At 45.4% G+C, this 72,089-nt stretch overlaps 1 protein-coding gene across 1 annotated transcript; it reads left to right on the top strand.

Moving 5' to 3' along the window:
* Window positions 1-25,477: 25,477 nt before the first annotated feature.
* On the top strand, window positions 25,478-71,488 carry VSTM2B (V-set and transmembrane domain containing 2B). Its single transcript, XM_055000268.1, has 5 exons — window positions 25,478-25,550; window positions 26,843-27,027; window positions 33,694-33,723; window positions 42,203-42,683; window positions 71,400-71,488. Exons 1-5 carry the CDS (start codon window positions 25,478-25,480, stop codon window positions 71,486-71,488), a joined length of 858 nt encoding a protein of 285 aa, XP_054856243.1.
* The last annotated feature ends 601 nt before the right edge of the window (window positions 71,489-72,089 follow it).

Here is a 72,089-nt window from a genome sequence, read left to right as displayed (position 1 = left end):
GCAAAACTTATATGTGGCCGCACTAGTAGCATAATGGGAGGGAGGGGCCATGGCTCAGTGCTAGAACATCTGCTTGGCATAAAGAAGGTCCTAGGTTCAATTCCTGAAGTATCCCGTTAAAAGGATAAGATAGTCAGTGATGTGAAAGCCCTCTTCCTGAGACCCCGGAGAGACAATGCCGGCCAGAATAGACAATACTGACCATATGGACCAAGGATCTGTTTCAGTATAAGGCAACTTCATGTGTTCATGTATTTTGGCTCTGCACCCCAATCACAAGGAGAAAAGGACACACATGAGACGCAAAACTCCCATTGAAGATCTGGTGTAAAATCCGTGTGCTGATGGTCAACAGAGTCAAGGATTTTATAACATGTGAAGTGACCCTCATTTCTGATAGGTGAAACCAGAGGAGGGATAGAACAAGTAACCACTCCCTTCTATGAGCTGTCTGGATCCCAACTGCAGCTGGATGCACCTACTTTAAAACATAATAATAAAACTTGGAATATCCAGTCATGGACCTCACAACATCTCTAATTCAGCCACAGATAGAGAAATAGCTTGGGGAATAATTTTGAGGGGATATTTATACCCCCACTTTTCTCTCCAATGGGACCCAAAGTAGCTTACAACATCATCCTTCCTCCTTCCATTTTATCCTTGCAAAAATCCAATTAGGTAGGTTGGGCTGACCAACCCAAGTCACCCAGGAAGCTTCCATGCCAGAGAAGGGATTCAAACCAGGGTCTTCCAGATCTTAGTCCAACACTCTAACCACTACACATCTGGTGGCAGCTTGGAAAATGTTCTGAGACTGAAGAGGCCAGGAGCTTTGTTTGGCTAGGAGAAACTCCACTGACCCCATCCATCAACTGACACTCGCTAAGCTAAAAACAGGCATGTATACATAGAGAGTGTGCCTCTAGAGATGACATTTCTAGCCTTTGTTGGCTACATCAAAATAAAAAGCAGACCAGGATGTCAAAATATTCCTGAAGCAAGGAGTCCTTGAGGTGCTGGTGGTACTGTAGGCTCTGGCTAACATGGACCACTGGGCCACTGTGATGAGAACAATGGGTTTGGGGCTACTTTGCACCCGTTGTCATACCCCGAAGCTCAGTCTAGTAGGTCCTATGTCACTGGCAGTACAGGGGCCACTGGACTCGGCTTTCTCCTGGCCACCAGCGGCCCTTCAGGATTGATTAAGTTAAAGGATCAGCCTACCCCTCCGTCAGCAGGCAGATAATGCTTCAGTGAGTAAAGAGTCCAGTGGCACCTTTAAGACTAACCAACTTTATTGTAGTATAAGCTTTCAAGAACCACAATTCTCTTCATCAGATGTCTTAAAGGTGCTACTGGACTCTTTACTATTTTGCGACTACAGACTAACACGGCTAACTCCTCTGGATCCTCTGGATCTATAACTCTTCAATGGTGAGTGTTTTTAAGGTGGTTCCAGAATGAGTCTTCTACAGGTCAGACTGGAAAGAAAGGCCTTCAGCACACCACCTTACCATTACCTTTCCTTCTGCATTCCACAAAAGTCCATATTTAGAGATCCTCTTCAAGCGTTCCGTGCAAGAGGTATATTCACAGCCTCGTTATCACCATCTGCTTAAGAATTCCAGAGTCACCCCTTCCCCACCAAAAAAATCCCACATTTTAACATCAATCAAAGCTGAGTTCCACAATAGTCTCTGTGGTGTGAAAGATAAACAGATGGTATAGTGAGAGAGAGAGAGGGAGAGGGAGAGAGGGAGAGAAGAAAATGAAGAAAATACAAGAGCAACATTGTGCCAGTGATGTGGGAGCCAACCGATCCAAATCAGAGGGAGAGAGAGAGAATATTCTCGGTCTGATACCCAATGCTGAGACAAGTGAATCCTGCCGCAATTTATTCCGCTCTCAGAATGTATGGAGCTGGGATGGGATTGAATGCGGAATCCACTTGTCCATTTGGCCTAACAATTTAAAAACATGGACAATCATTGCCAAAAGAGATTTAGGAAAACCACAATACAACTCTTTTCCGGAGTACTCAATCAAAGATATGGTAATGTCATAATAATTTATATATAAAGTGCTGAAGTGCTCAATTTCAACAATATCTACAATAAATGAGACATTATACATAACAATGAATATCAAAACTTTACAATATCCAACTGGTGGGACAAATACTAATACAACCGTTATTATCACTGTCAATCCAGAGAAAAAACAATAATTCAATAATTCAATAATAATTCAAACCAATTTCCACAATGTATAAATACAAACCACTACAATATAAAGGTAATAATTCAGTACAAAAATAGTTCATTCATCTAAAGTGCACAATAAAGAGATTTAGGAGCAAGGAAAGCAGTGTGTGTGGGGGGGTGTCATACAGGGAGGAAAGAACGAAAGTACAAGATGGAAGAGATGCTGTACTTAAGGTCTCATAGGGCGTCAAATAACGGAGAACAAAACTAAGAGACAAATTAATTTTTTTAGCCCTGCATCTTCGCATCCTTTTCAGATGAGCTAAAAATTGCCAAGTAACCGTTTGGTGTCTAAAGGATGAATCACAGTTAACGACCAGCTGTGTAAACAATAGATTCATTACTGTTCATGCTGCTTTAAAGCTCGGGATTTTCTTTCCACTTGGTAAAGTTGCAAAATATGCAACTTGAGAGAAAACAGCTTTAAATTTCCACTTGTAATGTGTCAAGTACGCGGGAGGGGGGATATCAGTCATATCAGTCATCGGCAACTGGCAGAAGGGCCAAAAATCTGCACGGGAAAGCATCAAAGCTAGCCACTGACTTAGGGCCGAGCTACAAGTGATGAATGGCACTTGAACAGCAAGTGAACAGACTCGCATGTATTCCTCCCTGTTCACTTGCACTTAGGGTTGCCAGCTCCAGGTTGGAAAATTCCTGGAGATTTTGAAGGTGGAGCCTGGGGATGGCAGAGTTTGGAGAGGGGAGAGAACTTAGCAGTGTAGTCCACCTTCCAAACCAGCCATTTTCTCCAGGGGAACTGATTTCTATGGCCTGGAGATCAGTTGCAATTCTGGGAGATCTCCAGCCATCACCTGGAGGTTATATAACAGAAGGCAAAAAGCCCTCCCCCCCCCGCCGAAGTATAGAGTCAACAGAAATGAACGAAGTTAACAGAATAATCAAAACTAATTTATATAAAGTGCCAATAGTGCCTCAGAAATCAAAATCAATGAAAACAAATTTAGACATATATACAAATACGAATTTCAGCAATGCGCAATGGTGGAAACATAAATACACAATCCAATATTTGAAGTCCCATTTATCACTTCATGAATATCCAACTGTTAGGAAAAAGTTAATGAAAGGGTAGAAGCCTGCAGTGTTGCAGTAGATGCAGGACAGTGTTGTTCAGTGTTGTTCAGTCCAAACAGCCATACCTACTGCTGGCGATACATTCGATCAGTGGAGCGCAAGTGGAGTGCAAGTGAACAAGGAGGCATACATGTGAGGGCCAAGCTACAAGTGACGAATGACACTTGAACGGCAAGTGTATTTCTCCCTGTTCACTTGCCCTCCACTCAATCCACTTGCCGTTCAAGTGTCATTCGTCACTTGTAGCTTGGCCCCTAGTCTGTTCACTTGCTGTTCAAGTGTCATTCGTCACTTGTAGCTTGGCCCAGAGAGACACTGGGCCAAGCTACACATGACGAATGACACTTGAACGGCAAGTGTATTTCTCCCTGTTCACTTGCCCTCCACTCAATCCACTTGCCATTCAAGTGTCATTCATCATGTGTAGCTTGGCCCTCAGAGCCAAGCTACAAGTGACACCTGACACAGGTTGGACACTTGTCAGCTTCCCTCAAGTTTTGATGGGAAATGTAGGCATCCTGGTCTTGCAGCTGTAATGGAGAGCCAAGCTGTAAAACCAGGACGCCTACATTTCCCATCAAAACTTGAGGGAAGCTGACAAGTGTCCAACCTGTGCAAGGCATCACCTGTAGCTTGGCTCTTAAACTTCACCCTATGTTAAGCAAAGCTACCTCACAAATGTAGAGAAATTTTATCTTTCTGACTAACAGTAAAAATCTGATTATGTGTAATCTGCTTGGGCAGCCTTTAGTTAATTCATCATTTATTCCTTAATGGATGCTGCGGCCTCTCCCTTTATTTAGTTCCTCCAGTGTAAAAGAGATGAAGAGCAGAGAGACATTGAAAAGATAGCTCAAGGACAGATGGTATCCTAGATTTGCAAGAAGGCCTTTGTATAATTAACACTGGACTCATTACATCTAAAAACATTCACTCAGCATAATGTGCTTCTGTATATTATTGGTAATATACTAAAAACCTCTCCATTATAATACTTAGCTCACAAGGGGGGGGGAAATGGATTAGACTTCACCGTAGGACTGAAGTAGAAGTCATTCGTTCCAGTTCCAATTTTATAAATAAGGATGCGTTTGCCAAGGCTATCATTTCTAATTATTCATTTTCATAAACCTATCACGTTTGCAACTGATGAAATGTTAATAGCAAAGGAAACTTGCTGTCTCTTTTAGGGCATGCTAGAGACAAACTCAGCCCTGATCATTTCTCAAAAGCATAGGATGATATAAACCAGCTATATGCTTATAACTTTTGGTAAGCGAATCTGGCATCAGAAGAAGGGCTGTTTTACATGTAAGAAGCTCAGCAGAGCGAGTGAAATCAGGTGAACATCTTGGCCCTTGCTTAACCTTGACTATTAAAGAAGGAGTCTGGAAAAATCAGCCAGCGATTGTTTCAGAAAGGTCAAGAATGGGGTGTAAAAAAATGATTGAACTTTTTGTTTCTGGGCATCAAGGCCAATCCAAGAAAATACAATGAGAAGCAAGAGAAACTATGGAGGCCAAAAAGCAAGAAAAATTAAATAAGGAATGTAAAAAAAAAATTCAACTACATCTTTTAAGAAAAGACATTAGAAGCCATTTCATAGATCTGAAGAGCTTGATTTGGTTTTCAGGGCGAGTTCATAGAATGTGGATTGAAATCCTAACAGAGCTTCTTGTGTAGAAAAAGATGAATTATTAAACTAAGGGCCAAGCTACACATGATGAAAGACACTTGCCTGGCAAGTGGATTGAGTGGAGGGCAAGTGAACAGGGAGAAATACACTTGCCGTTCAAGTGTCATTCGTCACTTGTAGCTTGGCCCTTAGTATGCTGTAGAACAGAGATTGTGCCAATCTGAGACACTACCAAGTTTTGTGAAGTTTTTAGAAATGTGCACAGAAATGTCCTTTGGGGTTCATATTTGGCTCATTTTGCTTGTTTAAAATGTTCTTTGCATTCTTCATATCGTATATTTGGGCTTATTGATCGATTTGATAGTCATTTCAATGAGAAACACAATCCTCCCCACTCCAACTAGGATAAAATTCTCTAGGATGGTACCCCATGCCCAGATCTTTCCATCCAGATAAGAGAAAGCATCCCTTCTAGAAGAAAGACAAAGCAAGTGAGTTGCTAAGAGCCAGACCACACGTTACTAATTTCACGCAAATGACATGCGAACCAACTTACACGGGTCTCCCCTGTACACTCGCCAGTCTTGCAGCACCATAATCAAACTCGTGTTTGCCTTTGCATGGGTTCTCTTGGCGTTCCTCCAAGACAGGCAAACGGTATCCCATCATGCATCTGTATTTGACCCAGGGCGAGAAGCGGAAGAAAATGGAGACGGAAACTCTACATTGCCGACTTGATGATCGAGACCATGTACACTCGCCATCACAGCCACACACAAAACAGATGATCTGAACATGTGGCCGGACCAGGACACATACTCATCTAGGCACGGGAACTTGGGGTGAGGTACGAATACAGACACTCGCTCGGTCTCGTGTATTTCGTAACATGTGGTCTGGCTCTCAGACTTCCACCTCCACAAAACTTAGCAACACAAAGCTTTAAAAAAATCAATCTCTGCCCTGTCATTTATCATCATAGAACCTCAACAACTTGGTCCAAAATGATTTTGCCAATGGACAATGCTACCAAACCACTTGACCTGTTGCTGAACAAGCAAGTTCAGCCCAGCCTTATCAGTCATGGTAACACAGATTGTGGGTGGATGGATGAATAAGGTTCACTGTCCAAAGAAAATGGCAGCCAGGAAGGAGTCAAGGCCTGGAGTACAGGAAGCAGTTCAGCAAAGGAGTGGTTCGGGAAGTTATTAGGCAAGAGCAGCTCTCAATGAGAAGTTGTACTGTCAAGAATCAATAGCAGAATCTTAGCACGGGCCTTAATTGCTCTGTCCTTCCTGATCCTGTCCCTACGTAGAGCCCTGATCCTGGCAATACTCAAAACATACCCCCTGCCCCATGACTAGGACTCTATGATAATAGGCCCCAAGCTGCTAAGAGTACAGTCAAGCAGTCTAGACCAAAATCTGTATAGACTGGCTGCCTGCATTATTTTTGGAGGGTTCTCTTGGCAGATAGGTCTAGTCTGGGGACTCACGGATCCTCAAATTCTTTACTTTCTCAAGTGGGTTGCAAGTCCTGATTAAGACATGCTGAATCCCTGACCTATGTCCACTTTAAGAAGCTACATAGCATTGCCAATTTTTAACAAATGGCTTCTTCTTTCTTTCTTTTTTTAGTCTTTTGTATTTAGAGGACCCTCATAATCTTAAACTGTAGCTTGCTTAGTTTAGCCATCTCTGGGTTGGGAAATTCCTGGCAATCTTTGAGCAGAGTTGGGGAAAGGCCAAGTTTGGGGAGTGGAGGGGGCTCAGCAGGGATGTGATACCATAGATTCTCTTTTCTGAAGCTGTCCTCTTCTCCAGTGGAACTGATCTCTGAAGTCCGGATGTAGTTTGGGGTGAACTCCAGGCCCTCCCCGCTTGTGTGTAACTGCAGCTCTGGTGAGCTGGCAGGCTTGAGGCTTCCTTCTGCAGGTCTTGCTTCAATCCTGGGACATGGTAATGTTTGCTAAAGAGGTTGTATTCTTCCTCTGAACAAGTCTGATTCAAATCTATGGCAGTGGCACACAATCCTGTTTACATTTCCATCATTTTAATACCAGGCTCTGAAAAGCTTCCAAGAAACCTTAGAGTTTTCCCAACTAAAACTTGGAATCATCTAATCCAAGTAACATTAGCCTTCACAAACCATTCCCCGGCTTTGCTGGATTCTCAAGTAAAGGAGACTGCAGTAGAAAAATTCAATGCAGGCATGCTATATCAGGCTTCTTTGCAAACTAATAGAAGTAAAACGTCTCTGGTCAGGTTTGGCTCTCCACTGCCAGAGCGCAGACACTCATTTTGCACAGCCAGAAACCATTGATAACTCACCTCTTTCAATTTCTGCATGTCGCGTTTACCTGCTGAATAATAACGCAACCACTGGGATAATTCTGGATCTCTTGGCTATCGCTGCCTTCATCAGCTACCTTGTGCTTCCTTTCTTGTATTGACCCTTAAAGACCAAACCGCAGTCGCTGCAGGATCCACTACTGAGTAACATCAGGATAAGATCTACATGGTAATGGCTCAAAAGATGTAATGCTTAGCTCTGTTAAGTTAAACAGTGTTAAGCTCTCTGCACATGCACACATGAATAAACCAAATGGCAGGTGTTCGCCTGGGGACTTGGAAAAGGTGATTGTCCTAAATAGTTTGATGCTTATTTATAAATGATTTACTGCCCAGCCTTTTTGTTACCATTTTAAGTCTGTTAGTATTTTTCTCCCTTATGGGACCCCAAGTGCTTTATGACAAATAGAAATGCAATCAAACACAAGAAAGCAAATGTAAATAGGCAAAGGAATAAGAGATGGCAGGAACGAACTGTATCTTGGGGCTGGTTGGGAATGCAATTGCTGGGTGTCCCTCTACAGCAGGAGTCGCTGACCTTCTCCATCACTCAGTAGGATCAAGCCACACACTATGGCATGTAGAGAGCTGAGCATGTCTTAGCAAGGGAGACGGCATGGCCTTTTAAGTTCAGGTGGGCTGCTGCCCCGATAAGCCACTGGCGGCCAGGAGCAAGCTAAGGGCCAAGCTACAAGTGACGAATGACACAGGTGGGACACTTGTCAGCTTCCCTCAAGTTTTGATGGGAAATGTAGGCGTCCTGGTCTTGCAGCTTGGCTCTCCGACTGCTGTCCAATGGACTTTTCAAATGTCACTTGTCCAACATTCCGCCAAGCTGCCTACACTTTCCATCAAAACTTGAGGGAAGCTGACAAGTGTCCAACCTGTGTCATTTGTCACTTATAGCTTGGCCCTTTGTCAATGGCCCCTGCAAATTCCACCAGCTCCATGGGGACCGCTGGGCCCACCTGCTTCCAGCCTGTTTCACCCCAGTCCACCCCAGGCTGCGCAGGAGACAACTGTGTACGAAAGTTACTTGGAGCTTCCCAAATGAAGTGCAAGATCCGTCGATGATAAGCCCTCGTTTCATGTTCCTGTCAATCAGCAATTATCAGCCACAGCAGAGAAGAGGGGCTGGCGCCTGCTTTCTGATTGCCCCGTTTCCAGCCCCCTTGCTCACCTGGGCTACATCCAGAGTGGTAAGCCTCGTCTTGAAGTTGCTTCTTCCCTTTCCTGCTCTCTCCCGCCCAAGAGACAAGCATTGGCATTAATTAAGACGTCGCAATGCTAATGCCTCAGCCACAGGCTGTGCACTTCAAGTCCCAAAAATAGACCGCCGAAGCAATAATCCCTGTGCATTTTACATTTCGTCCCCAGCGTCTCGTCTCCGCATCGCAGGCGCCGCATTTATTAGCACAAGGTATCCAAAGGCCACTGTAAACATCTGAGCCACGAGAAAGGGTGAGGGAGTCATGACCCTGAGACATCACCCGCTCAGAAATGTGAGTCGTACAACAGAAGAAGAGAGGGATTAGGCTAGATTCCTTTGTTTCTCAGGTAGCGGGCTTTTGCCCAGCAAGACTTCTGGTTGTCCATTGGAGATTTGATTAGCTGCACATATTTTTAAAACACATTGCTTTGGGCAGCAGCGCATGATCTTCACTGTGAGACCAAAAGTAAGCTGGGGCAGCCATTTTGTAGCAGTCTCTATGGCCTACGTCAGCCATTTTGTGGTTGCGTCCACCATGCTTTGTCAGGGGACCCTTGCACTACTGCTGCGGTGTGACTGTTATCAGGAGCGACCAGGAGCATGAACATCACCCCCGTTCTGCGGTCACTCCATTGCTACCTATCAGTTACCCTGCTCAGCTCAAGGTATTGGTTATCACTTACAAAGCTCTTCACAGCCTTGGCCTGGCATAGCTACAGGCCTGCCTCCCTCCCTAAGTTCCTCCATGGCAGCTTCACTCATCTGGCATACCTATGGGACCGACTCCCTCCCTATGTTCCTCCACAGCAACTTCACTCATCTGAACAGGGTTTCTTGCAGGTGCCACTCTGCACATGGGTGAAATCAACAGCAGCCTGTACACGGGCTTTCTCTGTGGTGGCCTCTACCCTGTGGAACAGCCTGCACGAAGAGGCCAGGAGACCCCCCCCCCCCACTCTCCTAGATTTCCGCAAACAGTGTAAAACCAAATTATTCAAAAAGGCCTTTGTATTGTAGGCAGAGGCAGATCTACATTTTGGGGGGCCTGAAGCTTGAATGCTTATGGGGGCCCCTTTGCAACCAGCAACAATAGGGCAACATCCAACAAGGGCCAAAGGGCCTTGCTGCCCTTGCAAGGACCTCAAGGCCCAAATGGCAGAGAACATGTTGGTAGGGTGAAGCCCTTGAAAACGGACCATACAATGAGTTCCTTCCCACCAGCAACGGGGCCTGGGTAACCACTGTTATCTTCTTCTGTGGGGTTGTTCCATGGCAGATCACCACAATTTTTTTAAAAGTTTAACCACTACATCTCAGATCTTGATTAAAATTGCTGTACTGGGCTATCTCACATGTCAAAGTCACTTGTGTGAATAAAAATTTCATAGGCTATGATAGTTTCCGAGTTATGGGGGATGAAAATTAGGGAAACGTAAACATGCATGATGCATCATAGACTCCTTAAACATTAAAGCCGAGCCGTGTTCCCGATGACTCACTTTTTACCCTGGCACAGGTGCACTGAGGACCCTGCAGTGCTCCTGTGCCAGGGTAAAAAGTGAGTCAGCAGCAGCAGGCCCCTGAGGGGCCACAGAGACAATGGGACGGCTAAGTGTGGGTGAGCCCTCCTGCACAGCCTCCCTGCTATCTCCGTGGACCCTCAGAGGCCTGCCTGTGGAGCTGGCGGGAAGACACAGTGCAGGGGAGGGCTCCCCAGGCGACCTTCCCACCACCTCTGCAGTGGCTGTGGGGCCGCATTGTGCTTCCCCACCACCTCTGTGGCCCCTCAGAGGCCTGCCTGCAGAGCTAGTGGGGAACCACGGTGCGGAGGAGCCCCTCCACCCCATGCAGCCTTCCCTCCGCCTCCATGGCGGCAGCAGGGCCTTGGGCCCTCTGCTGGAGCCCGTTGTATTTATTTTTATAACGGGTTCTGTTGCTAGTCTCTAATAACTGCACAGGTTACCAACATTTACCTGCAATAATCCAAAGCAGGCCCTGAAACAACAAGGTCCATGCAGGCCTTTCAAAACCAACAGTAAAAAACTTCCCAAGAAGTAACTTCACCTTTGTTTTAAAAGATCTATAATGATTGCACTAATAATCCAAAGCAGATCCTGAAACGGCAAGATCTGTGCAGGCCTTGCCCCACCTTTATGCTGCTGTAGTTTCTTCCTGGGCCAGGCTGACCTGCTAGGCTGCTGGGAACAACCAGCCTGCTTTAGGGGAAGCCACAACACTGCGCATGCTCCATTCTAAGGTCAATATTAAGTACTTCAACCCATTGGCTTATGATTCTACCACTAAAATAGCTTCATTTTAATAACAAACACTTTCAAAAACTCCATTATTTTTTGTTGAAAAATTCACCTATTTAAAAAAAAGTTGCTTCAGGGGCCCTCTGGGATTAGGGGCCCTGAAGCTTAAGCTTCATTAGTTTCACAGTAGATCTGCCTCTGACTGTAGGGGGGGGGGTGGTCTCAGATGTTTCGCTAATGAGTTAGGGACCATAGGCTTCACCACTATGTTGCCTTATGTACTCTCTGTTGCTTTAAATATATGCTCCTATATCAGCCCTAGACAGGACCGGATCGGGGGGGCAGGGGGTAGTCTGCCCCCAGCACCGCCAAAGAGGGGGCGCCAGGTGCAGCTGCCAGCCACTGGGAGCATGCCGGCAGCAGCGCGAGTGGCTGAGCTGCCGCCCGTGCCATTTGCCTGCCCAGCTGGACAGGGAGCGTGCGGCAAGCTGGCCGCCCCCTCAGCCGGGCAGGCGAATAGTACAGAGGGCTGGGAGGCCGCCCGTGCCATTCGCCTGCCCGGCTGAGGGGGGGTGGCTGGCTTGCCGCGTGCTCCCTGTCCTGCTGGGCAAGCGAGTGGCACGGAGGGCTGGGAGGCCGCCTGCGCCATTCGCCTGCGCCACAGGACAGGGAGCACGCCAAGCCGGCTGCTCCCTCAGCCGGGCAGGTGAATGGCACGGGCAGCCTCCCAGCCACTGGTGCTGCTGCCGCTCCACTGGCACACGCACGTGAGGACGTCCAAGCTTGAGTTGTCCCGGGCACCGGGCAATCTACATCCGGCCCTGGCCCTAGAACTGCTTGTGTTTTGTTTCAGCATTTCTTCAACTCTGTATTGGAATCTTGCTAATGCTATGTCTTGGTAAACTTGTCTTTATTTACCCTATGGCATTGTTTATGAAATTGTCCTTGATACTGACTGTATTAATCTCACCCTTTGTAATCTGCCTTGAGACTCAGTGAGAAAGGTGGATTGTAAATGACATAAATAAATAAAATAAAAAATAAACTAAATGTAAATACGCTTTTCATTAGGACCAGCCAAATGTTTGCAATAGTAAGGAAATCTTTGAGTTTTCATTAAGCTGGATTTTCAGTACCAAAAAAGGAGGTGGAGGGAGAGAGATGTTAAATGTCCAACCACTGAATTCTGGACCCTTCTTGAAATGGAGATTTGGAGAGGTGGGCAGAATGAATTTGATTTGATTATGCTGAGTGGAAGACTGATTTCAAGGGGCCCTGGTGGTGACAAGAATAAAGAAAGTAAACACAGCCGCTTTCCATTCAACAATCTTGAATGCCAGCAGTTTATCAGACCCCTCTCCAACACTGACCCAAACACACGGCTCCCTTATAAGGCAGAGAGTACCAGAAAAATGGGATCTTCTTCATACTGACAAAACTAGAGATTAATTTTAAGCGAAGCACTAAGAGTTGCTGGAAGCCAAACTGGACAGCAGTTCTTCAAGGTTAAGGTGTTGGAATAAAATCTGGGAGACCCCACTCTTCCATGGAATCTGGATGAGGGATCTGGGGAAAAGATATCAATCTATCCATTCATTCCTCATTCACTGCCTCAATGGCAGCGGAAGGCCTCTGAGGAGATGCAGTTTCTCGTTTGCGAAGGTTCTCCATTCACTTCAGCAGAGAGAACGGCAAGTTCTGCACAAAATAGGTCTTCATTGTTTTGGTATCGCCAACTCAGGGGTTGGTTGAAGGACGGAGAAGCTGAGATGTTCAACCTTATCTATTCACTGTAGACAAAAATTGGTAGCTCGCCTAATGGATAGACTGATATCTTTGCTGGGAGGGAGTTATTTCGTAACCATATATAGTTCGCTGTAAAATATTATGACTGGCTTCTGAAACACATACATCTGCTCTTTTATTCCATATGTCCTTTATATAGAACTGCATTTAGGACCATGGCCCCAAATTTTGCTTTAAGTAACTCAAATGAAATAAGGTATAAAAATGAGAAAAATGTGTAAAATATAGATGAATGTCCTAGATGAGAAAACGTGTAAAATATAGATGAATCCCTGTAAAAATACATTAAAAGCCTAAGGAGATCTCTGAAAGATGGAATCAAGGGTCTGTCTAGTTTGCAGTCCTGTTTTTAACTACAGCTATGCATATGTTCTGGGTGCCCATAAGAAATGACCCCCCCATTTGTCTCCATCATCTGGCATTTAGTGATACACTGCCTTCAAACCAGGTGGACCAGGTGGAAAAACCAGTCCTGGAAAAGGGCCCTATCTCAGCGTATTTGGCCTGGCAACCATTGAGAGATTCAGGGGTAAGGACATGGGGGGGTGCACAATGCCATGCACCCCACTACATCACTTCTGAGGAAAACCCTGAAGTGATGTAGCGTAGCTCTAGGAATCGCTGGAAACTCTATGGTTTCACCATAGATGTTGGCCAGCAGAAGGCTTCCTGACATAGCTCTGGCAGCCCTAGCCCCGCCCCACCATCCCCTAGAGTCTGTCCCTTGGCACATACACCAGGCCAGTCCCATGTGCACGAGGCTGCTCTGGTTTGGCCCTGCCTACCTGAAGTGAGGCCAGAAGCTGCCGTCCCTGCACCTCATCGGCAAGATCCACTGGATTGTTGTTTATTGTGCCTACCCCTTGCTTGGCATCAGAGATTCCCCCCCACCCAAGAATGCCTGGATTCATCTTGCTATGCTCATTTCCACTGACATTCTTTATTACTCCTGCCCCAACATTAAGATGATGCAGATAGACAAGTGCAAACCACTTTGTAGAGAAAGGCTGTATAAAAGTTTTGATATATACATTTTAAAATATATATTGGCTGCTTCCGCACATGTTGGATAATGCACTTTCAATGCACTTTATCAATCGTTTGAGGTGGATTTTTTGTTCCGCACACAAAAAAATCCGTTCCAAATGATCTATAAAGAGGATTGGAAGTGCATTATCCAACGTGTGCGGAATCACTCATTGTAATCCTCCCATCATGTCAAAAAATTAACAATCTGTTTCTGTTCCTGGCCCCACCTGAGATGACACCATTCGTGGCTTACAAATGAGGAGCTGTGAGGATGCAGGGGGTGGAGGGTGGATTCTGTATATTGAAACTATGTGAACCTTTTGAATTTACTGCATTTTTTACCTTTTGCAGACTTCTTTTAGGAATACAAACATGCTGTCACTTTAGCCTCGGCTTGCTTGGAACTGAAATCCCAAGGGGTGGGGGAGTGGAGGAGGGAATGCAATAAAACCTCCCAATTTCATGTTAAACCACTGACATTTTAGAAAGAACTAAGCTGGCACTTGCCAGTCTATTTTCTGGAGCTATGTTCAAGCAGAAACTCCACAGTGAAGGTCATGGGGCCAGAAGAGAAAATGGGAGCATTTTAGCAACACCTGACATCCTATGTGGATTGGGAGTGGATTGCCTCCTACATTTTTCTCAGAAAGATTATTTTGTATTCTAACAGACTGCCTTAGACTGCGGGTGTTAAATGTTTTGTTCAGAACTTGGGAATTACGGTATTTCATAGGGCAGTAATCGCTATGAAATCATTAAGACAGTCGCAGCGTCATCCTAGCATTTTCACACACGCTGAATAATGCACTTTCAATCCGCTCGCGATGTGTTTCATTGGGAACCATCTGCACTGCCCCTTGACTTGTCAGAAGCAGCACAGGATAAAAATGTGACAGAGGGATTATATTCTGTTATATGCAGTACTGGAACTTTTGGCAAAAGAAAGATGGTTGCCTGGATTCCATAAACCAGGGTGTGTCTTAATTTGCTAGCACCGTTTGATCACTGAGTCTTGCTTGATCACATCTCTGACTATAAACCTGAATCTTGGTATGTTCTCACCTGTCAGCCAGGCTCTGATATTTATGAAGATGATCTTAAGTAGCTTGTGTTCCTGTCACTGCATGCTTGAAGGCGTGTTTTTGCATAGCTGCGAGTCAATCCGTTTCCCTTCGGTGATACCGTAAGTATTAAACAGCAAATAACTGCAGGCCAATTCCTATAACAACCTGGGTAATGGCAATGTCTTTGGCTTAAAAAAACGCCTCTGGCCGAGGGTTTATTGCTTTGCCGCCACAGTGAACAGAAAAGGATTTTCAGCATGCAAAGATCAGATCCCCAATTCTAATTAAATAGTTGGAAGTGGAGAAAGATGACCTCAACGGGACGCTGAGCAGAGTGACTCGGTATTGACATGCTATAGAAAACATCGTCTTCGGATTTGCATCAGAATGGCCCAGAGCCCATATGTATGCACAGCACATTTCTCTGCTCTGCATTACTGTACACTTTGATGATGGACTGTTGGACACAGGAACTGACTAGAGATGCTCGAACACCCACTGGTTCGACTCACATCTTGTTCTCCAGTCACAAACAGGGAGCCAGTTTTTCAATGGACTGTTCAGCTGTTTGTGAACCCATTCCTGGCTGTTCGGCCGCTGGCATGGAGGGCAATCTCAACTCCCCTCTGTCTGGAGATCAGGGGGCGGGGCCACCGGCCATGTGACCATTTTCACCGAGGGCAATTTAAACTTTAAAAAACTGACCCCCCTTTGTTCCAGCTGACCCAAAGTGACATCATTGTGCGGTCTTGAGTTCCACCACCTCTTTTCCCAGAAAAAAAGCCCTGGCGGGAAGCAACACTGAAAACCAAGCCATCCACAAGAGCATGACTTTATTTAAGGATCAACCATTGACCAACCAACAAGGAAATTCCAAAGTCTCAACGAAGCTTGCTTACAATACTTTTTCAGGGTTGCCTGTTCACACATTCAGCTGCCAGAAACTGAAAGCGAATGTACAAATACAAGTTGATCATTAACATGGCAATCCGAAGCAAAGTTATACTGCTGAAGTCAAAGGGCTTGGAAGGGCATAACTCTGTTCAGAATTGCCTTGTAGGTGACTGTGACAAGAGGTGGCTCACATGTGTGAATCGGAAATCGCAGATACGGCACACCACACAAGGAATGTTCTTTTCACCTCTGCTTCAACTCAACGTTTTTCCAATGCTGACAATTCCGGGGACGCCACAAATTTCACATCAAAGGCATTCAACAGTTGAATTCACGCTGCTCTCCTAGGGTGATCAAATGTGAGCCATTTGCCAGGGCTGCTTGGTTTAGTGCTGAATGACTCAAATGTATGTCAAACAGGGTGGCACTGAGTATTTTCAAAACTAGATGTGTGAAAACGCTGCCAATTTAAGCAGAGGGCTACTTGATGAACATCAGATGGGGGGAGTTGTTGTTTTTAAATACAGCATTTATTAATAATAAAATAACTGCGTGTCCCATCTACAGACACACAGCCAGGTAAGCAGCAGCTTGTTTTGAGATATCTCAGAGAGCCAGAGACAGTTTGGTGTAGTGGTTAAGAGCGGCAGGACTCTAATCTGGAGAACCGAGTTTGATTCCCCAATCCTCCACTTGAAGCCAGCTGGGTGACCTTAGGTCAATCACTTAAAAGCAGCAGGACTCTAATCTGGAGAGCCAGGTTTGATTCCTCACTCCTCCACCTGAAGTCAGCTGGGTGACCTTGGGTCAGTCACTTAAGAGCAGCAGGACTCTAATCTGGAGAGCCAGGTTTGATTCCCCACTCCTCTGCTTGAAGCCAGCTGGGTGACCTTGGGTCAATCACTTAAAAGCAGCAGGACTCTAATCTGGAGAGCCAGGTTTGATTTCCCACTCCTCCGCTTGAAGCCAGGTGGGTGACCTTGGGTCAGTCACAGCTTCCCGGAGCACTTTCAGCCCCACTTACCTCACAGTTGTGGGGATCATAATAACATACGTTGTAAACCATTCTGAGTGGCATGAAGCTGTCCTGAAGGTTGGTATATAAATCAAATGTTATTATCAGGACCATTTTCAAGAGGTGCCGGAACTCCGATCTACCGCATTCCTGCTGGAAAAAAGCCCTGCTTCCCACAATACGGGGCTTAATGATTTTCAGTGTGTTGACGAGGTAATTGCAGAAGTGGGTTATATAGTGTTTTATAGCTTGTGTCTATTCTTGTGTTGATTTTTGGGTGCCCACTTCCTGCATTTGAAGAAGAGGTGGTAGTAAAAATATTTGAATGAATAAGTACGGCAGGAGATGAACAAAGAAAACAGACGGGCGTTCATTATTCATCCACCGTGCTCGGATGCAGCTCCATCAAAGCATCCATCCCACCTGCTTATTGACAGCCATTCTTGAGGCCAGAGGAAGAAAAGGAAGCAGAGAGCCATCCACGTAGCATGCTTGAATGCTGCTCCACACCAAGACCTGTATCTCACTTCTTGCATTTTGTTTTCATCAGTATTTTAAACTGCTGCAAGCCAGCTTATCTTTGGTTGGGTCAAAACAGGCAGCTTGAGATTCATTCCCATCAAAACGTCAATACAGGATAGCAGGATTTGAGTCCAGCGGTACCTTAGAGACCAACAAGATTTTCAGAGTGTAAGCTTCCAAGAGTTAAGCTCCCTTCTTCAGACAGGAAAGCTTACACTCTGACAATCTTGTTGGTCTCTAAGGAACCCCTGAACTAAAATCCTGCTGCTCTATTGCAGACCAACACAGCTACCTGCTTGAAACAGCCCTTTCCAGTGCAAGATAGTATCGGGGGGTTGGGGTTACCTGATGCGCTCTGCGGATAAACAGCTTCTGGTCATCCCCGGACGAGGAACATTTGGCTGGCCTCAACTAGGGCCAGGGCCTTTTGTGCCCTGGCCCCGCCTGGTAGAACGCTGTCCCAATGGAGATCTGGGCCCTGCGGGACCTTTCACAGTTCCACAGGGCCTGCGAGGTGGAGCTGTTCCACCAGGCCTTTGACTAGGGGCCAGCTTTTTGTCCCATCTTCTGACCGCCACACCCTCCTTTTGTAGCTGCCCTGGAGTTACATCATGGTGGTGCCCACAGTTATAGAGATTCTGTAGTGGCCAGATTTGTTTGGTGGCGCCTGGATTTTTACGCTGCTGGTATAAGTAAAGGTAGTCCCCTGTGCAAGCACCAAGTCATTACTGACCCATGGGGGGACATCAGATCACGACGTTTTCTTGGCAGACTTTTTACGGGGTGGTTTGCCATTGCCTTTCCCAGTCATCTACACTTTATCCCCAGGAAACTGGGTACTCATTTTACCGACCTCGGAAGGATGGAAGGCTGAGTCAATCTTGAGCCGGCTACCTGAACCCGGCTTCCTCCAGGATCGAACTCAGGTCATGAGCAGAGCTTGGGCTGCAGTATTGCAGCTTACCACTCTGTGCCACGGATAATTAATATTGGTTTTTAATGTTTTATTGTATTTTAATAATATTTTTTGGAAGCTGTCCTGAGCCTGCTCGTGGGAAGGGTGGGGTATAAATCAAATATTGGTCTGCAGTAGAATAGCAGGATTGGAGTCCAGCGGTAGAGACCAACAAGATTTTCAGAGTGTAAGCTTTCGAAAGTTAAGCTCCCTTCTTCAGATGGGAAAGCTTACACTCTGAAAATCTTGTTGATCTCTAAGGTGCTCCTGGACTCAAATCCAGCTGCTCTATTGCAACCCAACATAGCTACCTACTTAAAACAACCCTATCCAGTGCAAGATAGTATCGGGGGGGGGGGGGGGTAACCATGTTGGTCTGCAGTAGAACAGCAGGATTGGAGTCCAGTGGTACCTTAGAGCCCAATCAGATTTTCAGGGTATGAGCTTTCAAGAGTCAAAGCTCCCTTCTGAATCTGAACCTTCGTATCTGAAGAAGGGTGCTTTGGCTCCCAAATGATTACCGTCCAAAAATCGTGTTGGTCTCTAAGGTGCCACTGGACTCCAGTCCTGCTGTTCTACTGCAGACCAACACGGCTGCCCACCGCAACGATCCTCAATACAAGATGTTACAGTGATGGAGTGACAGGACCCTTCCAGGAGTCCCCACGCATCTTCTGAAGATGACCTGGTAAGAGCATCAGAATGATTGTGGAGCAGCGTCCGAGACAAACACGAGGCTGCCCACCATGCCAGCTTGTTGAATACACATCGCTGATTCTCAGATTGCCACCACTCAAACCTTGCAACTAGAACGTACGAGCACAGGAAGCTGCCTTCTCCTGAGTCAGACCCTTGGTCCATCGAGGTCACTATTGTCTGCTCTGACTGGCAGTGGCTCTTTATGGGCTCAGGTGGAGGTCTTTCACATCACCTACTATCTGGTTCTTTTAAGTGGCGGTGCTGGGGATCGAACCTGGAACCTTCTGCGGGTCAAGCAGATGCTCTGCCACTGAGCCACACTCCCTGAACAATGTTTGTTTTATTGTGTGATATCATTTATACAGAGAAGAGAATTTGGGGCAGGAAGAGAAGGGGAACACAGAGCTTCTGGCATTCTTCGACCTATTCATAATTTGTGACATAATTTGCCAGCTCCTAGGTGAAAACTAAGGTGTGTGAGCCCTTTCTAGAAAAGCAACATACTGGCAGAAGCTGCATATGAAAGCAATTATCAGCTATATGATGTTCAAACTTCCATTGTGGAAAGGGAAGGGAAGGGAAGGGAAGGGAAGGGAAGGGAAGGGAAGGGAAGGGAAGGGAAGGGAAGGGAAGGGAAGGGAAGGGAAGGAAGGAAGGAAGGAAGGAAGGAAGGAAGGAAGGAAGAAGAAGAAAGAAAGAAAGAAAGAAAGAAAGAAAGAAAGAAAGAAAGAAAGAAAGAAAGAAAGAAAGAAAGAAAGAAAGAAAGAAAGAAAGAAAGAAAGAAAGAAAGAAAGAAAGAAAGAAAGAAAGAAATCCCCAGTTGGGAAAGTTTGCCATGTAATATATTCTCTGTCTTCCTTCTTTCAAACACATTTTCCTCTGGAATCACTGAAACATAACTAACGTCCACTGAATCACAGTGGGTCCAGGGCACTTTATAAAGAGCACCAGGAGTCACATAAACAACAACTCCCATGCCTCCCCACCATGCAAGAAATAGCTCTCCTGTGTTTAAATGGACCTGGCCCAAACGCCAGTGAAATATAGGTTGTGAACCACAATGTGCTTGGCGGTGCTGTTGACTTGGATGCTGGACATGACCTAATGGGGCATAAGGGATCCAGTGGAGGAAAAGCTATCAACTGTGTATTTCTTCCACTCTGAGCAGCCATCCATTCCTGGAGTTAATGAAAACTCCCACACAGATCTGACTGTTGCATCACTGTGGCTATTTCTTCTAGAATTCTCTAGAGGCTCAAAGGCCGTTCCCAATGTTTAGCTGTCGGCTCAGTTCTGGCAGCAGTCTACGTATGTGAGCAGGGGAACAGCAGTGCAGAAAGGTTGCCCTTCCCTTCTGTGGACTACGAGATTGCAACATGTGTCCATTTTATTTGTGCATAAAAGAGGTGAACTCACATGTTGGATGCGCTTGTGTTACCTGAAACCTAGACCAGCAACTAGGGACATACATTTAGATATTAGCTAATGAAGCCTGAGTTCAGAAACTTCTGTTCATTAAAACAGATATTGTGTAACTAAATCAACTTGAAAAATCTGGAATGGTAGTTTTCTGAAATTTTGGTTCTGGCTGTTATTCTGGTGCCTGGCTGCCTGGTTTAGGAGGACAGAAGCAAGAGAGGAGAGTGATTTTATTTCTATATGTTGTTAAGCTGTTTTGAATGCCCAAGTTACTGGAAAATACATCAAAATGTTTTAATAAATATTTGCAATTGCCCAGCAATGGCAGTGGCATTTCATTTCCGTCTCATCGGGCTATGTGAAAATGTGCATGCACAAAGAACCCTCAATAACACAGACTGAAAGAGTAAGACTTCTTTTAAAACACAATCTTTATTTACAACCACTAGTTGACCTGATGGATTTGCTCATTCTTTATATGATTGGAAGTCAGCAGCATGCAGTGATGACACGTCTTTGGGGTAGGAAATACTGCTAGTTGCACAGTACACTTTGCTGTTTGAGTATTACCTGATGAATAGGGTCGAACTGCTTACAAACAGCCAAACTGGGCAACAAAATAATTGGCTCCTTGCTCATGACTGGCGAACAGAGCATGAGCCAAACCTCTACATGTTCAAGCATCCTAGTGGCTTTGCTTACTCTGGATGGAGTGAATCTGTCTTTGAAAGATGCTTCTACTGGAGAAACAAGTGGCAAGGAGTACCTTCTTCAGTAACATTTGGCACAGAAATTGTCTCCCTTCCCGGCTCTAGCCCCCGTAATCCATGCTACAGTAACTCCATACAGAGTTGCCGTGGAAGACAATGAAGAAGCTGCAACTGGTTCAAAATATAACAGCACAACAATAAACAGAGGCACAGCAGTATATGTATGTTACACCTCCAGCCAATCCTTAAATCTTTACATTGGCTTCCCATTGGCTTCTGTGTTCAATTCAAGGTGCTACTTTTAAGCTTTCGAACCCTTCACACGAACTCAGGCCTTCATACTTCAGGAAATTCTGAAAAGCACAACTGTTTAAATAAGCCCTTGACTGTGTTTAATTGTTGACACCCATATTGGTCTAGTGCCTTGCTGAACATTAAGTTGAGTTCTTGGAGGTTGATTCCCTCCTGCCTGCTTTAGAGTTTGTGTAGCATTCTTAATTTTGATAAATTAAACTGCTCAGAGATGGATTGAAGCCTTGGAATAGCCCCTCCCCCAAGGAGGGAGGGACAAAGGGAGAAAGAGATGCTTTCTTCTCTGCCCCACTTGTGTCAAGGGCTGGCCCTCATTTGGGGCTCAGGTGGCCTGGCAGCGGGTAGCCCACCAAGCCATCACACACTTACACCCCACGACGTTCCCTGATGACCTTACTGCCCAATCCACCCCTGAAGGTGTTTTAAGTCCAATCTTCAGAGAAAAACAGGATATAATATTTTTAAATAAATGAGGGTAGGGGGTTACTCTTGTTTTATTATTCAACCACTTTGTGCTTGTTGGAAAGTGGTGGCAGGAATGTTTTTAAATAAACCCTCCATGAGAAACTAACCCTACCCCACCACAAGGGTTTTTTAAAAATATGATTTAAAATTTTCACACATACATATACAAACATGAGACAGTTATCATTTTACTTGTCGATACCTATTATCTATTTCTTTAGCTCTAACATTTCATCTTGTTACATCTTTAATTGTGCGTTCTATTATGTCATTATACAGTTAGTCTTAGTATCATATTTATGTTTAAACATTGTAATTATTTGCCATCAATTTGTAGAAGGGATTCCATGGTACCGAGATGTCTTCTTCCATTTGCCCTTTCATTAACAATGTTAATTTATCCATTTCCGCCATCTCCATTACTTTTGTTATTAATTCTTCTTGCTGAGGGATTCTTTGTTGTTTCCAATAGATTGCTAGTAAGATTCTAGCCACTGTTACTATATGGATTATCAAGTGTTCTTGCTCTCTTTATATCCAGCATACAGTTTAATTTAAAAAATTCTGGTTTCAAAGGAATTGATATCTGTAAGATACTTTGTATTAGCTTATGTACCATTATCCAATATCTATGCACTTCTTTGCAGGACCACCACATGGGGAAAAATGTCCCTATACCTTCTTTACATTTCCAACACTTATTTGATATATTTTTAAACATTTTAGCCAGACTATCTGGCGTTAGATACCATCTACGGAACATCTTATATAAATTCTCTTTAAACACAGCAGATTTAGTTATTTTAATATTTACTTTCCATATCTTATTCCACTGTACTTGGTCAATATCATTACCTAAGTTCTGTATCCATAGTCTTTTACATTTCTCCACCCCTTCATTTTCTTTCATTTCCATTAGGAAGATATACATTTTTAATGGGTTTTATGGTACCTTAAAAAGTAACAGGGTTCTTGCAACACAATCTTTTAGTGGACTAGAGCCCACTTCACTGGACGCATGACTATGACCTCAGTCTCTCTCTCACACACACGCGCACACACACACACACAGAGCAAAGATAGCTGCTTTTCATGGCTCTAGAGTTTCAAAGCTAGATTTGGAAGGCTTAAACTGCAGCTCCCTTAATGTTTATCCTATTTTTTAAAAAATTATCAGTTAAATTCCTTCTTATTTAATTTTGCTTTATTCTGTTCATAATCTGCCCTACGTGTTTTTTAAATAGAAGGGGAGGACATCAGGGTTTTATTTAAAAAAAAACATTCTATAAATATATTGTATTAAAAAGTGAGTTAGAAAGCAATAAATTATAGGCAAGCATAATACAAATAAAAGAATAAATAAAGTAGTACATACCCATATTCACGTGCATAACTGAGATAATGCATCACAGAGAGAGAGAGAGAGAGAGCGAGAGAGAGAAAGTAAGTTGTAGAGGGGGGAGATGATAAACAGCAGAGTTTTTTTAAAAGCCAGCATGACAGACAGGGGGCTGTGACAAAATCCAAGAAATTAGCTTTCCCTAAGGAGGTAGGAGGGCTCCGATGTGAAAGCAAATAAATAAAAACTTCTTCAACAGGCTATGGTTTCTTATTTTCAGCTCCCTCCCCCCTTGCACTGAGGGAGAGTAGGAAAATATGCCCCCCCCCCAGCAGCCCCCTATACCCAACCGGAAACCGACCCTGCTCTGAATCAACTAGTCTGTCTCCATCTCCCTCCCTCTCCCCCTCCCTCTCCCCCCATCTTCCTCCCGCATCTCTTCCAGACACCTGCTCTCACTCCGTGGCTCTCCCCAGCGTTGCTTGATGTTTTCCATCGCAGACTTCTGGCCAGGGGGAGCTCTCCGGGAATCCCTTTCCTGCTGCCTCTGCTCCAGGGAATAAATGCCTCTCTCTGGCTCCATCCCCAAAGGATTCTTTAGTTGCTGGCATTTGGGGACCTTCTAATTTTTAGACTTAAAAAAAACCTCTGAGCTCCCTTGATTATTATCTTTTCTCCCCTCCCTGGGTGGGCTTGATGGTTGTCATCTTTGAAGATTCCTTAGTAAGAGATGGCTTGAAAATAAGGTAAGGGGGGGATAGGAAGTGAGATTCCTCGCTGGGGGGATATATGCTCTTCCTCAGACTCGGTTGTGCAGTGGCGTAGGTTGGGGAGAATGGAAGGACGGCTGTGGGCATGTAAGCAAGGGTGAGGAGAAACTGGATTCGAATTAAGGTCTTCTTGACTACAGGTATCCCCCACACACACACACACACCTTTCTGGAAACTTGAAGTGGAGATATCCGCTGGAAAAGTGAGAGGAGGGGTTCTCTCGGTTTCCCCTGGCTTGGAAATGGATTCATTTTTCGAAAGAGCTCTGGCTTTGCTTACGAATGCAGCGCAGTGAAAGCAAGGGGGGGGGGTTCCTCTGAATGCGATTCTCTGGTTTGAATACGATGCCCTCCCCGATTCTCTGGTTTTACTTAACTTCCTAGCCCTCTCCGCCTTACCCCGCTCATGTCAAATTCCAAGCAGGCATCCACCAACCCAGAGAAACGCCTAGGGGGGGGGGGCTTGGCGATTCTCTGGTTTTACTCCACTCCCTACCCCCCTCCCTCTTACCTCCCTCTGGTCAATTCCAAGCAGGCATCTAACAACCCAGAGAAACACCTGCCGGGGAGAGAGATCGTGACGATTCTCTGGTTTTACCCCCGTCCCTACCTCCCCTCCCTCTTACCCCGCTCTAGTCAATTCCAAGCAGGCTCCCACCAACCCAGACAAACGCCTGCCAGGGGAGGGAGGGCTCGGCGATTCGTCTCCTCTATTGACGGCGCTGCCGATGACTGGCTGCTTAGCAAACTACACACAGTGTCTGTGTGTTCGAGGATCTGCGTGTGTCGCTTAAAAAAAAACAAAAAAACGAGCCAACCGTCTGATTTCAGGGAAATGGCAAACTTCATTCTCTCTCTCGCTCTCTTTCCTTTTTTCCCTGCGCTTTCTGGACTGGCCTTGCCCTCTGGAACGTCAGCTGGTGAAATTTCCTCTTATAGGTGGAGCGCTGTGTTGGTTTGAGAGTCGCAAGCGAGCGGGGTGGAGGGGAGGGGAGAGAAGCGCCCGGTCCTTCGGGTTCTGGAGACGGCTTGGACCGCACAATCGCACGAGGAGGAGGAGGAGGAGGCAGATTTGGCAACCCGGCGGTGGCAGGGCGACGGGGGAAGCGAGGATCCGTAGGGGGACCCCCGCACGCCGTCCCTGGAAATATCCCTTGAAGAAGCGCAGCCTTTTCGGCTCCCTTCGCTCCCCCTGCCCGAACCGAGCCCAGATGGGTCTGGGGAGGAAATCCGGCGCCCCCCGCTTGCTTTTGGGCTCCAGCAAATCCCCGCCAACTCGAGGAAGTTGAATTGCGGCTGCTGCAGAGTTGTTCGAGGAGGGGGTGGGGGGGACAGAGAGCGAGCGAGAAATTCGGAGGAAGCCGAGCGGCAGCTTGACGAGCCGCTCCTGGGGAGCGAGTCCTCCGGCGTCACGACCGCGATCTCTTTGGGACCCACCGGGCTGTGGATTTTATTCGAACGGGAAGATCGCAGGAAGAAATCGGCTCGGGGCGGCGTTGCTTGCGGGGCTCTCCTTCGCCCTCGATCCTGGACCGGCGCGTCGAGCATCCCTCCATGTCTTTTTGCCTTTGCCATGGGACTGAAGATTTCTTAGCCGGGTCGTGACCGCCCCTTCCCCGCTTTCTCTCCTCGCCCTTCACTCGAAAGCCGACATATATGAGATGGAAAATCGAGGGCTGTTCGGCGCCCTTTGTTACCTGATGCTCAATGCCCCGTTGCTCTTCGTGGTCCAGGGTAAGTCGCAAACTTCCAGTCTCCCTGGGGAGAGGTGGGGGGTGGGGGTTGTTTTCCCCTGTTTTTTTTTAAAAAACAAACAGACTGCTAGTTTGCAGAAGAGGATCCGGGGACAGCCCTCGGAGTGGAGCCTCACGTCTATTCGGACTGGGAAATATGCCTTCTCCCACCGTTTCCAAAATCTGGATAACGTACAGACAGAGCGCCGGTTTTTTTAAATGCACCATCTCTCCATCCCCTTTGAAATGCTCCCCTGTTCAAGTCGTCTTAGACCACTGTTAGGAATGCTGGTTTCAGAACAGGCAAGCCCTCTTACTCTGGTGCAAATGTCGGGGGGGGGGGAGCTGCTGAAGCTAGAGGGTGCACACACAGGGTACACGACTGGGGCTGCAGGCTTGAGGGAAGCCCGCACTGTGCTGCAGAGATGGAGGATCGAAAGCAGAGGGGACGTGGGTACCACATCCCGAACACACAATAGGTTTTTGCCTTTGTGATCAGTGCTTGTCCCTGGAAATGGGAGACATCTGTCTTCCTGCAGGTTTTTTTTAAAATGTTATTTTGCAAACTTATTTTCCTCTTTGCCACTTTTCTCCTATGGATATGTGCCCAGACTGCAGTGACTAGATGGGGGGTACCAGGAAGGGGGGGGCTATCTCAAGACCTCGTTTACAGGGAGAAATGATAAGTGGCTCTGATTCCCTCTGGCTGACAGCTTGGGACCATCATTCGTTTGGAATTTTGCTTGAATCTGCAACGGGTGTTTGGGTCCAGAGGGGCTAGACTAGATGGCCTTCAGACTCTCTCTCTCATTGTCCCTGGAATTCTGCAATCCCAGTCTCCAGAGGGGGTAGACTAGATGGCCTTCAGATTATCTCTCTCATTGTCCCTGGAATTCTGCAATCCCTGTCTCCAGAGGGGCTAGACTAGATGGCCTTCAGATTATCTCTCTTTGTCCCTGGAATTCTGCAATCCCAGTCTCCAGAGGGGGTAGACTAGATGGCCTTCAGATTCTCTCTCTCATTGTCCCTGGAATTCTGCAATCCCAGTCTCCAGAGGGGCTAGACTAGATGGCCTTCAGATTCTCTCTCTCTTTGTCCCTGGAATTCTGCAATTCCACAAAGTGTGAGGAATCTGTGGCAACAGCTGGGCTTGGCAGTTCAGGCAGCTGAGAAACTCCCTCCCACCTGAAACATTTTGCTTTGCAGACTGATGGTGCCTCTTTAATCTCCCCCTATTTGCTGCCTTCTTGTCATTTTGTTTCTTTTTTGGTTTTGTTTTGTGTGTGTCTTCAGCCACCTTTACGGAAGTTCCTAAAGATGTGACTGTTAGGGAGGGAGATGATATTGAGATGCCTTGCGCTTTCCGGGCCAGCGGCTCCACCTCTTACTCCTTGGAAATCCAGTGGTGGTACCTTAAAGAACCAGCCCGGGAGCTCGCCCACGAATTAGCCATCAGTGGCCCTGGAAGCAGAAGCAAGGTAATTAAATACATAGCCACATGCGCATTACCCTCCATTAATTAATGCGGTTCAGTTCAGGTTGCAGGTTGGGTAGGAAGAGCAATGCAATCTTTGCTGGGAGGCTAGCAGTATGTATTGTGAGAGGTATGTTTCCAAGTTGGTCTTCTTTTCATCCACGTATATATACATAAAGGTGAAGTGGTGGGACCACCAGAGGGTGCCATATTTGGCACAGGAGGAGCATTTTCATGAACGCTCCAAAGCAGCACAAGGTGGTGACGGGTTCACACGTGCATGTTCTTTATTCGAGGGCTGCAGCATCAGAAGGTGCCTTGCATGCGTGAATGAGTCTCTGAGATCAAATAGCACTGCTTGTGTATGCCCACACATCATGTCAACGCCCCATGTTTGCATTCATCTCTGAGAGCACGTGGGAACTGGCCTGAAAAATGGTGACCTGCAGGCTCATTCTGTATTTCAAGGGGCTTCCTAAAGGTGGGAAGTTGCAATGTCACAACATACCAGAGTATCCATGTATAGGGCCAACCCCTGAACAAAATCACCTGTGATGATGAAATCACACCCTACCCGGTTGTCTGAATCCATCCACAGCAGGAGAGAATGGATTGACAACAGAACTAACCCAGAGCCAGTGACTCCAATTGATGCAGAACGGGCAGCTAGATTTTCAAGGCAAACCTATGCAAAGGGACTCTGGTCTAAGCCTTCAGCTTTCAGTGTACGGGCTTACGCTTTCTAATGAATGGGATAAAATGTTCATCTTATGGGCAATGTCATAAATATTTTAGGATATGTATATGATACAGGTGCCCTGTCCTAGATAGCCCAAGTGAGCTTGATCTCGTCAGATCTCAGAAGCTAAGCAGGGTCGGCCTTGGTTAGTAATTGGGTGGGAGACCTCCAACGAAGACCGAGGCTGCAGAGGCAGGCAATGGCAAGACACCTGTTAGTCTCTTGACATGAAAACCCCGCCAGGGGTCGACATGAGTCAGCTATGACTTGAGGGCACTCTCCACCACCATATGATACAGGTACGTGGAGAATATAGGCAATCCCCTCCATAGGTTCCAGCAGAACATATAGAAACTCCATTGGTTTAATACGGGTTTCCTAACCTCCTAGCTATCTGTCTACCCTTGGTGACAGGAGGAAAGGATATGGGTGGTTTTGGATTATGTGTGAATGGTAAGAAAGTGGGTTTCTACTCCACGTGGAGATGGCTGCCTGCAGAAGGGTTGTGCAATATGGCCCAGCTGCTTGTTCTGGTGCTCTAAAATCTGTACTGCTTTCCACATTCAGAGGCAGGATATCTATTAGCGCCAGAAACTGCAGGCTGGTGTGCCCCTGTGGGCAGCAGCCAGTATGTTGCAATGGATATAGTGTTAGACTTGGATTGGGAAGTCTCAGGTTCAAAGCCCTAATCAGCTATGAAACTCACGGGGTGACTTAGAGCCATCCCTCAGTCTGACCTGTCTACACAGAAAGCAAGTGTGGTGCAGTGGATTGACTAGGATCTGGGGAAACCCAGGTTTGAATCCCTGCTCTGCCATCGAAACGTACCTGGAGACCTTGGCCCAGTCACACGCGCTCAGCCTAACCGACCTCACGAGGTTGTTGTTGTGAGGATAAAATGAAGGAGAATGATGTAAGCCGCTTCAGGTCCCCATTGCGGAGAAAGGCGGGGTATAAATGAAGAAAATAAATAAATGTAACAAATAAGCCCTCCTGAATTTTTGACAGGATCAAAATGTAACCATTCTCTTGGGCATTCATACTAATAATAGCAGAAACTGTAGGAGGTATATTGGTTCTGGGTCATCTGTTTCTTCCATACAAGGATTTGCTGGCTACTACAAAATCCACACTCTGGTTCCTTCATTGATGGAAGAAAGAGGACAACGCAAGCAGACGAATACCAGTGTAGGAGAGGCTATTAAAACATTGAGAAGGGATAGTTATTCTCCAACATTTCTTAACATCCCATGGTTTTTAAAAGAGGTGTATCAAAAGATTTAACGTGTGAATGTGACTATAGAAGTGCAGTTTTCAGGAAGGATTGGCTGCAGCTACCAAATGGGACATCTGCTAGAAAACCTGGGTCTCATGCCCTGTAATCTGTGAAATGGACCCTATTCTCTTCTGAAAAACAAGACCTGTGAATATCTTGATAACTCTTGAGTTTGTGCCTCAGTGGAAGGACGTTTGCTTCCCATCAAGAAGGGCCAGGTTCAGTCCCCGACATTCCCAGTAGACTCTCTTAGCAACTAAACCTTTCTCTGCTTAAGACCTGGAAAGCCACTACCTGTCAAAATACTGAACTTGAGAGGTGAACAGCTTGGCTTGGTATAAGACAGGTTCATGTTTAACGACTGGAAGAAACTGATAGGATTCCAGACTACTGAGCTTGGGCCAAAGCTCAGTGATAAAGCACAAGTTTGGCATGTAAAAAATCCCAGCTTCAGTCTATGGCATCTCCTCCTCAGGATATCAAAGTAGCAGGATTTTGAAGGAGCAGCTTTGCTTGAAGAAGGGCATGGATTCAATCTTCCTCCCCAGTAGACAGTCCCTAGACCTTTCCTTACCTGAGGAGATCCACTACCAATAAGAGTAGGCAGCACTGTGCTAGATGGACCAGTGATGTGGCTCAATTTAAGGATGCTTCATATGTGGTTGTGGGAAATCACTGACAGGATCAAAGACTGTTGGGGTGGAGTCATGGCTCAGTGATAGAGCCCATGTTTTGTATAAAGAAGGCCTCCAGGTTCGATTCCTAACATTTCCAGTGGGAGATCTCAGGTAGTAAGTGTTGGGGAAGACCTTTCTCTGCCAAAGGGATGCCGCCAGTCAGAGTACAATAATAACAGAATAACAACAACAATGTTTGATTTATATACTGCCCTTCAGGACAACTTAACACCCACTCAGAGTGGTTTACAAAGTGTGTTATTATTATCCCCACAACAACAAACACCCTGTGAGGTGGGTGGGGCTGAGAGAGCTCTGAGAGAGCTGTGGCTGACCCAAGGTCGCCCAGCTGGCTTCAAGTGGAGAAGTGGAGCAGTTCTCACCAGTACTGAACTAGATGGACCCACGGTCCGATTCAATAGGCAGTAGCTTCATAGGTTCATCGCTATCAAAATGAGCATTCCCTTCCTCTCTGGCAGTCAGATAAACAAACCAAGGGTGTGGGTTGTTTGCAATACTGAACTTTTCTGTGCCAATGATTCATAGCAGTTGCAAGTGTCTTCTTTTTTTTTATCCCACTCTTGAAGGATGGAACCTGTGCACATGTCCTCCCCCTGGGGATGCAGCAGGATAGCTCTGCCGTGGGATGATTTATCTTTGCTCTGGCGTGCGATAATTAAAATGTAGTCAAGGGGGGGAAGCAGGTTATGGGTTCTTTCTTAAGCCAGACAAGGCCTGGAGGCTGGAAGACAAGACTCCACTTTTAATGCTCGGGCTGCCATTAAATGATACTCGGCGGCACCAAGAACGAAGAAAAGGAGGAGCCGGAGGGGGGGGGGAGGAGGAGAGCATCGCAACAGCAGTTGCACAGAGAGAATTGCGTCCGGGACCTAGAAGGGGGAGGAAAGTTTAATCAGAATTTGAAATGTTTATTCTCTGTATGATTAACCACTCCATCATTATTTTATGGAGCTATTTTTGTATTATGACAGTATGAAGGGAAACATTGAAGTGTAGTGTTTAGTGTTTGTAGTTCATTCCCCCCCTTTTCTTTTTCCACCCCCCCTTTGTCCCTTCCCTCTCCCCTTTCCTTGTGATAGTTTTGTGTAGTGTTTTGTAGCTATGAAAAATAAAAAATTTATTAAAAAAAAAAAAAGATACTCGGCGGCCCACCTTTTGGTGAAGCAGCTAGCAAAATGCAGGTGATAAGTGCAATAAAGGCAGGCTTGGTTTGGCTGTACCTACGGACACAAGGCTTGGATACTGTCAAGAGCACCACAGAGGAGAGGCCGATATGCCTCTGCAGAGGAACATATTGCCTCCCCTTGGATGCTATCCCTTTTTGGGAAGGGCAGACAAGTTGCTATCAAAGGGGTGGGCAGGTTTGACTTCTGTGGACATTACTTTTCCCAGTGGGAATAGACAGCAGCCATTCATCCTGGAGAAAGTAAAGGGCTGTTTCTGGAAGCAACACTAGCGTGAGTGCTGAATCTACTTAGAGGAACCAGAATGAGGAGCAGGGTCCTCCTCCAGTTGGCAGGATCCAGGCTTGCAGCCTGTTGACTTTCTCCCATAGAACTTAAAGGGGGGCACTGAGAATGACACCTGCTCCCTTCTGCAGTCTGGATTCTCTTTGTTGGCCATGCTAGCAAGTGGTGAAATGATGCCATCTGGCTTTTAAATATATAGTGCCAGAAGCTGGCTGCTGCTGAGGATTTAAGAGGGTCCTTCCAGAATGCCGAGCTTGCCAACCACAGGGTCACTATTAAGCCTGAAAAGGTGGTTCTGTGGAACCTTTAACATCACCGCTGGATCCCGTTCTACCTCCTTGCAGCAGAGAGAGAGAGCGCATGCAGACATCCAGGCATTCTGATGCTATTTGGTGAGGGAATGGGACTGCAGTCAGGGAGGGAAATGCACGGCTTAGATTGAAATAGTTTTGCTAACGGTCTCCAAAATTGAGAGCTGCTTAAACGACCCATAGTGGTGGCAGAGGTGACTGTCACTAGATAGCAATGGCTTTTCTCGGGAAATCAAGAGCACCACTCCAAGGCTGATAGCAAGGGAGGTCCAAAACCTGAGGAGATGCCCCAGAATAAGTGCTAGATGAACTTCATGAGTCCTGCAGAGTTCCTGAATGGAGCTGAACCAAAATGCGGGAGGGCGTTTCGAAAACATTTTTGCTGCCTGCAAAAAGCACATGCACACCCTTTTTGCCTACTTTTTGGAGCAACACCCTTGCCAATCGGGTGTTGCAACAGTGCGCTTCCATTTTGGAAACCAATCTTTCTTACCACAGTAATGATGCCACCCCCGAGCCAATCAGATTTAGCCAAGTGATGATGTCACTGAGGCAAACGAATCTTATTCAGAGCGGCAGCACTGCCTTCAGTGAGGTCAACCCATCACCAAATCTGATCGGCTACATGGCGATGTGACTGTTCCGAGGATGCAGACCAGTTAGCAAAAATGATGGTTATTGCTTTGGTGCCCCCCGGGTGCAAACAAAATATGAGCAAACAGGAGTTCATAGAATATTTGGTCTCCAACCTCCCCTCACAGTTCCCACCCAAAATGTTCACTTGAGAACGTGCAGCGCAGCCTTATTAAATTGTGCCAAAATATTTAAATGTGATTGATTTGCATTGCATTTGGGGACTTTTCCTTGATTCTGGATTTGGTTTGTTTAAGGACCAGATTTTGTCTTCAATCCACCTGTGCCCTACAGGTATAGAGGTCTGAGTGTTGGATGTGGCTTGGAGAGGGGCTGTTCAAAATCCCCTTTCAGCCACAAGGTTTTGCATTGGTTTAAGCTGGGTAGATGTGTTGGTCTGCACAGCAGAACAGCGGGATTTGAGTCCAGTGGCACCTTAGAGACCAACACACTTTTCAAAGTGTCAGCTTTCAAGAATCAGAAGTCCTTACTTTAGAAATGAGCAGGAAAGGTCTTGTATCACTCACTGGTTTGAATCCAGCCATGCAGTTCCTCCAACATAACAGTATTTCCATTGGCAGAAAAGGGGTCTGCAATTTCTGTCCATTCTCCCCTCCCACTGCAGACTGCCTCCAATCCCCTATGCTGTTCATGAAGGTTTGATGATCCCCCCAGGAACAACATCTTGGTAGGCCCAATGGGTTGCAGCAAGAGTGGGGAATAAGTCCTTCTCAATGTCTGCAGATATTTGGACATAGACCAAGAACCTGACTTGTTTCTCAAAGCTGCTGCAAGGACACCACCCTAAGCTCCTCAGTGGAAAAAGTGGTTTACAAAGGAAATAAATAAATCCTTCGAAATAAATTGCAGAGTTCTATCATGTATCTGTCGCAGTTGCAATAGATCTAATCTACAGACACTAGAAAACCCTCAACGCAGCATATAAATCCGTATTAAACTGCACTGTTTTAAAAACTGCGAACATGATGCCAATTTTAAAAACCAACGTACTTCCCATATAAGCAACACACAAGGCACTATGCGATCTTTGGGGTGGAGTGGAGGGAAATACCAAGAAGATTTGACCTAGCTGATTTTCGCAAGATCTCACCAAGACTGTGTGGGCGAGCAAGGAATCAAAATGGAGTATTTAGGCCAGTTCGCCAAGCCTCCCCCTCTCTACCATTTCCTGCCACTGCTATTTCACATTTCAAGGGATCCCTCTGGAATTGTAACGGTTTGCTATATCATCCATTAACTGCCTTGCAGCCGTTCTTGCCCTCAACCACTGTTATCTGGGAGCAAATGCAATAACTTTATTGCAGCCGCCTACTGAGGCCAGTAGTAATTCCCCCCAAACAACCAATCCACTGAGTTAAGAGCCAATTGAGTGCGTCCCCAATCAAGCCAAGGTGTCTGACATTAGCACAGTTCAATCTATGGTGCGGCTACTGTCCCGAGGAGATCTATCCACTGATGTGCATGTGGTACATTGTTCCTCTGCTTCCATTTAATTTTCTTCTTCTTCTTCTTTGCCTTTTCAGGTAACAAATAAGGATGCAACTAAAATCAGCGTAAGTGTCTCTCAAAATATATTCTGCTTTTTTTGTGAGTATATGTTTGGAGAAGGGAACGAAGGGACAGTGGCAGGAAAGAAGCTTTGACCGAAGATGATCGGCATTGTTATGGGGCATGGAATTTCTTTTTTCGAAATTCACTTTTTTTTAGATATAGTCACTGATTCCTCTTACTCTCTTTCATTTGTCTTTGTAGTTTTCTGTTATACCATATGGTGGTGATCTAAGTGCCTCTTGTAAGTTCAGCCCATGCAAGATGTTGTTGGTTTTTTTTATGCTGCATTCCCCGGGGTGGTGTTCTAACATGAGATAGAAAGGTTTGGGAAGACGTTGCCTGCCTCTGAGCATTTGCAGAGTGAAATGCTGAAATTCTGCAGAACCTCCATTCCTGCCCCTCCTCTCTTGGAATTTCAATTTGATCAAAATGAAATTGGTTAGAAACTGACTCCAGATTTTTAAAAAGTGAGGACGGAATGGATTGTTGGATTTCAAGGAGAAAGTGAGCAAAGAGGAATGAAGAGCATTTCTCTCAACAATGCCAGTCTTGAGCATTTATTTTTTATTTACTAAAGCCGTCAGTTCCATCTCTGTCCCGTAACCTGGACTGAAACCAGATTGAAAAGGGTCCAGAGCAGGTGAACTATCCAAGAAGGCCTGGAGCTGTCCCACCACCACTGTCTCCATCACCTTGCCCAGAAAAGGCAGCTTAGAGACAGGGTAATTGTTGGCCTCATCGCTTTTATGTAGGTACAGCTGCAGTGGAGAGCCAATTTGGTGTAGTGATTAAGAGCGGCAGGACTCTAATCTGGAGGACCAGGTTTGATTCCCCACCCCTGCGCTTGAAGCCAACTGGGTGACCTTGGGTCCGTCACAGCTTCTCGGTGCTCTCTCAGCCCCACCCACTTCACAGAGTGATTTGGGGGGTAATAATAACGTACTTTGTGAACTGCTCTGCGTGGGTGTTAAGTTGTCCTGAAGGGCGGTATATAAATCAAATGTTGTTGTTGTTGTTATAACTGCCTCTTTGAGTGGCTGAAGTGAGGTGTCCTGAGTCAGCGACTGATTTATGATGGGCATCATTGACTCATCTATGCAGCCCTTACATGATTTCAGCAACCAGGATGGACAAGGATCTAGAGCACAAACGGTGACCTTCACTTATTCCAGAATGCTGAGGAAGTCCTTTCTTTTCTTGGGACTTTGGAAAAGCTATTGCCCATCAGATAGTTCTGGGCTAGATGGGACATTGATTTGCCTCAGTCGACACCAATTCCTTAATTCCTTTTGCTTCGTGTCATTTTAACTCACTTCTGCACGGGTCCCCTATCTTGTTGAGCTTGCAGGCAATTTGGGGAAAATAGAGACCAGATTGTGGGTGCAATAACAAAATGGCTGCCAGGACAGGAGCGGAATCAGTTTCAGAATGGCTGCACTGTGGGCTAGATCTGATCACAAAAGGTTGAGAGGTTCCGCAAAACATCAGGGGGTTCCAAGCCAAGCACCCTCCTATGTTTTCCAAACTGGTGCTCCCTACAGGCACCAAAATAATAATAATAATAATAATAACAATATTCACTTTATATACCGCCCTTCAGGACAACTTAACACCCACTCAGAGTGGTTTACAAAGTGTGACATTATTATTATCCTCACAACAATCACCCTGTGAGATGGGTGGGGCTGAGAGAGCTCTGAGAGAGCTGTGACTGACCCAAGGTCACCCAGTTGGCTTCAAGTGCAGTGGTGGGGAATCAAACCTGGCTCTGCAGATTAGAGTCCTGCCACTCTTAATCACTACACCAAACTGGGTCTCCACTACAGCTATACCTACATAAAAGCGATGTGGCCAACAATTACCCTGTCTCTAATCTGCCTTTTCTGGGCACGGTGATGGAGACAACAGTGGTGGGACAGCTCCAGGCCTTCTTGGATAGTTCACCTGCTCTGGACCCTTTTCAATCTGGTTTCAGTCCAGGTTATGGGACAGAGATGGAACTGACGGCTTTAGTAAATGAAAAATAAATGCTCAAGACTGGCATTGTTGAGAGAAATGCTCTTCATTCCTCTTTGCTCACTTTCCCCTTGAAATCCAACAATCCATTCCGTCCTCACTTTTTAAAAATCTGGAGTCAGTTTCTAACCATTTCCATTTTGCTCAAATTGAAATCCCAAGAGAGGAGGGGCAGGAATGGAGGTTCTGCAGAATTTCAGCATTTCACTCTGCAAATGCTCAGAGGCAGGCAACGTCTTCCCAAACTGGCTCCCATGATGCCTTCTGGGCTCTTCTGAAGCACCTTCTACTGCAATGAAGTTAGGATGGGCTCTTTGCTTTGAAGAAGCAAGCAGCCACCAGGGACCATTCTGGCAGTGCCATGGCACCCTCGGTGACCCCATGGGGCTTCACTGCACTAGAACCACCTAAGGGTCAGTTTATGCTTTCAGCAGTGGCGAAGCTTTTCTTGACCTTCTGTATCACTGTGCAGAAAGAGATTTGCAGGTTTTGAACATTTCCGGTTCTAAAAAGCCTGACAGCACATAGGAAGTTAGCATGGGAGGGAGAAAGTTTCAGCTTAGCATTGTATGCAAAGAGGAAATTTTTCACCTACCACCTGTAAAGTAATATCCAGGCAAAACAAGGCATGAACTGTCACAGAGTCTGTCCACACTGCTGCCAGATTTCAACTGGTTTAATAGTCCCACTCTACAGAATTCACATTTGGGGAGTGGGGAGTGCTATGACAGACGGTTAAACTTGCCTTGGTTTTATTTGTTGTGTATATACCCACTTTGTGATGTATTTAGCAAACTATTTCATGGCTAACACACCACGGAAGAACATTTTTTCCCTCACTTGATTTTCTCTTTTGGTTGAATGCATCTTAGGTTTTGGGTCCAAATCCATCTTTTCCCACCTGTGTGCAATCACAGTGGAATTGTTGTTGTTGATTCGGAATCTTTGCTTTTGTGTGTGTGTGTGCATGTGTGTGTGTGTGTGCACCCCAAAGGGGATTTGGAATGCAGTCCAAGGAAGATCCATATTCTGACTTGATTTTGTGTGTGTGTGTGTTCTGGAAAACAAATGAAAATACCAGAGAGAGAGAGAGAGAGAGACTAGGTCAAGATGGGTAGCCGTCTTAGAATGTCAGTAGCAGCAGAAAAGAGCAAGAGTTCAGTAGCACCTATAAGACTAACAAAATTTGTGGTAGGATATGAGCTTTTGGTGAGTCACAGCTCACTTCTTCAGATACAGCTAGAATATCCTACCACAAATTTTGTTAGTCTTATAGGTGCTACTGAATGCTTGCTCTTTTCCACTTTCTCTCTCTCTGTTTGTGTGTGTCTGTGTACAGACCTGAGGTCAAAGGAAAGAGGAGAATAGATGCACTGTGCCAGACCTGTGAATGGTGTATCCTGTTTGGAGACCACATTGCAGATAATATTGTGAGGTTTATTTGAATCCGGAGGCAGAGAGGGAAAATATACAAACAGTCAATGCCTCTGTTGTTGGAAGGAATAAGGACGGCTCATGGCAACCAGGTTGTGTTTAACTTGAAGGAACCTGATGGATCATTTTGCTTTCTCCCAAGGAGGTGTGATGTTCGTTGACTAGGATTTGGTGTGCTTTGCTGAGGATTAAGTGCAGAAGCTGGGCTTTTGATGTGGCGAGGAGGGCAGAGGGCTGCACTTATTTTGAGGAAGGAGAGATGAAGAATGAGCAGCTGGGATCTGAATGAATCTCTGAATCTGGCATATGGGGGTGGGGGGAGGTAGGACAGACACTACATTTTTGCATGCATTGCTGCTGGTAGGAAAGATGGCTCGGATTACGGCTGCTTGTTGACTGCAGTGGAGAGATGCATTTAATTAAGGGAAGGAGGAAACAGAATCAGTGGGCAGCGTTTGATTTTGGATGAGTGACCCAGTGCACGGAAAATATTTGTTTAGGGAATAGAAATGGACAGAAGCAATGAGTAAGCAATAGTGGGATGTTTGCTTTTTGGAGAGGAAGGGGGATTGCATTTTGGAGGGGGAGGGAAAGAGCATCCCCAAAGGGGATTTGGAATGCAGTCCAAGGAAGATCCATATTCTGACTTGATTTTTCAAGGAGTCGTTTCAGTGACTGGCTATTATATCAGAAATACCCTACATGGCTAGAAATTTCTACAAAGAGAAGAGCTGTATCTTCTCCCTTGAAAGTCCAGGGTCTTAATCTCTCATATGTGAGAACTGTCTATGGAACCTGGGAATGAAAGTTACTCTGGACGTGCTCAGGAACACTCTCGTTGTCATGATCCTTGGCAATTAATACAGATTTTTGGAGAGGAAGGTGGATTGCATTTTGGAGGGAGAGGGAAAGAGCATCCCAAAGGGGATTTGGCATGCAGTCCAAGGAAGATCCTTGGACTGAGCATCCAGGTCTGAGTTTGATTGTCCATTAAGCTCTTGTTTAATCAACAAAGCCATCTTTGGTGAACAATCCAGCTGCCTTAGATATAACTTCTTCCCCTAGACAAGCACTGGTGACAGCTTGAATGCTTTTGCTACTATTTCCAAAATTTAAAATTCAGGTAGTTGGATGTAGGCTTTTTTCCTGATTGATGGCCAACATCTTTGGAACTGGCCTCATGGTTTTGACATTCCCAGGATTTAAGTATTTTTCTAGATATGTCTAAATAGTGTCTGCTAAAACTTCTAGGTTTTGATTGTGCTTTTAATAATCTAATATGCATTTCAGGTGTTATCGGGGCTTTTTTTCAGCTGGAACGCGGTGGAATGGAGTTCCGGCACCTCTTGAAAATGGTCACATGGCTGATGGCCCCGCCCCCTGATCTCCAGACAGAGGGGAGTTTAGATCACCCTCCATGCTGCAGAGGGCAATCTAAACTTCTCTCTCTCTGGAGATCAGGGGGTGGGGCCACCAGCCATGTGACCATTTTCACTGAAGGTGATTTAAGCTTTAAAAAACTCCCCCCCTTGTTCTAGCTGACCCAAAGTGATGTCATTGTGTGGTCCTGGAAGCATGAGCACCCTTTGCATGTGTACATGTGGTACCAGGGGCACCAACCTCCTGCCAGGAGTTGCCCCCTGTGCTGGCAACCCACTGAGTTCCACCTTGTTTCCCAGAAAAAAAACCCTGGATGTTATTATCCATTTACTATTGTTAAGGTTCCACAGCTAAGAAGCATTTAATTATTTAGGGATTAAGGTGGATAATGAAAGACTTTAATATTAGGGTGGATTGTTATTGGTTTAGCAAAAGATGGGAAAGTTTGTAAGAGGTTCCCTAGGTGTGTAAATGTTGTAGAAAATTGACATGCTAGTTCAGTGGATGGCCCATGCCAAAAGGCTAGTAGTAACACTATTGGCAGTATTGCGTGGTGGTTAGAGTGTCAGACTAGGATCTGGGAGACCCAGGTTCAAATCCCCACTCTGCCATGGAGTTTGCTAGGTGACCTTGAGCTATAATTTCTTGCAGCCTAATCTACCCCACAGGGTTGCTGTGAAAATAAAATGGGGGAGATAATGATGCACACTTCTTGGAGGAAGGATGGGATTTTAGGATAATGCACTAGATCAATAATAGGAAGGCAGTGGAGCAAAGATTCTACTTATCTTAGCAGTCACATTTTTAGAACATTTGCTCCAGATTTTCAAAGTGTTCTGCAAACATATTGATGATGTGATCACCATGACTAACGACTGCTTCAGCGATGCAAATTAATGGCAGCATTTGAAGGTTGCATGAACAGCTCACACCTCTAGGGTTAGTAAGAGGGTAGTAAGAAGAGCCAGAAGGAGGCTTGATTGGAGGATGGATTGAGGGCATGTTGCACAATTGGCCTGCAAAATTAACTAACTCCTTGCTATTTTTCCCAATACTTCTGGTCAATATGATGAGCAGCAGGCACGTTGGTCCACTAACCATCATTTCAGTCACGATCTGGTGGTTTGGTAGGAGTGTATGAAAGTTTGCTGGCTTGGAAATACGGTACAAGTGCATACTGAAACTGTTGTACAAAACAAAAGTACGGTTGTTGTGGATTTTCCGGGCTGTATAGCCGTGGTCTTGGCATTGTAGTTCCTGACGTTTCGCCTGCAGCTGTGGCTGGCATCTTCAGAGGTGTAGCACCAAAAGTCCAAAGTGTTCTCTCAGTGCCACATTGTGGAAAAGATGTTGGCAGGTCATTTATATCTACTCAGGAAGGTGGGTTTCGGCTGAGTCATCCTGTAAGAGTTTCCCAGGGTGTGGAATGCTAATGGAGGGAGGCTTCACTGTATCCTGAGGAGGTTCTCTTGCATATAGATTGGTGCTTGATATGCTAATCTTCTCTGCAGGGCTATTGTCGGGTATAGAGTGTTTTGTTAGCCTGGTGTTTTTCAGGACTGGGAACCATGCTCTATTTATTCTTAAAGTCTCTTCTTTCCTGTTGAAATTGTGCTTATGCTTATTCGACAATATATAAAACAAAAGTACCTCTTAGAGTGTGTCTGGAGAGAGTCAATATCTAGTGGTCACGGGGAGGGACCATGGATCAGTGGCAGAGCATCTGCTTAGCATGCAGAAGGTCTGAGCCAGCATCTCCTGTTAAAAAGATCAGGTGATGTGGCCTGACCTGAATAGCCCAGTTGAGCCTGATCTCCCCAAATCTCAGAAGCTAAGCAGGGTCAGCCTCGGTTAGTAATTGGATGGGAGACCTCCAACAAAGACCAGGGTCGCAGAGGCAGGCAATAGCAAACCACCTCTGTTAGTCTAGTCTCTTGCCTTGAAAGCCCCACCAGGGGTTGCATAAGTCAGCTGTGACTTGAGGGCACTCTCCACCACCACCAGGAGGTGATGTGAGACTGCATAAGACCTTGGAGAGCCACTGCCATAGGAGACAGTACTGACTTAGAATGAAGGAACTTCATGTTTTCATTATTAAGGTGAGGGCCCATGGCTCACCGGTAAAGCATCTGCTTGGGATGCAGAAGGTTCCAGGTTCAATCCCCAGCACCCCCAGTTTAAAGGGTCAGGTAGTAGGTAATATAAAAGACCTCTGCATGAGTCCTTGGAGAGCCATTGCCTTTCTGAGTAGACCATACCGACCCTGATGAGCCAAAGGTCTGATCCAGTATAAGGCAGCTTCATGTGTCCATGTGGTCTGTCGAGTGGAAGTAAGCGGAGAATTTGAGGCAGTAGGTTATGTCATGGCACACTGTGGGTAATACTGACTGGATGACGGTCTACTGAATGTATATGATCAGACAGGGAATGGAGAGCTGGTTTATTTCCCTGCCTGCACACTCATCAATTTGAAGTCAAGGGGTATTTGTATTCTCAGTGATGGTTTCATGGTTGTGGTCAGTGGTTTGGGATCTCCGGTGTGCACATGCTGAGTGTTTGGAAGCACGGAAAGCACAGTGTACAGTGGTCTCTGGATCATAGCTGGACTCAGCAACAGGAAGTTAAAGACATGTTTCTATGTTCCAAGTTCTGGCAGGTGCTAGGTGGAAATATTGTGTGAGTATGCACACTTGTGTTTCCACAGATGCATTCTAGTTTGCTCCACATCTTATATTTACAGACCTTATGGGTATCATGAAGCCTGAAGCACTTGGCCTGGCATTTCTGGTGACACATCAGGGCAACTGCAACTTCCTACTACAATAATATACAATTATGTGTGTGAGAGAGTGTCTTTGTGTGTGCGCATGTGCAACTCTCATATGTTGCATACAATTATATATGTATGTGAGTGTGTGTGCGTGCAAGAATGTGCAATTCTCATATGTTGTAATCTGCACACAACTTTCAAGTGAATCCTTTTTGGAATGGCATAACTAAACACTGCAAAACAGCTTTCAGTGGCTGCAGGGGTGTGGGAAGAGAACCGGCAAAACAATGTTTGCCAACCTGAGATATGTGGTTGAAAGTCAGGAGTGCATTTTCTTTATGCCCATCGATTCAGCGTTAAATAAGCTGCAGTGAGAAACGTTGCTGTCATTTGGAAGCAGGCTGCCCATTTAGTCATTGGGAAATCTGGTGTTTGTGCGTATGTATTATAGATAACCTGTTAATTAGAGACTGGCTGCAAACATGTGAAAACAGTCCAGGAGTAAATGGGCCCAGGGTGTGCGCAAGGCAACTGTTTTGGAAAGGGGGGACCTTGGCCTGAATTTTCACACTCAGGAGTCTTAACCTCCGCAGTCGAGGATGTTCACCATTCCAGCAACTGGGAAAGGGGAGATTTGGAGGGAGTGTGGCTGCGGGGGGGGGGGTCTTCCTGGGCAAAAGGAGACCTGCGGAGGTGCCGTTTGAGGAGGGGGGCAGTCGATCCAGGTAAATATGACGTCCCACGGTTATCACGGAATGCAACAAGTAACCTCAAAAACGTTCTTTAAAACGAGGCCGCCCCCTTCGCGCAGCTCTTCCTTCGAGCCGGGCTGCTGCCAGCGCTCTCCCCTTTCCCGCTAAAGGGCGCTTTCTCTCTTCCAGACTGTGCGCGTTCAAGGCAACGACATCTCGCACCGGCTGCGCCTCTCCGGGGTCCGGCGGCAGGACGAGGGCGTGTACGAGTGCCGAGTCTCGGACTACAGCGACGAGGACACGCAGGAGCACAAAGCCCAGGCGCTGCTGCGCGTCCTGGCGCGCTTCTCGCCGCCCGACGTGCAGGCGGCCGAGGCCGTCTCGCACATCCAGCGGAGCGGCCCCCGCAGGACCAGCCCGCCGGGTCGAGCCACCGCCGAACCCGGGCTGGGAGACAAGCGCCTCCTGCCGGCCCAGGGCGAAGCTGCCGCCTCTTCGTCCTCCGCAGACGCCTCCCCGGCCTCCGCAGCCGCCGCCTCCTCCTCGTCGTCCTCCCCCTCCTCTTCCTCCTCGATTACCACCACGACCACTGCGGCAGCGGCCGCGGCAGCATCCTCGGCCTCGCCCCGTCCAGGCAAAGCGACCATCCTCCGCCAGCAGCACGAATCAGGTAGGTGGAGGCGCAGCGACACCCGGCGGACGCGGAGCGAAGCGCAGGGAGCTGGCCGTGGTGCTGATTCTGTGGCCAGAGGCGCCCGAGGATTTCTAGCGGGCGCAGAGCGAAGCGCAGGGAGCTGGCCGTGGTGCTGATTGTTTAGCCACAGGCGCCCGAGGATTTCTAGTGGGCGCAGAGGGACGTGCGGGGAGCCGGCCATGGTCATGATTCTTTGCCCAAAGGCACCTGCGGATTTCTAGTGGGCGCAGAGCGGATGCAGGGAGCTGGCCATGGTGCTGATTGTTCGCCCAAATGCGCCCAGTGGGCAGGGAATAAAACACAGGGATCTGGATGCAGTGCTGATTGTTTGGCCAAAGGCACCGGCGGATGTCTAGTGGGTGCAGAGTGAAGTGCAGGGGTCTGGCCATGATGCTGCTTGTTTGGCCAAAAGCACGAGTGGGTTTCTAGTGGGCACGGAGCAAAACGTAGGGTGGTGTTGATTCTTTGACAAAAGGCCCCAACAGATTTCAAGCCAACCACAAATTGACCCCCGGAGGCTATGCTGGGCTTTTCAGCCACTTCACTGAAGAGCAAGATTCAGGTCCAGTAGCATCTTACAGACCAACTGAATTTCTTGGGTATGAGCTTTTGAAGGAAATCTAGATGGTCTTTAAGTTTCTACTTGACTTCAATCTCGCTCTTCTACTGCAGATCAACAAGGCTACCCACGAGCTCAGCAAGGAATGAATCTTGTGGCACCTTTAAAATTGATTCTGCCTTCCACTTTCACCAGCTTAAAGAGACAACTTCTTGCATCTGGTCTCCATGAAAGCCTATGCTGTACTAAAATGGCAGTAGTAAATGCTGCGGGGAAGGTGTAATGGTGTAGTCCTATCTGGTCAAATCTCAGAAACTAAGCAGAGTTGGCTTCAGTTGTTCCTTGCATGGGAGACCACCAATGAAACTTGGGGTTGTTCTGCAAGAGAAGGCAATGGCAATCTACCTCTGCTTCTCATTTGCCTTGAAAATCCCTTGATAAGGTTGCCATATGTTGATTGCGACTTGAAAAGGCTCAACAGGTATTGTGGTATCTAAGGTGGGATCAAGTAGGTGTTCCAGGAGGAAGGTTCATGAAAAAGGGGGGAGTGAGGGAGAAAGATTGGGGGCAGGACACTTTTGAGGGGGCAGGACGCCTCTGAATGGCTGAGGGTGGTAGAGATGGAAGAGTAAAGGCCATGAACTGGATATGAGCTTGGAGAGACAGAGATCAAGGCACTAGAGGACCATTAAGGTACATGAAGAGCTTACTGTAAGGACAAGGAGTTTACAGTGGATCCAAGAGCAAACAGGATACCAATGCTTTGAGGGGCATAAATGACCGCAACAGAGAAGAATGACTTTGGAGACAGAGGGCAGAGTTTAAGATACCAGCTGCTTCCTTTCTTTTATATTATGATTAAGCTTCTTAAAGATGCCTCACTTTTGAAAAAGGTTCACACGGAAATATTCATTTCCTAAATAAATGAACAAAAAAATGTGCAGGAAGCTTTTTTTAAAAAAAACACAGGGGCCCAGTCATAAATGGCATCCCTCTTACATCTCATAAGATAGGAAGCATGACATTTATTTAATGGTCCAGTCCTGGTTTGCGATTGACGGACAGGAAATGTTTTAAAAAGCAGAATCTTTCATGCAACACTGAGAGGGCTATGGCCACAGAGTGCCATAAACTGTCACAGCGATATTTTCGTCCAGCCTTAATTCGTGACTTTTAAAAAACAAATTTAGACCAAGAGGGCACGTCCATCTGCATCAAAGCCCGGCGCCTGCTGCTCTCTCTGACAGCCAAGCAAACCCAAGAGAAAACACTGGAGTCACTTGTGATAAGATGCAGCCCTTCACCTCCTTAGGGAAGCATTCACATTTCTCAGCTTCCAGTTCTTATTGTCTGGGGCTGCACCGTATCATTTTTCGCTGCCTTCCAGAGATGGACAGAAAGACAAGGACGTGTCCATTTTCCCTGAGGATGATAAAGACATTTTGGCATCACATAACACTTCCTCGGGAAGGAAGCCAAAAAAAAAGAACGCAACTCATGCAAAGGTTTTGGACTATTTTCTCTACTTTGGACTCTGCCAACCACGAGGACCCTGTTGGACTCTATGCGTGGCTGTCAAGTGTCAAGTCTGCTGATTTGGGGGGGGGGGGGCAGTGTGAAGTAATGGTTAGAGGTTGAGTGGGGAGAATCCAAGTTCAAGTCCCCATCTTGCCCTGAAGCTTCCTGAGTGGCCCTGGGATAATCACTTTCATACTAATCTGCCTTCAGGCTTGTGAGGATAAAATGAAGAAAAGGGACCCATGTCTACTGGCCTGCTTTGGGGAGGTAGAATTGGTTAAAAATATGCCAGCTACAAGGACCTGTCATCTGGTAGTACTGTTGTTAAGCATATCACATATGATGTTACATACAAGCAATGATAGAACGGAAGGCAAACAATGATGGGATGGAGGAAGTAGGACATGGGGTGCAGGGGGATCAGTCTGCAGAAATGCCTAGCCAGAAGTAGGGCCTAGCTGTGGAACAGAGTTGAGCCCACGCACTTGGCTTATCCAACAGCTTTGTGCAGGACAAAGCTACGCCAAGGCAGGATATGCCCTGGTGTTGATTGCAATCCATGTTTCCCAACTTGTGGGTCCCAAGCCAAAACTAGGTCCCCAGTTTTGTGGGAAGGGGCCTCAGGCTTTGGCAGCTTTATTGATTTGTGTCTTCTCTTTAAAAAAAAAAAGTCACCTTACCAAGCAGATTTGGACTTGTAAATTACCATCCCAAAAAGCTGGGGAACCAATTATTTAAATCATACATGTCCTATCTTTTGTATGAGGAACTCAAACCTGTGAGCGTTGGCCCTTTCTCTTTTAAGCATTGACCAGAGCTGAACCGATCTGTCTAGTACATTTGTACCCAACCATTCTTCCAAGGAGTTCAGTGTGGTATATGTGGTTCTTCCTTTCCTATTTTTTCAGCCTTACAACAACCTTTTTGAGTAGGCTATGTTGTCAGAGATTGTGACAGAGTGGGGATTTACACCAGATCCTAGTCTAACCACCATACCACACTTAGCTTTAGCAAGGTTGCCACACCAGATGCCTTCGGACCATGACTTGCATAGGCACTACAATCCGAGCTATTCCCGGCATGCCTTCCGAGTCAGTGCTACATTTTCTGGTAGGATCGGAACTCTTTCCAGCCAATTTGCAGCTGGGAGGAATTGTGGTATCATGAGTTGGGAAGTCCAATCAGTGGTATAGTTAGACAATTTGAGACTCTGTACTTAATGGTCGCAATCACTCCACCATAAGTAGTGTCAGAGAGTCTAAGAACTGTAGTTCCTAAAGTGACCTGGAGAGAAGAAGGTAGAGAAACAAAGTAGTTGAACACAGTGGAGTTTCCCCATCTTTAGCTATGACCTGCATTAGCACCCCTGTCCCCCACCGCCTGCATTAGCTAGATTGGCTAGAGCCCCAAACATTTCCCCCAAAGTCCAGGCTTGGTGGCACCACTGAGTCCAGCCCCCAAACCATGTGGCCAAGAAGAATTCAGCCCCCAGGCTAAAGGGGCTAAACATCCTGGCTTTAAAATTATTTACTTATTTATTTCATTTATACCCCACCTTTCTCCCAAGCAGCTTATGTTGGTTTCCTCTCCTCTACTTTATCCTCAAAACAACCCTGGGAGGTAGGTTTGGCTTAGAGTGTGTGACGGGCCCAACATTATCCAGCAAGCCTCCATGGCAGAAAGGCAACTTGAACCTGGATGTCACAGATCCTAGTCTGACACTAACCACTACACAACACTGCCTCTCAATTCACCTCGTATCCCTACCCCATAAGACTCTTGCAGTGCTCACTGTTGTCATTGCTAAAGAAGGGATTTATTATTCATTCTTTTTATTATTTCCTTCCTATTTCCCCAACGGGGACCAAAAGTGGCATACATCATTCTCCTCTCCTCCATTTTATCCTTACAACAACCCTGTGAGGTAGCTTAGGCAGAGAGCCTGTAGCTGCCCAAGGACCACACAGCAAACTTCCATGGTAGAGACGGGCTTCAAAACTGCGTGTCCCAGATCCTAGCCTAAGGCTGATTCTGCACATGTTGGATAATGCGCTTTCAATGCACTTTATCAATCGTTTGAGGTGGATTTTTTGTTCCGCACAACTGGAACTGGAATTCCATTCCAAATGATCTATAAAGAGGATTGGAAGTGCATTATCCAACGTGTGCGGAATCACTCTAACCACTGCACCACACTGGCCCTTATTCTACCATGTATCTAATTACTATCTCGCTTTTCAAAAAAATCTCTTTCATGGGGTGAAGCAGATTGAAGGCAGGGAAATACACCCACTATCTCTACTCCGGCAGTAGCTCTGACTGGAGAGCGTTCTAGATTGGTTTTATCTTATCCTTTTGTACATTCGCTGGAACCCTCTGTGGCTTTTTATGGCTCCTGTGAACATATGCTAATTTGACTTATCAGTGGACCAGTAAAGAAAAACTCCATCTTCCTGGATGGCTGATTTGTTTAGCCTGATAAAGGCTGTCTGTGGGTTATCAAGTGCATATGCCAAAACCAAACTGTAATGGGCAGAGTGCCAAGTTAACAGATGGACATTAATGTATGCATGTGAAGGAGATAGGCCAGATATGTCCGATCGGGTGAGATCTCCTGCCCAGATAATCGAGTCTTATCTAATCTGTCTATCGTACCTTCCCGCATCTCTGATGGTTTTACATGTCCGGGGAGAAGGGGACACCTTGTTAACTAATCATTTCAAGTGCAGACTAATTGTTGGAAGAAAATATAATAGCTATGGAAGCAGGCAGTTTGGATGGCAGGAGAACCAACTGCAAAGAGGCTGGGTGCTATGGGCAGTGATATTTAACAGTTAGAGTGTTGAACTTGGTCTGGGGTGACCTGGGTTTGAATCTCTGTTCACTCATAAAGCTTACTGGAGGATCCTTTTAGCCAGCCATTTGTTTTCTTCACTAACTCTTTTTAGTCCTTGTGTCTGGGGGTGTCCAATCACATGTGCCAGAAACTCACACTATCCACAACCCATCCCTATGCAGCTATTTTTTTCTGAATAAGAGGTATATTTTCTGCTACAGAACATGTTTCATGTAGTGTATAACAAATCCCTACACACACAGAAAATCCACGTTTGGCCTTTTCACCTGAACTGGCAGGTGTATGTATCAGACTCATTATGGGTAGCACACAATACCCTTGGTGGCCTCTCAGTATGTGTGGTTGTAACGTTTGAAAAGGACGGCATTCAATTTCAAAATAAAACCAGGGACCAGTACCTGGATAAATGTGGGCCTTAAATCTTGTGTTCAGCCATACTCATGCTAAATGTAATGTATGTACGAATTACTCAACAGGCATACAAAGAAAAATGTGTGCAAAGGGCTAGAGCGTTTAAGATACTCGAAGGTTTGTTATAATTTCCCAAGTGTAAGCCCCCCCCGCCTTGATCTGCTACTGATTATCTCTTGACCATTGCTAATGAGCTTTCTCATTTTCTCATTTGCAGTGGCCCACCTGACGGCCACAGCAAATGAGCTTTCACAGCGAGGGAACCAACTTCTTCCCAGGGTTCTCTGCAGCCAGGGTCTTGATGTTTTTCAGTGAGCCTCGAACGAGCATATATTTACACAGGCTTTTTGGTAATTAGGGCACCTATGACTACTGGTAGTCACGAAATTGTTTGTTTTCTCCATTTACTTGTTTAGGTAAATTGATTTTCCTGTTGTATTGCAATTTAGCCTTGCTGTGTACTTTGACGTGAGAGTACTGTTTGCTAAAAATTGAGTCAGAAATTTCCTAAAGCAGTAAATAAAAATGGGAAAGGGGACTATGGATTCACCCGTAATTCCACAGGGGAGAGACCAGGTAGCGCGCAAGTATCATAAATAAATACAAGGCTTAGAAATTCAGTTCTCTCTTCAGAAGCGGAGATTACCAGGATGGTTGTGATCTCTCTCCTCTCTCGGAACCTGTCTTGTAAAGATAAAATACTTCTCTTACCCTTTTCCTTGTTTTGGTATATTTTATTTATTTAGTTTCAAGCATCAGAGCTCCCTTTTTTAAGAAGAAGGGAGTTTTGACTCTCATAAGTTTATATCCTGGAAATTTTTTTGGTCTTTAAGGTGCTTTTAGACTCAAAACTCAAGGTGCTTTTGGACTCATTTAAGAAACTCATATCCCACCTTTCAATCTGAGAACACCTCGAGTGCCTTAGATCAATAAAGAGACATATATAAAATATCAGTCCAATATAAGAATAAGGGCTAAATAAACCAAATTTTAAAACCATCACACTGATACTATTGCTATTGCTATCAATAATACAAAAATAATAAATGCAGCAGTAGTCTATACCAGTGCAAGATTTGGGAGAAGGTAAAACAGACAGTTAGTTAAAAAGACCATCTTGAAGGGCCACATATATGGTAGGGACAGAGAGCTCAAAAAGGTAAAGCTAGTCCCCTGTGCAAGCACCGAGTCATTACTGACCCATGGGGTGACATCGCATCACAACATCTTCTTGGCAGACTTTTTACAGGGTGGTTTGCCATTGCCTTCCCCAGTCATCTACACTTTACCCCCAGGAAACTGGGTACTCATTTTACCGACCGCGGAAGGATGGAAGGCTGAGTCAACCTTGAGACAGCTACCTGAACCTGGCTTCCATCAGGATCGAACTCAGGTTGTGTAAGCAGAGCCTGGGCTGTAGTATTGCAGTTTACCACTCTGCGCCATGGGGCCACTCTGAGCCCTGTGGCGCAGAGTGATAAGCTGCAGTACTGCACTTTACCACCAGTTTCCTGGGGGTAAAGGGTAGATGACTGGGGAAGGCAATGGCAAACCACCCCGTAAAAAGTCTGCCAAGAAAACGTTGCGATGCGATGTCCCCCCATGGGTCAGTGATGACTCAGTGCTTGCACAGGGGACTTTACCTTTACCTTTTTGAGCTCTCTATCCCTTTACTTTTACCTAGAGAGCTCAATAAGATAAGAATGCCAAGATTACCCATCAAATAGCCAGATATTGTTTGGTGATATTCAGCTGTCAGAAATATACTGTACTGTAACGAGATACTAATTTTAAATTGTTTTATTTGCTCCATTGTATGCCTTGAATTTCTTAAGTGTAAATGTGTTATATGATTGGTCAAATGATCATAAATAAATTGAATGAAGGAATTTTGGAGGTCCTCCTGAGATCTTCCCAGAGTTCCTTCCACTCAGGGCCTCATTCTTTTTGGGTACTGCCACTGCCTTTTTGGAAAACTGCACCCTATGGACACCCGTATTGTACTGGTTCCTTATATACTCGAAGGCTATGTTGTTCAGATGGGGGTTTGATGGTGACTGGATGGCCCAGGCTAGCCTGATTTTGTCAGATCTCAGAAGCTAAGCAGAGTTGGCTCTGGTTAGTAATTGGACGGGACGGGAGATCACCAAGGAAGACCAGGGTCGCCATGCAGAGGCAGGCAATGGCAAGCCATCACTGATAGCCTCTTGCCTTGAAAGCCCCAGCAGAGGTAGCCATAAGTTGACTGCAACATGATGCCATTTTACACACACAAGCGCAGAGATTCTGAGGGTTTTTATACTGTGCAGGGCTCAGGGGTGATTAGTTATCATTGTGGATTGTTCTGTGGTTTCACCATCTTAATTGGCTTTTGTAAGCCACCTGGAGCCAACGGAGATGGAGGGATAGGCAGGCTTTAACAATCTGAATAAATGAATTAAAATTTTCACCAAGAAGCATCAAGAAGTATGGGAAGTGAATATAGAGAAGCTTGTCACTGCAAAGAGCCTATTTTTACTAGGAGCTGAGGCTACATCATGTGACAGCTTTCATATCATGGGACACCCTGGGTGAAATTTCCAGGTTTTATTGATTTATTTGCTCCACTTTTGTCCTTGAGACTCGAGGTGGATCGCCACATTGAGAAACCATGCAATGTAACGCTTTATTGCTTACAGTGAATAATGCAAGGAACTGGATTACTAAATTAGAAAGCAATGCAATAAAAGCAATATCGTGCAATGCAATAAACAATGCAGGGAAAAACCTACCTAAAATTTTCCATAGACATCAAAACTACAAACTAAAGCAGAAGTCCAGCGGTACCTCGAAGATTAGCAACATTTAGCAGCGTCTTATAAGGAAAATTAAAACTTATAACCCGGTTTAGGAGTGTCCTCCTGAACAGAGGTGCTCACAGAATTAATGTTAGGATAGAAGGCTACACACACTTGCAATAGCAAAATCGAGTCACAAAGACTGCGTCAGAGGGTATCATGGCTGTGTGTCTCCTGATGCCCACAGCCAGACAGAAGGCCAGCCTGCAACAGAAGGCATGAATCTGATCTCCCGTTTGTTGGGGGAAGTGGAGGAAGCAACGTGTCAGAGAGTTACTCTCTGCTGCCTCTTCCAGGCACTCTTCCCACTTGACTCAGAGGCTTCTGAAATACCTCCATGATTTATCTTTCAATTTTAATTTTATTTTACTTTTCCTTGGTTTATAATCTGCCTTTCTAGTAGATAGGTAATACAGGTTACAGTATATTGCTTGCTTGCTTGCTTGTTTGTTTGTTTAATATATGATTTATATTCCGCCCTCCCCACATCAGCAGGCTCAGGGCGGATTACAACTAAAATTTAAAATTACATTTCATAATTTATACAATTTAAAACCATAACACATTTAAATACCATAGTTAAAATACATATATATATATAAACACAGAGGCACAATGATCTAGCCAACCACCTTTTTAGCCGTCTTCAGAGCATTTTGGCAGGGAAACATGTGAGAGACGGAGGGTGTCACTAGTAGGGAGGGCATGTGTTGTACTCCCTCAACTAGGGGGCACCGCCTTGCATCAACCATACGCCTGGCGGAACAGCTCTGTCTTACAGGCCCAGCAGAAAGATAACAAATCCCACCGGGCCCTGGTCTCATTGAACAGAGCATACCACCAGGCTGGGGCCAGGACTGAAAAGGCCCTGGCCCTGGTCGATGCTGTGTGGACAGCCAGCCTAAGATAATCAAAAAGCACTGCACAGAATTGGAGATCATTGCAAACAAAAAATGATCTAAGGCAAAATATGCTATAAACAATGCAGAAGGTGGGTTAACTACCTCCAGGTCGAACCTGGAGAACTCCTGGCATTACAAATGATCCCCAGATAATAGAGATCAGTTCCCTTTGAGAAAATGGCTGCTTTAGTAGGTGGATGGTATTACATGATACCTTGCTGAGGTCCCTCCTCAAAGTCCACACCTTCTTCAGGCTTCATCCCCAGGAATTTCCCAATTTGAAGTTGGCAGTTCTAATAACCAGGCACATCTCTCGCCCAATTACTTTACGTGGTGCCTTTGAGCATAACACCTTATCAGTCCTATTGGCAGTCTCTGGAAAAAGCGCAATCAAAGTTTTTAAGGCATATTTTGCAAGTTCCCTTTTGTGTCTCCAATTCACTTATTCGTTTGGAAACCAGTACGTTAGCTTAAAAGCACGCTTATGGATCGCCGTTATTCTTTATTGGTTCAAATTAATGACTAAACCCTCTGGTTTAGCCAGTTTAATAGTGAGGGATTCTAGTGTACCATATTGGGTTAAGGAAACAGAGCTTAAATTGGGTGATTATGGTCTCTCTGAACAGTTTTTGCTGAATACGGAACATAGCTCTGTCAAACTTTTTCTTAAACAAAGAATTCTGGACATTGGAAGACAGCATGACCTGAGCCAGGTTATAGGTTATCTTCCAGGAACAGAAAACTTAAACAAAGTGACAATGATGCCATATTTACAAAATTTAGATAAAGCTGACTACAGGAGAGCAATTACCCTTCTTAGAATGGATATGCTACCGTAAGCAGTCACAGAGAGTAAATCCACAAAGCAACCATATGAGAAGTGTGCATATGTGGAGATGGGAAGATAGAAACAAGAGGACATGTTCTTTTTGAGTGTAAACTTTATCAAAATATTAGAGCGGCCTATATAACTCCGATTTGCAATCAGTTCCCGGGAAGAAATGCTTCCAGAAGTATTTTGTAAGGGGGAAATTTTAATTATTTTATTAATTTTAAAGTTTTAAATATTTAAGAATCTGGACCGTGGACATTCGATGTTTATTAGATGGATAGATTTTAATAGTACGATTTACCTTGACTGTATGTTTCATTTAGATTGTATGTTGTCTGGTCTTTGACTGTATTAAACATTGTTTGATTGAAAAACCAGGTACAAGACCAATGCAGTAAAAGCAGGTAATGCCTGCAAGACTCAATGCGTTGATTTGCAATCTTGTTCCATTAAAATTGTGTCCTCCTGGGCTGTTCCATTCTACGAAAGTTCTAAAAGAGCAGGAGTCGCACTTCACCCCCTTCAGTTTAGCCACAGTGGGCCTGGGCTTGGGAGGACAGGGGAGGCTTACCATTGGAGGAGGACAGTACAGCTACTGTGAGGGAGGGAGGGAGCTATGATAGGGGGAGAACTGCAATGGAGGGGCCCATACACAGCCTCTCCCCAAGGGCCGGTAAAAGCCGCTAGCCAAACATTGTGTGATCTGATGGCATCTCACACCAGATGGAGCAGACTCAGCTAAAGGATGATAGAGGTTTCCATGCTCACTGCACGGAAGGTGGGACACAAACAAGGGCTGCAGCTTGGGCAATTCCTGGGAGGTGGTGCGCTCCCCTTCACTGGCAGTTTTCAAGAAGAGGCTGGATGAATATTTGTCAGGGATGCTTTAGGCTGATGCTGCACTGCGCAGGGGGTTGGACTAGATGGTCTGTATGGCCCCTTCCAACTCTATGATTCTATGATTTCAGGGCAGCGCCTGGGGAGAGTGCAGACTGGGCAGGGGGAACTCAGCAGGGAAGTGAAACCACAGAGCCCACCCACCCCTGCCATTGCCTCCAGGGGATCTCTCTAGTCTTGTAATTCTAGGGAAACCATCAGGCTTGCAACCCAATGACAAACAAAAAACTATTAACCTCCTTCCTCTTTTCCTCCAACAACCTTCGACAGTTCAGAGAAGGTGGATCCTTGGCAGAACTTGGCATGCATTTTATATCTCAAAGCGCCTCTAGCAGCATTCTGTTAGTCTGGTTAAGTACTCCGCATCTGCCTTTTCCTCATCCTGGGATCTGCAAAACGTTTTGCAACATTCTTAGCAGGTGCTCTGTGAATAATGCATTTACAAGACCGCTGGGCAACAAATATATTTGTTCGAAACCCGGTTCATTAAATGCATTCATGCATTTGATCAAAAATACATGACTGACGTACAGCCCAGTTTTTATGACGTTCTGCGGATTTCAAAATAGTCCTGCATGACATGCTGTGAAGCCTGGCCAACAGCTCTTGATATGTGGCGGCTGTTCCATGTTGCAATCACTGACTGAGGAGCCTGATGGTGTGAATTTGCTCTTGTCATGTGGGTCAACGTGGATTCAGGTCAGTGGAGCCAGTACCTATTTGTGTATGAGGACCATTCCTCCAGCATTCCTAGTTCTCTAAGTGAGTTCCCATCAAATCGTCTGTCTCTTATCATTGAGGTTGATGCTAAATCCTATTTATTTATTTAATCAATCAACTTGGTATCCTTCCTCCAAGGAGTTCAAGGTGGCAGTTTTAGAGTCAAGCTACAAGAGATGAATTACACGAGGAGGAGCACGTGAAGGGAGTTGCAGTGTTAGCCGGGAAGCTGAGTTTTAAAAGAGATTGAAAGGCTTTGTCAATTTCCCCTCTCTACAGAGCCTGCAAAGATCTCTCCTCAGAGGGTTTGTTTCTTCTTCGCCTCCTAGAAGGGGAGGTGAAACTGACAGAGCCTTTGGGAGGAAAAGAGGAAATTAAAGCCTCTGAGCCTTGATCTCCCTGGCTCTGTAGAGAGGGGAAATTGACAAAGCCTTCCGATCTTTTTAAAAACTCAGCTTCCCGGCTAACATTGCAACACCCTTCACATGCTCCGCCTCATGTAATTCATTTCTTGTAGCTTGGCTCTGAGAATAAGAACAACTACAGTGTGTTTAGGCAGATTAGTGCCAACTCAGAGCAGTGAAAAAAGTCAGCGTTATCATTACCTGCACAATACAGCTGGGGAGCAGAGCCTGAGAGGAGTGGCTTACCCAAGGCCACCTACTGAGCTCATGGAAGTACTGGGATTTGAACCAGCAGAGTGCTGATTCGCAACCCAACGACTTAACCACTGTGATACAGCAGCTTCCTGTAGAAGATGAGCAAGGCCCTGGTCTACCACCTCTTCACAGTATCTTCCAAAGAAACCAGTTTCCAGTTTTAAAGTGGGGCATATTAGCCCACAGCTCTGATATGCTGGGCTCATTTCAAGGGGGAACGTGCTGGAACACAGTTCCGGCAGTTCCCCAATGAGGTCACATGTCAGGTGGCCCTGCCCACCTGACTCTTGGCCATTTTAGGCCTGTTTTGGCCTGGATTGGGGCCGAAACGGCCTGGATCGGGCTTCTGATGGGTGGTGGATCACTCTCCTGCTCAGCAACAGCCCGATCCTGACCTTTTGGGGCCCCTTTTTGGCCATTTTCAGTCCCTTTTTGCCATTTAGGGTTACATAGTGTGAGATTAGTACAGTCAATATCAAAGACAATTTAATAGACAACACTGTAGGGTAAATAAATGCAAGTTTACAAAGACATCACATTAGCAAAAATCTGATACAGAGTTGAAGAAATGCTGAAACAGAGCATAAGCAATTCTAAGTCTGACATTAGACAACATAGAACTATTCAGTAGGATCATACTTAAAGCAACAGGTAGCATATAGGAGCACATACTTAAAGCAACACAGTGGTGAAGTCTATGGTCCCTAACTCTTTGAGACCACCTCCCTACAATACAACCCTCTGAATAATGTGGTTTTCAATGGAAGCATTGAACATCTCTGGATATTATATAGCTAGCCTTCAGTTTCCTTTGCAAACTAGGGATATCATAGAATCATAGAATCATAGAATCATAGCAATGATATGAGACCTCCCGCTGTAGCCAGAGACCTCCCAGCCTCCTGGTTCTTTGCCACTGGCACTTCAGGTGCCAAAAGGACAAAATGGTGGGAGGGGAATGGAACACATGCTGGTGTCTCACTGGTGTACTGACATCCAGTAAAAACAGCTGTGACATTATAGATGCTCTAGAATGTACATAAACTCTATGGTAAAAAAACAAGTATAGAATGTACATGATGTCCAGTTTTTACCGCTAATGCCATTAGCACACCGGCATAGTGCTGGCGCACCAGGCCCTGCCCGATTTATCCTGGGGGTTGCCGGATGTGATTACATGCCTCCCTGCCACACACACCCATGGCAACCTGAAATGCCCTCCAAAATGCTGCTTCTGGGGAACAGGGGATCCAGGAATCGCTTAGGAAAAGACTTGCTGGTCTGCAGCAACATTTCAGCATTTTTTCAACTCTGTATTGGATTTCGGCTGGTTTGAAACTTTGCAAACTTGCATTTATATAACGTATTGCCTTGCTTATTGAAACGGCTCTGAAATTGACTGTACTGACTCACACTGTAGTCCACCTTAAGTCCCAGTGAGACAGGTGGACTATAAATAAAGTAAATAAATAAATCAATGGTAAATATTGCACCTCTGGCGCGCAGGGAAATTTTAAACCCCCTGCTTTATTTTTCTCGAGCACCCTTTGTTCTTCTCTGGCTGTCCAAATTCTGCATCTTCACAAATGTATCATGCAATGGGTAAAATTGGTGTGAAACAAGCCATTCAGTATCTCTGAGAAGTTTCCAATCCATATGGTTTGGAGACAAGTCTGAAAACACGGGGCCAAGGCTTGGCAATTGCTCTGAAGGAAGCCAAAAGTTGGGCATTGTTCCAAGAGAGAATTTCAGTACTGCACCAAACTCCATGCTCTTGACGTGGGCCGTTTTCACACGCCCAAAGCCCCCTGAAGATCATGCGAAACTCACGGCACAAAGCATCTTCCTAGCGTGATTTCCCAGCATGATCCCGTTTAATGGCGTGATTTCTGATGTCATCGTGCCATTAAAGGGGATTGTGCCACGAAATCGCACTAGGAAGATGCTTTGTGCTGTGAGTTTCACGCAATCTTCCAGAGGCTTACGAGTGCATGTGAAAATGGCAGGGGTTACAAAGAAGCCACAGTCCATAGGCAGAACCCCTGGTTTGCATGCAACAGTCCCTGGATTCACTCCCCAGCATCTCCAGTTCAGAGGCTCACAGACAGCCAGTGTTAGAAGAGAGACTGAAAACCTGGAATGCTATTTCTAGTCGGAATAGACAACACTGGCCTAGCTGGACAGACCAAAGGCGTGGTTTGGTATAAGAAAACTTGGGTGTGCTTGTATGATTACAGCAAAAGTTATTCTGTAACGATGCAAAGCTATGTAAGTGTGATCCATTGATCCGGGTCATAGAATGTTACCCAGGTGAAATCTATGAATAAGACATATCCCACCATTAGGGTGGCCAAGCTCTAGGTGGGTCCTGGCAATCTCTCAGCATTACAACTGATCTCTAGAGAGATCAGTTGCCCTGGAGAAAACGGCTGCTTTGGAGGGTGGGCTCTCCCGCATTATACCCTGTTGATGCCCCTCCTCTCCCCAAACCTCAGCCTCTCTAGGGTCCACCCCCAAACCTCCAGGAATTTCCCAACCCAGAGATGGCAATTCTATCTATAAGTAATCTATTTCATTAAGAACAACGAGCTGATCCTCAGCATGTTTACTCAGAAAGCATTCCTAAACGGTTCCAAAGGGATTTATTTCCACATAAGCATAGATAGGGTGGTAGACGTAAACCAGGGACTGAACTAGGGTTGCCAGTCTCCAGGTGGGGCCTGGAGATCTCCTGGAAATACAACGGATCTCCAGTCTACAGAGGTCCGTTCCCCTGGAGAAAATGGCTGCTTTGGAGGGAGGATTCTTTGGCATTACACCCCACTGAATTCCTTCCCCTCCAAAACCTTGCTCTCCTCAGGCTCCACCCCCAAATCTACAGGAATTTCCCAACCAAGAGTTGGCAACCCTAGACTGAACTTACCCTGATGATTGCGTGTATGTGCCTTGCTTTGCTTTGCTTTGCTTTGCTTTGCCTTGCCTTGCCTTGCCTTGCCTTGCCTTGCTTTGCTTTGCTTTGCTTTGCTTTGCTTTGCTTTGCTTTGCCTTGCCTTGCCTTGCCTTGCCTTGCCTTGCCTTGCCTTGCTTTGCTTTGCTTTGCTTTGCTTTGCTTTGCTTTGCTTTGCTTTGCTTTGCTTTGCTTTGCTTTGCTTTGCTTTGCTTTGCTTTGCTTTGCTTTGGGGAAAGCAGATTCTGTGTCACTTGCTACTTGGCTAAGTGCTTACGCTTATTTCCATCCTCCGTTCCCCCCCCCATTCCAATACCAATGCACTGACTTGCCCCTTTAAAGATGAAGGGGGTTACCTTCTTTCTTTGCAAACTAAATAAGACCAGGATCCCGGCGGCAGCTCCGCTTACAGGAGATACAAAATACCCAAAAAGACACTCAGCATAAAATGAAATCAGAACAGGGATCTTAAATGTCACTAGGTAATAAACATGCAAAAGGAAATTCTTATTAAACACGCATCACTAGCGTTTTAAAAGCCAGGCCTATTAAGGACTCCCATGGATCTCAGTAAGGTCAAGTGAGGGAACAAGCATTTTTTTTTAATGGGATGTTGATTAATTCCTAGACTGGAGAGTATAAAAAATGTCATTTAAGCCTACTGGAGAAAACAGATAGCGAGAAGGACTCCTTGATTATTGGAGGTAGAGACGGTCAAGGGCTTATTTAGCAATGCTTAATTCCTGCTGAATTGATTGATCCCACGTTCTAGTATGCCCGGTATGCGCATTCTCGGATGGGGAAGCTGTTTGTTCTCAGCCAGATGTGTGGGGGCTGCTTCAGAACAATGCCGCAACGTGGGGGAGGCTGCCTTCTTTTATTTTCATTGTTTTCAGCGTACATTTTATTGGTGTTTTCAAAAGGTTTTTTAACAAACCGTTGTTTACATGGCATTATTCCTCCGACAATATTGCTTCATTCCCATCTCTGTCTTCCCAGCAGAAAGAGATGTGAAGAGAGGAAAGGAAAGAAACAGAGAAGGAAAGAAAGAAGGGGAACGATCTAGGTAGCCTGCCAAGAACTATAACTGGATGGCAAGGGCAGAAAATTACAATTGAGGAAAGTAAATCCGATGGGTTGGCATTCGTTATTAGAGACTGGAGAACCAGCATAGGTTAGCGTGTCGCACTAGGACCTGGATTCAAATCCTGACGTGGACATGTAGTTCACTGGGTTACCTTCAGCCACTGTAAAAGAAGGGGGGCTGCACCAAGGCAAAATGAAGAAAACAAGGGCAAATTATACAGAAGAATCTTGTATAATTATAAGACAATGGCCGAATCCACATTCACTCACCATCCGCTTATCTTGCGCAGTCATGGCAATCGGGTTCTTTCCGCTACCATGCTGTGCATCTTCACATTCACCCTTCCATTGCGTCTTTATGGCGCAATCAGTTCTCCACACGCCACTGAGTAAAGCATCACCGTGGGCAGTTCCATCCTCCGCCGTCAGAATTGACGGCGCTCGTCACTTCCATTTTTTTTTTAAAAAAAAGGGGTCAATTATCCGGTATACTGATATCTTGACTCCAGTGACTTTCTTTTCCCACGCAAACCGCTGCTCACTACAGTCGGTTTACTGGTATACTGACCTTTATGCACTGTGAAAAAAAAGGGGAGAAAACGGATTTCCGCCAATATCACGTGGTTTCGAGGGAAGGCGCAACAGTGGCGCCGTGATGGCGGGGAACGCGCAGAATGGGAAAGTGTGTGAGTATCTGCATGAATAGCGCGCCGCTTGGGAAAAAGGCGCAGAAACAAAAAGGAAGTGTGGATTCGGCCAATTTCACAGCCTTGATGCATCTGACGAAGAGAACTGTGATTCTTGAAAGCTTATGCTACAGTAAAGTTGGTTAGTCTTAAAGGTGCTACTGGACTCTTTTCTATTTCTTCCATGGGAACTGATATTGTTAGGCCTCCAGGTGGGAGCTGGAGACCTCCTGGAATTACAATAGAGCTCCAGATGACAGAGATCCGTTCCTCTGGAGAAAACAGCTGATTTGGAGGGTGGACTCTAAGGGATTGTACTCTACTGAGGCCCCTCCCCAAACCCCACCTCCCCAGCCTCCACCTTCAGATCTCCAGGAATTTCCCAGCCCTGAGATGGCAACCATAGTTGGTGTGCTGCCCAACCAAAGTAGATGGGAGAGAGATGAGGATGGTTTTTGGACAGGCACAAAGGAAGCAAGGTACCCCCCAGCCACACAGTCATCACTTCAGAGGCTTGTCTTGGGCAGAGAATTGGCTCCATGCGCAGCCCAAAATGTTCTTGCATATTGTCGCTTGTCACGCATGCAAAGATTGCTTACCTCGGTGCTAAGCTCTCATTTTAAAATTGTATATACTAAAACTGAGTTTTATTACTGTCTAATTACTCTAGACATAATAGGCTCCCCATGTCTATTTTATGGCTGTTCTATGATGATTCTTCACACAACACACATTTGGCCCTCTCACCGCAGACCTTCTGGCTACAAGCCTGGAAAAGCCTTGGAGAACAGAAAGGTCCTGAACTTGGCAGTGCAGGAATGTTGCTTGGTGGCCTTCTTAAAAAGGCTGTTCTGTATCAGAGCCACCATCACTGATACACACATGCAGAGATGGCCACAAAAGAGATGCGCTGAAAACGTCCACCAGCCTACATGGCTTCCAGCAGCAATCTTAACCATTAGAAGCTCATTTGCAAGTCGATTTTTTTTTTAAAAAACTCTCTGTTATAGTTTACAAAAGCTTTCTTGTCTAGACTCTTGCAGGCGAGCCTAACTTTCCATACATAGCTAGGCAACTAGAGATTTACAGCGTTATCCTAAACAGACTTATTCCCTTCTACTTCCATTGAAGTGGCTTAGGTACAGGGTCCCACACATGATGACATCACTTCCGGAGAAAGCCTGAAAGTGACAATGGGCAGCTCTCGGAATTGCCAGAAACTCTACTGTAAAACCATAGAGTTTCTAGCAATTGCCAGCACTTTTGGGTTTTCCCTGGAAGTGACATCATCACAGCCACAACATCGACATTTTTTAAAAAAAATTCCCCCTGCCACTGCTCAGCGGTGGGCCACGGGAGCACAGGGCAGTCCTAGCCAAGAATGGTGCCATTTTGCTTAGGGGTGGGATTGTTAGAGACCAAACCTTAAAAAGTCTGCTTCCACCCATATTATCTAGCCCTTCAGTTAAGAACCTCTGCCAGGGCCCTCCTCTCCGTGCTCTCACTTTCAGAGGTAAGGTGGATGGCGATCAGAGATGGGACTTTTCCGGTGGTGGCATCTCGCCTTTGAATGCATCTCCTGGGAAGCTCACCAGGGCTCTAAGCTTTTTCTTTTCGGCATCAGACAAAACCATTTCTTTCCCCCCAGGCTTTAAAAAAAAGAGAGGTTTTATTGTTTAATTGTTTCATGGTTTGCTTGTGGCCGGAGGATCATTTGCATACACATCATTTACATCGCCTTCATTTTACGCTGCTCAGAGCCAAAACACACGTTAAGAAATACCTAGGTTCAGCACGTGTTCTCTTACCTCAAGGTTTGCCGGGATCTGTAGGCGTCCTGGAAGCTTAAAGTAGGCGTCCTGGAAGCTTAAAGATCTGTAGGGGTCCTGGAAGCTTAAAGTCCTGGAAGCTTAAAGGATCTGCAAGTGTCCTGGAAGCTTAAAGGTGTCCTGGAAGCTTAAAGCTTAAAATACAGGCGCCTGTATTTCCCTTTCCCTTTTTGCTGCTCTGTAAATGCTAAACTTTAAGCTTCCAGGACGCCTACAGATCCCAGCAAACCTTGAGGTAAGAGAACACGTGCTGAACCTAGGTTTTTCTTAACGTGTGTTTTGGCTCTCAGAGTCTGTTTTAGGCGAGTTTTATGCCCTGGACTTGCTTTAATGGCATCAGTTTCTTTTTAGTGGCTTGTTTCAGCGCCTTTGTTTTTCATAGTTGTGGTATAATTGTTTGTTTCCTTGTTTCAGTTGTAAGCCACCGCAAGCAGGTCCCTGGAGAGGCATTTTCTAAATAAATAAATCCTAAGTAGGTGTAATCAGAATCCAACTAAGGTCTTTTCAATGGGACTTACTTCCAGCAAAGTGTTCTTAGATTTTCACTGCAAGTCTGCCAGGCCCGTTGCCCACAGTCCCTCCGTACTGTTACACAGTTTTAGATAATACGTTGCAATAGCCTCGTGCACCTGTTCCCTTGTTGCTTTCCAGATTCCAGTACGGTGGAGCCCTTATCTCGGACGGCTCGCCGCAGCGGCCTTGGGACAGCTCCATCCGTCCTGCTACTGATTACGTTCTGCTGGATGGGCTAAGAGGGTGGGGGGCATGTAGAGGGGTAGTTATACTGTATCGTGTACTCAATGCGTCATTCTTAACAAGGAGCCTGTGTACAGCCAGACGCCTTTATTTTGCTTCTGTGTATCCTATGGACATACGTATGACAAAGCCAAGATATCTAAATAAAACTCATTTACTCAAGAGCCTGGATTTCTTGCTGCAAGGGGTTAGAGTCAGCTTCAACGTATCCTGTCTTCCATAGACTGACATATTCCATAGACTGACATATTGCTTGATCTCCCACTGATTTTACCTGTCTAAAGGAAAGGATTCAGAGTGCAGATGCCCTTCCAGCACCTAAAATGTCAGAACATGAGACAGTTTGCTGGGGAGGACGGCACAGCTGAGCTGGAATTTAATAAATCAGGACCAAAGAAAGGATTTTGTCTTGAAGACAGTAAGCAAAACATGGTATTGCAGGCTAGAAAATGTATGTTTCAATAGTCTGTTCCAGGAGGCGATTTGTTTTTCAGTTGCAGCAGTCTCTGACAGCACAGCATTTGGAAGAAGATGAATTGATTCAAGGTTTTTAATTTAAGTGGCAAATTTTGTGGCAAGTTCAGAACAACTGTGTACCATTGCACTTCTGCAATGACAAAGCAATTGTGTGTGTCAATATTAAACAACTCCAGTCGGGTTTGCGTTGGAGAAATCAGGGATTGTCAGCAAAACGGCATTGTCACAACAGCCATTAGCAATTGTTAGTTTGCGCTGCTGGGCTGCTACCAAGTGGGAGGCAATTGCTTTCCTCTGTGAAGTAGAGCACTGTAGCAGAACAGCATCTGGGTTCCTCTGAAGATGTCAGTCGCTGGCAACCCACAAGGGAGATGTGCCACAAGGCCTGCCATTTACCCAGCCATGGGCAAATCCTGCAATCAGCCCCAATACCCTGCCCTGAAGAAACTGAGGAGCAGGAGAAAAAATGGCCACCATAGTGACGCTCTAGGGATTTCCACATGTTTCTATGGTTTCTACAATAGAGATTAGGGGAAATTCCTAGAGAGTTGCCTGGAAGTGACATCACATCTTCCCAGACTCCACCCTCACCAGGCACTACTGTTATGCCTGGAAAAGGCTATCTCTTCCAGTGCCCCACCCACTGGAGGTCAGGAGTAAGAAGAGGGTTAGATTTATTTTGTTGTTACAACAGCTGGAGGGAAGCCAGGCCTTAGAAGCCCCCGAAATTGTTTCCCTCTGGCTCCTCCCTTGAGCCGCGGAGTTTTTACAACTACGATGGCATGACAATATCAGTGTTCTTAATTACAATATGATTGGTTCATAGTATATGTCGCAGTTAGAAATTTCAGAACGCATGTCGCCTTTTTAGTGCAAAGTCAGCTCATCTCACATTTGCGCACGTGTGACATTACAAAATAAGCTATTGTCTTGAGTATGTTACCTTTTAAGAATTCCTTTCTGACTGAATGTATCTGGCGAACAAAATGCTATTATACCATTATCTTCTGAGACAAAGCTCTGAATTCTTGCTTTCAATACTCAATGTAACTAAACACAGTTTCTCATAGTTACTAAGCAATTGTGAACTGCTTATAGCAAACACATAAGAAATCACTGCTTGTATTAGGTCCATCTGCATACAATTAATTGTTATATAGCTGAAATTGGCCATGGTATCTCACTACCCTCAAAATTTACCATCTTTTGCAGAGGCAGTACTGGAAACCTGTATGACTCTGTTAGATCCATGACAGTTTCCAGTCTGTAGGGAAAATGACTGTACCTTTGAACAATATCCTGTTCAAGCACTTTGAAATCTGATCTACATATTTTATCACATCTTTGGTGAGGTTTGGTTAGAGCAGATGGTTCAGTCAGAGCATATTTCTTCACCAAAATATCCCCAACAATTTTATTGGCAGTCAAGGTCTTCAAGAGCTGCTGGAACAAAGCAAAAGGCAGTTCAAGAAGGCTAATTGAAATAATCCTTGCAATGTCTGAGCTTTGACAGGGAAGCTGAGCTTCTTGCAAATCCTCAGCTCCTTTGTTATTCCTCATGACTCATCTAAATGGGTAAGTCTCCTAGCAAGATTTTATCTTCTTCAACAGCAGGCCAAAAACACACACCTGTTTAGGATTTCCAAGCAGAGAGTAATGATTCTGAATGAGGTCTGTAATCCAGTCTTAAGAGAATAGGAATATAAAACATCATGGCTTTATTTTTATCCTGTATTTTGAACTGTGACCAATCTGAATGATCAAACAGTAAACAAGAGGTCTGTCTTGGTTTTCTTGAACTTTCTTCCATAATGCACCAAAGCATAGACACCAAAAAAAAACCAGGGAGTCCTAGGGCCACTCATAATGTCCTTGTCCCAGATTTCCAAAAACTCAAAACTAAATTGTTCTAGATTTAGGTAGAATTGCCACAATGGTGCTTTATAAAGACATGATACAGTTACACCGATATCTTGATTTCTTTTTTATTCTTCTTGACTTTGCATACCTTGATGAAATGAATAGCCATTTGGTAGGGCTTTTGTGTTAGCAATTGGCTGAATTGTCCTTAAGGCACAGAGAGGCAAGGCAATCAGAAATGTATCTCTCTGCCACTGAGAGAGGGGTAGAGCAAGTATAAGGGCCTTTTAAAAAGAATCAAATGGCAGAGAACACTGAAAGAAGCAAGGAGATCCAAACAGTGAGGACCGGAAGAGATGGCGCTCCAGGGGAATCAGGAGAAGGCCAGGGAAACTGTTCAAAAGGGGAAACAACACGACTTAGAGAGAACTGTACTTTTTCAAGAGCTGCCAAGATAAGGAAGGACAGGGAGACCTCCTGCTCCAATTTTACAAGTTGGGAGGGGAAAAAATTTCAGTATCTGGTGGCACAGTGTCGCTTATGACAAATACTCGGACATGACGTTGCATTCCCAGAATGATGAAGCAATGTTCCAGGATTTGGACAGAATTCTCAGGTTTTACCACATAGGTTTGCCCAAATTGTAGAGTGTAACCTCAGTGTCACGTCAGTATGTGATGTCACTTCCTGTACTGGAAGTGACATCACGCCACTAGTGTGGTACCATTTCTCCTGTAGTGGCTAAGAGCGGCGGGACTCTAATTTGGAGAGCCGGGTTTGATTCCCCACTCCTCCATTTAAAGCCAGCTGGGTGACCATGGGTCAGTCACAGCTTTCTCAGAGCTCTCTCAGCCCCACCCACCTCACAGGGTGATTGTTGTGAGGATAATAACACACTTTATAAACTGTTCTGAGTGGGCATTAAGTTGTCCTGAAGGGCAGTATATAAATCGAATGTTGTTGTTGTTGTTGTTGTTATTGTTATTATTTCTGGATGGGCCAGTTTGCCAATGATCAGCTGTGACTGATCAGGGAAATCTGAGTGCAAATGACCACTCGGCCGTAGAGCTCAGCTCATTGGTTGCTTCGAACAAGCCTAGCCTACCCAACAGAGTGGGTATGAATATAAAATGGGATATCCTTGTGTGTGCTGCCCTGATCTAAATATATTCCTGTGATATATGCATGAATGTGATAAAGGTTGTAAAGGGGTTTTGTACATTAAACTGATATGTGAACAATGAATTCAGAGTTAGCCAATTTACGCATTTGTTCTGTTTTGCAGTGGATTATAGATCTTCATTAATGACAGCTTTCTTCCAGTCCCATGAGCTACCAAGGCAAATGCTCCTTACTTATGCAAGCACAGTACCTTAGGGTTGCCAACTGCCAGGTGAGGCCTGGAGATCACCCAGAATTGCAACTGATTTCCATACTACAGAGATCAGTTTCCCTAGAGAAACTGGCTGCTTTGGAGAACAGACTGTACGGAATTATACCCTGTTAAGACCCATTCCCAGGCTCCACTCCCTAATTCTCCAGAAATTTCCCAACCCTACTGTACCTAGACATACCTGGTGGGTGTTGATTAAAACAAAGGAGTTGCATAATCTTCAAAAGGCAAACTTCAGACTCTTACCCTGACTCACTGGTCTACACAAAAACCACTGTTAAACTGAGATGCAAAGTTTTGAAACAATTAAACATTTCCTAGGGTCATGGCCCGGCCCATTTAACGATTAATTATCTAGCTTTTCACCTTTGTGCTCAAAAAGGCAATTAGCAGATTGTTCTCAAAAGAGGAGGTAACGCCACCAGGGCCTCAGCATGCCATCTGTTCCGAGCCAATATTTTTCCAACACTTTAATTTATGATGTGCAGGGAGAAATTGAGTGAATCTGTAGGTGGGCGGGAGCTGGGATTTGCATGTACCTTGGAGAAGGTTAGAAAAACTCAACGCTGTTCTGTTTGACGATTGGCCCTAAAACAATGAGATTGCTGGTGAGGACCGTCCTGAACCACCCCGTTCTAAGGTCTTAATGCCAGATGCCCTTGGATGTGGATGACAAGAGCCCTGTTTCACACATTACAGTGAACACATGTATATCCAGCATTCAACCATATTTGACCTATTAATCTTTTAGGACCAGCCCTAACCCAAGAGATGGAAAGATTGGTTGTGATGAATCACTGGTGAGCTAAAGGCTTTCTATACATGTTCAGAAACATTCCTTTATTTCTGCACATTTAAAGAATTCAGCCTTGGCACATTAAATGGGTTGTGGAGATGAACCGAGCAAGTCTGGTATGAACATAGGCATGTGAGAGAGAGGGCAGGAAGGAAGGAGCCCGTGGCCCTTTCTTATGTTCCCAGGATAATGTTAATTGCCAATTTGGGTTAGGAAGGGATTTTCCTCCAGGCCAGATTGGCCAGGGATTTTAGAGTGTTTTGCCTTCCTCTGGGCATTGAGCAGGGGTCACTGGGGGAGAGGGTGTGTGTGTGTGTTATGTGCCGTCAAGTCACCTCTGACCTGTGGTGGTGACCTTATGAATGAAAGGCCTCCAAAACATCATATTGTTAACAGACTTGCTCAGATCTTGCAAACTTGGAGGGCGTGCCATCTTTTATTGAGTCCAGCCATCTCGTTTTAGGTCTTCCTCTTTTCCTACTGCCTTCCACTTTTCCTAGCATTACTGAATTTTCCAGAGAGCTGTGAATGTCCTACATTGTGCAGGAGGTTAGGCTAGATGGTCCTTGGGATCTCTTCAAACTCTGTTTCTATGTGGTGGCCTAAAATTTATTTATTTTGTTTTATTAAATTTATAACCTGCTCTCCCCACAACATCAATCAATAAAAATCACATTAAAATACATTAAAGCATAACAATCAGTGCAGGAAGGCAGCAGCTCTTCACAGCGACCCATACGCCAAACCCGACCTAATACATCCGATGGGATGGGTGATGGCATACACATTAGATGAGTCGGCAGACAATCAGGAGGGGGGAGATGCATTCCCTGCTCGACAGGAGACGGGCAGAAAAGGAGCTCACCCAAGCCCCAACCTCAACCATATGCCTGGCAGAACATTTCTGTCTTACAGGCCCAGCGGATAGTAAATCCTGCCAGAACCTGATTTCCATGGACAGAGAGTTCCACCAGGTGGGTGCCAGGACCGAGAAGGCCCTGGTCCTGGTTGAGGCCAGGTGAGCATCCTTGGGGCCAGGGACCACCAACAGTTGTTTATCAGCTTCCTGGAAGGACTTGCTTGCGTGCTATTTGTTTATACCTCACTTTTCTCCCCAGTAGGACTTACATGGATAACCCCATGCAACTGACTTCTGGAACTCACTTCCGGAAGACAGCAGCAATGGTCAAGACCTGTCATGACTTCACAGAAGGAGGATGGGTCTGTTTAATGGCTATTTATCCAGGTACAGGATTACAGCAGAATAGCTCCGAATGCTAGGTGCTGCTGCTGCAAAAAAGCAAAGACTAGCCATCAACCTGCATGCCCTGATTGCAGGCATCTGGAGGCATTGAGTTGGGCCAATGCTAGAAACTGAGTGCTGTTCTAGATAGACTGTAGTCTGGCCCATTAATAAACATTCTGACCTTGGCAGTCTGTGTATCAGCCTTCTGTAAATGTCTCTATTGAAATTATGAAGGAGCAATACAGCTTCTTCATACAAACAGCCAGCACAGGCACTGAAGTCTAGGAAGGCTTGCAGGGGCTGGCTTTGCCCTACCTATGTCTTGCACTTCTCTACAGAGGGGTAGAGAAGAAGCCGGAGCTGCTGCCACCACCCCAGTAGCAGCATCTTGCATCTTGAAGGACTGGGTGTGAATCTGCCATTCCATTCATTAGAATCTATTTTTACAAGAGCATGTGAAGACATTCACAAGTACACACTTCTCCTTTTAATGCATAGCCAGGTCATAGTGCAGCAAACCTGAACAAACATCGAGGCAAAGCTTTTAACTGAAATGCCTATGAATCAGGAGGTAACCCTGTTCTTGCAAGGTGGCTTCTTTGGGATCTGCAAATTGGATTGTACTGCAATCTAATAAAAGGACTGCAGACCTGGAAATGAGTGCTATCGACTGACAGAGTGCTTTAAAAAAAAATTAAGAGAGAGAACACCTTTTTCTCTCTCTGCAGGCAAATGATGGTCTTTCCTAATACTTTCTATCTTGCAACAGGAAATGCTGGGGATTAGAACTTGGAACCTTCTACATGCCAGGCAGGTGTTCTACCACTGAGCTATAGTCTCCCCCCAAGCCTGTGTCATATGGCATTGCCTTATACCAAGTCAATCTATTGGTCTGTTGAATTCTATCAGCAACTCTTCAGAGAAAGGTGTCTTTCTCAACTATGGAGGAAGAAGAAAGCCATATAAGTCACACTTAGCTCTTTGCATAAAAATGACATGGTAGCAGCCATATAAGCTTCAGTCAAATTGTGGCCCTGGTTGAATCTAAAAGGGAAAACAGGATAATAAATGGAGGAGGAGAATCCTAGGCTGCTAGAGATATCCTAGGCTGCTAGAGAGTTCTCTTTTTTAAAAAGAAATGTTGACAGCTTCACAGATGTGTGTGCCATCCACATCCAGGGGTCAAAGTGGTGTCTACCTGAGATTTGGTGATGCTAGAAGTGATTGGCTGAACTGCTGTGATGTCACAGAGGGGGCCAAGGCAGGCAGAAGGGCCTAGTGAAGGAGAAAAAGCAGATGATGGAGCTCAAAATATAGAGGCAGGAGGTGGAAAAGGCTGACTAAGGGAAGTGGAGGATATGCACTTTGCTCTTCCATGTCTACCAAACTGCCTGTCAAGAAAGTATCTGCAGGGGCCCCGCTCCTGGATTCTTTTCCATATATGACCTCATTTTTCTTGCACTTTGCATATTTCATATAGAAAATGTAATCCCTTTCCGTGTGCATAGTTAGTAATGAAAGCGTCAAGGTGAATCCTACAGCCTGTGGCCAAAAGCAAAATTGGTTCAAATCCGATCGATCAAGGAATGCTGGATTGAAGCCACTGCGCCTTTCAATTGACTTTAGAGTAATGGGGGGATGATATCCATCATCTGTCAGAAAACCATATGCAAGATTAAAGTGTATGTGCATGGACACACACACACACACACACAAGCTGAGGGCCCAGAGAACTGTTGGAGAAAGAAAACAAGGTAGAAATCTCCAACCTCCAAACATCACTTCCTTCAGAATTCTGTAATCTTACAGGGACTTGAACAGGGTGATCTGGGATTTTTTTTAAAAAAAGGGACTCGTACATGACATGTTGGATGAGAAGCAGGTCTCTACTTTTAAGAGGGTTTCACCTCTTGTCCCCTTTGTATAGACTGACAAGTTGCTGGGACAAACTCTTAGCTACAGAAAGTATATGGGAGCAGTACTGTCTCAGAAATATTTCCCGCTTCCTCTCTGAATTCCTAGCATTCATGAAATAAAATATGTTTCCAGCCTTTTCGTTGTGCAGAAAAAAGGGGAAACGTGCAAGCAGTTTTTGTCCGGATTACCCAGGAAGGAATAGGGGAGGGGGAGCTGCAAAATGACTGGAGCCGAGTCACTTAACCCTGCTGTAACCCAATCCTTTTTCATCTGTTCTGTCTTATATAACCTTTTCTTCCAGGGCCTTTTGCTTCTTTTCTGTTTGTTTCTCTCCACCTTACTGGAGAAAAGGGCAGAAACCTGGAGTGACATTTATACTATTGACTCCTCTGTTTGCAATGGGAAATTTGCCTCATGAGTAGGTGGGGAACAGAATGCCCAGTTTTACTCAGCCCAGTGTATATTTTAATCCTTAATTACAAGACTGTGTGAAAGAACATATGCTTCTGAACATGTGCAGAATGCTTTTTACTCCCCAGTGAAAAATCCAAGCATGTGTCCTCGCCTCTCTGACAATCTGGGATTAGGGCTACTGGACCAGAGGCATAATCTTCCAGCAAGTTTAAACTCCAGAACTTCTCACTGTATATTTCAGTGCAGAAACTTAGCGTACTGAGGGACTTAATCACTGGAACGTCGTGTCCTCAACAACTCTCAAGTAAAGAAAAATAGGTCTCCGGCAGTGCAATTCTATGTTCCTGTGAGTAAGCACCACTGAATACACCTGAATAGGATTCTTAGTAGATCTGTTCTGGATTGCTCTCTTGGAGGTATCTAAATACATCTGAGCCAAGAATAATCCATCTTTGAATACTGAGACCCTCTGCATAGGTACCTTTGAATCCCATTCTAGGTAAGGGGGAATATCTGTGCCAAATTTAGCAGCTCTGACCCTAGAAAGCACCTACTCTGGAAATCTAGTTGGTCTTTAAGGTGCTACTTGACTTGAATCTTGCTCTGACGCTACACAATATTCACACACCATCTACCTACCTGCTGCTGGTGGTGGAGAGTGCCCCTAAGACATAGCTGACTTATGGTGACCCTGGTGGTGTTTTTATGGCAAGAGACTAAGAGAGGTGGCTTACCATTGCCTGCCTCTGCAACCCTGGTCTTTGTTGGAGGCCTCCCATCCAATTACTAACCAAGGCTGACCCTGCTTAGTTTCTGAGATCTGACTAGATCAGGCGGGGCTATACAGGTGAGGGCACCTACTTGATATTGGGGGATAATTTTTACATCAGAGGGAGTGATTTGTCAGGTAGGTTTAAACTCAGGATTCTCCCATTTTAGCAATTGACCAGTGTTTTGATTACTAACTGCAACATCTGCTTTTGCACAGAAATGCGACTACATGCCAACGATGTCTTGTTTGTTGCAAAAAAATTAAACCTTGTTCCTCTCTCTCCCTCTTCCCCATTTCCCTCCTTTTTTTCTTCCTTTCTAGGTACAGACCCTATTTACGCAACAGACCCATTCCTCTGTACGTTCCTGTTAATGTTGCATAAACTCGTACACTTATTATTAAACCTCTGATGGACCACTTTATCCAATGCTCCTCAGTCAACCAGGAAGGAACCTATTTAAAAAGAACTGGGGGGGGGAAAGAACCCTCAATGAGAACTAGAATCTTAAAAGATGGACAGAGAGAGACTGGAAATAAAGCATGACACGCTTGACGGGGGGGAGGGATAAAAGCATATTTTTGGGGACGTCACACAAAAGTCACCTAAAATAAAGCATCTAGTTTCCAAAATCTATGGTATAAGCAACCTGGTTCCACACAAAGGTATCTGTTATTTTTTTCTCTGGTTTTTTTTCTTTTCCTGTGTCTTTTTTTTCTAAAACTTTCCACCAACAATTAATTTTGCACGGACTGTTGAAGAGTTGCTTTTATGACAATATGTAAAAATATAGGGAGCTGGGGGTCAAAAGGACACTATTTTTAGTAGATGATTGTGATTAGACTTTTTTTTTAATTTCCTGTTCTCCCCCCAACTCCTTTTTAATTAAATTATTTCTTTTGAAAACATTGATTTAAAGAAGAAGGCACATCTTACCATAATGAATATTCACTGTCAATAATATTTATTTTTAAATATAAAAAAAAAAGATTGGAAACAAGGTAAGACATTTG

The sequence above is a fragment of the Eublepharis macularius genome, chromosome 16 (genome assembly GCF_028583425.1).
Source record: "Eublepharis macularius isolate TG4126 chromosome 16, MPM_Emac_v1.0, whole genome shotgun sequence".
Taxonomy (NCBI): domain Eukaryota; kingdom Metazoa; phylum Chordata; class Lepidosauria; order Squamata; family Eublepharidae; genus Eublepharis; species Eublepharis macularius.
This window is presented reverse-complemented; position numbering and strand designations above follow the sequence as displayed.

What these genes read in the sequence shown, in the direction of transcription:
- VSTM2B (XM_055000268.1), top strand. Translation starts at nt 25,478, where the DNA reads ATGGAAAATCGAGGGCTGTTCGGCGCCCTTTGTTACCTGATGCTCAAT. An exon ending in GCCCTGGAAGCAGAAGCAAG is followed by an intron (nt 27,028 to 33,693) that starts GTAATTAAATAC and finishes TTGCCTTTTCAG; the next exon opens with GTAACAAATAAGGATGCAAC. An exon ending in CCGCCAGCAGCACGAATCAG is followed by an intron (nt 42,684 to 71,399) that starts GTAGGTGGAGGC and finishes CTTCCTTTCTAG; the next exon opens with GTACAGACCCTATTTACGCA.